This window comes from Rutidosis leptorrhynchoides, chromosome 1 (genome assembly GCF_046630445.1).
Source record: "Rutidosis leptorrhynchoides isolate AG116_Rl617_1_P2 chromosome 1, CSIRO_AGI_Rlap_v1, whole genome shotgun sequence".
Lineage (NCBI taxonomy): Eukaryota > Viridiplantae > Streptophyta > Magnoliopsida > Asterales > Asteraceae > Rutidosis > Rutidosis leptorrhynchoides.
Genome location: NC_092333.1, coordinates 202614239 through 202686327, shown reverse-complemented (window position 1 = coordinate 202686327; position 72089 = coordinate 202614239). Strand labels below are relative to the sequence as shown.

The 72089-nt window shown below is 33.8% G+C and overlaps 2 protein-coding genes across 2 annotated transcripts; one reads left to right on the top strand and one right to left on the bottom strand.

Annotated features, from left to right (window-relative positions):
- The first annotated feature begins 43717 nt into the window (after positions 1-43717).
- Positions 43718-48497, top strand: LOC139893811 (beta-glucosidase 24-like). Its single transcript, XM_071877005.1, has 13 exons — positions 43718-43906; positions 44223-44292; positions 44387-44445; positions 44541-44616; positions 44715-44792; positions 44904-44991; positions 45133-45385; positions 45621-45736; positions 46007-46224; positions 46305-46336; positions 46432-46534; positions 47909-48017; positions 48137-48497. Exons 1-13 carry the CDS (start codon positions 43718-43720, stop codon positions 48309-48311), a joined length of 1566 nt encoding a protein of 521 aa, XP_071733106.1. The 3' UTR covers positions 48312-48497.
- Positions 48498-48532: 35 nt separating this feature from the next.
- Positions 48533-67680, bottom strand: LOC139886528 (lipoxygenase 2, chloroplastic-like). The gene is made up of 10 exons (XM_071870364.1): positions 67444-67680; positions 53549-53728; positions 52692-52957; positions 52303-52540; positions 51387-51707; positions 51201-51286; positions 50678-50788; positions 50280-50581; positions 49708-49974; positions 48533-49460 (listed from the first exon to the last, which is right to left on the bottom strand). The coding sequence occupies exons 1-10, from the start codon at positions 67610-67612 to the stop codon at positions 48701-48703; spliced, it is 2700 nt and encodes an 899-aa protein (XP_071726465.1). The 5' UTR covers positions 67613-67680; the 3' UTR covers positions 48533-48700.
- Positions 67681-72089: the final 4409 nt, after the last annotated feature.

Sequence of the window (72089 nt, the reverse complement as noted above, 5' to 3'; positions counted from 1 at the left end):
TTAATTTTGGAGTCAAAGTTAAACTTTAAAAAGTCAACAAAATTGTTCATCAAGAAATTTGAGGTGGTTTTGATGTTTCAGGTTAAATTGTCGAATCCAAAAGTTTCTAGGAATGATTTAACACCTAATTCATGTTATAATTTTTGTCCAAAACAGTCTCTAATTCGTTATTTAATTTTGAGTTCATGTTCTTGAATTTTAAAACAGCAAAAACTTGAATTCGAATTTCATTTAAAAATCTATAAATGTAGTTGTGTTAGGTTTACTATAAACGATCTTTCTGCAAAATTATAGGTTTCAATTCTTTAAATTGAATGAGAATTTACGAGTCAAAGTTTTGGTTTTAAAAAGTCAAATTTTGTTCTTCAATCAAATTCAAGTTCTAGTTAATATGTCTGGATCAATTGATGATTCCAGTACATTATATTGATGATTTAAAAGATATTTCATTTAGTCATCAAGGTCTCAAAACGTTCCAAACGCGAAATCAACTTTTTTCTTTCTCACTCGTCGAACAGCAGTAGATGTTTCAAGCTTTTTTTTTTATTTTTTTATTTTTATTTTTCAATTAATTTAAAACTTTGATAATTAGTTTGAAGTATTTAAGTCTTTGTTTTGATGTTGGCATTTTTTTTGGTCGATCGGAGAAAAGAAGAAAGAAAGACAGAAACAGAAACATTGGTTATATAGTTTTAGGCTGGGGATAATTCAGAAAAAAACAGAAATAGAGGGATGGTTAGAGAGTGGTGTCGGGTAACGAGAGGTCGCGGGTTCAATCCTGGCTTGGGGCAGTTTTTCTTTTTAAATGGTTTCTTAAGGTAGTTTTTATTACTAAATTTTGATATTGTTATTATTATTATTCTTATTATTGTTATTATTATTATTACTCATTTATTATAATTATTACAAGTATTATAATTATTAGTATTATTATTATTATTATTAGCATAATTATAAATAGTGTAATTATTATTATTATTATTATTAATCTTATAAGTATCATTAATGTAATTATTATTGTTAAGGTTATCATTTAAGTATTATTATTATAGTTATCTTAGCAAGATTAATAAAAGTGGTATTAATAAAATTTTAGAATTATCATTATTATTAATATTAGTATTAGAATTATCGTCTAAACACCATTATTAACATTATTATTAACACGATTATCAAAATTATTATTAAAAATATAATTATTATATTTATTACTATTAAAATTATTATCATTAGTATTAAAATGTTCGATAAAAGTATTGTTATTATTATTACTAACATTAGTATTAAAATTAACATTATTATTTTCATTAATACTAGTTATAATATCATTGTTATAGTTATTAAAATTAGTATGATTATTATTAAAATAAGTATCATTATTAACAATATCACTATTATTAATAATATTATCATTATTAATAAGGTTATTATTATTATCACTAGTAAAACATTAATATCAAAACTATCATTTTTAACAAATAAATATTTTGTACATAAAAACACATTTAATATATATACTACAATTATATTGATATTCCATATAACTATATAAATCATATTAACATTACTTATATAAAAACTTACATACAACAAATTAGGTATATTTTTTATATAATCCTAAATATATATAGATATTAATATAACTATATTAATCGCTTTAAATACATATACTAGATAAATACATAAAACCTATAATTTAAGATATAACATAAAGTATATTTTTTAATGAAATCTAGTATAAATCTTATATAACTATAAAATATATATGTATAAATAATATACATTAATAAATGAAATTATAATATTTCTATCATATGTTTTAATAGAAATGCAATTAATATAGGTTCGTGAATCCGAGGTCAATCCTACACTTGTTCAATGCTATCATATGTATTTTTACTACAGAATACAGTATTGTGAGTTTCATTTGCTCCCTTTTTAAATGCTTTTGCAATATATATTTTTGGGACTGAGAATACATGCGCTACTTTTATATCTGTTTTACAAAATAGACACAAGTAATCGAAACTATATTCTATGATTGAATTATCGAAATTGAATATGCCCTTTTTATCATGTCCGAAGTTGTCCCGAAATGATGGCGGATTTATCATGTCCGAAGTTGTCCCGGAATGATGGCAAATTTATCATGTCCGAAAGTTATCCCGGAATGATGGCGAATTTATCATGTCCGAAGTTGTCCCGGAATGATGGCGAATTTATCATGTCCGAAGTTGTCCCGGAATGATAGGAATATTCTATATGCATCTTGTTAAGGTCGATTATCAGGTGTTCAATCCATATGAATGATTTTTATGCATGATGTTTATGAGAAATGGAAATATGAAATCTTGTGGTCTATTAAAATTATGAAAAGATTATTTATGATAAACTAATGAATTCACCAACCTTTTGGTTGACACTTTAATGCATGTTTATTCTCAGGTATGAAAGAAATCTTCCGCTGTGCATTTGCTCATTTTAAAGATATTACTTGGAGTCATTCATGGCATATTTCAAAATACGTTGCATTCGAGTCATTGAGTTCATCAAGATTATTATTAAGTCAATTATAGTTGGATATATTATGAAATGGTATGCATGCCGTCAATTTTAGATGTAAAGAAAGTTTGTCTTATAAAAACGAATGCAATGTTTGTAAAATATATCATATAGAGGTCAAATACCTCGCAATATAATCATATGTTATTGTATTCGTCCTTATGGATTAGGACGGGTCGTCTCATTTCTAATGAAACATGATGATTCACAGACCATAACGTCATTATGTGCCATTTTACACGACTCTTACATTCTACCTAATCTCCAAACATATTAAGATCATATCTTCCTGATAAATCTATTTTCCAGGATATTCTGGTAATTTGACAAATCAAGATCGTGCCATTACAATTTCCTTCTTAGAACTTTAATTATGTTCATTCCGAATTTCATATCTACAAATTCTGGGCCATTATTCGCTTGACTTAAAGTCGGGAAGAGAAAACAAAAGTATGAAACTCCGAAATATAAGGGAGAATATAAAGTCCGATAACAACACATAAATTACAAACCGTGTATATCAATGTTTATCGCAACATAAAGACACGGGAGAATTAAAAACACTATAACCCCAAGGGCGAAGTAGAAGTAAACAGATTCCTCTGATGGAAGTTGAAAAAGAAGAATGATTGTTGCGATAGTCAGGATAAGGATAAGGATCAGAACTGGATTAAGCATTTTCATAATCTTTTGAATTTGGAAATTGAGTATAGGAATAGTAAAAGTAATGGAACGGAAGAAGTTAATTTATAGTGAAATATCTGATAAAGAAATCAAGGCAGATCTCCGCATTTAATTAGAGAGATCCTAATTTCCTGAATTATCGAAGAATCAAATCTTATATAGATTCGAAGATTATCTTTAAATCCCTGGAATTCCAGAAATCAGCCATGACTACGTCAAAAGTTAAGACGAATCTCTATTTCTGTGTTTCAAACTTTTGCGATAGCTTCACTTATACTCTTCGTGTAATCGAATTGTTTTATTCATATTACTCAATGATGATAAAACTCTATTCATCAACTCATATGCGTCAGGAAAACATTCTTATTGTTAGCCATGACGATCTCGATCAAATTTTGGGGACGAAATTTCTTTAACGGGTAGGTCCTGTGACAACCCGAAAATTTCCGACCAAACTTAAACTTAATCTTTATATGATTTCAACACGATAAGCAAAGTCTGTAAAGCTGAACCTCAAAAATTTTGAACTAATTTTATATAATCAAATACCCTTTGACTGTTCCCGACGATTCACGAACAATTATGTGTAATTAAGTATATATATATATATATATATATATATATATATATATATATATATATATATATATATATATATATATATATATATATATATATATATATATATATATATATATATATATATAAATATATATATATATATATATAAATATAAGTGTATATATAATACTTTGATTTAATAAAATACAATTTGATTATCTAATTAAAAATGTGAAATAATATATAGAATAATTATGTTGCTATTAAAATATATATATATATATATATATATATATATATATATATATATATATATATGGTTTCCAAACCTAATTAATATTATATGTATGTTGCATTATATATAAAATATATAAATATTAAATAAATAATATGTGCTATTATATATATATATATATATATATATATATATATATATATATATATATATATATATATATATATATATATATATATATATATATATATATATATATATATATATATATATATATATATATATATATATATTAGATGTTATTAAATACTACATACTTAATAATATGTAATATCAACATATTAAACTTACTCACAAGTTAAAATATAATTATTTATATTATTATTACTTTTATAAATAGTAATATTGATATCAGTAATAATAAAATTATTATATATAATATATAGATATGAAATTGATACATTGAAATTGTTATAATATTATTATTACTAATATTATTGTTATTATTATTAATATCATTTTTATTATAAATAATAGAAGATTATGATTTTAGTTATTATTATTACTAAAAGTTAACATTTTATTTAAAATTATTATTATCGTTACTCTTAATACTTTTAACATTATTATTATTATTATTATTATTATTATTATTATTATTATTATTATTATTATTATTATTATTATTAGTATCTTTAACAATATTATTATTACTATTAATATAATTATTATTAATCAGTATCATTATAATTACTAAAAAATTTATTAATTATCAATAATAATTATATAATTTAATAAAAAAAATAATAATAAATAAATAAATAAATAAAAGTATGAATATGTTATACATAGCTATCGACACTGTGTTTAATTTTTGTAAATGTCGAATTTGGTTACCAGTCATTCTGAATCACAATTTAAAACAACAAATCATCGGTTATATACTAATTACTACAAAAATCGACTGAATAAAAAAAAACCAAAAATACTTAAAGAGTGTTCGTTCTTCCTCTGTTCATGTCACTTTTATCAATAGCTAAAATTCGAACGAGTTTTCAAAATCTATTAATGTAATGTTGATAGGAATCGTCCATTAAAACTATCTGTAAGTTTTAAATCCTTAATTCCTTCTATTAATTTCAAATTTTGAAGTCAAAGTTTTTAAATTAAAAGTCAACGATAGTTCTTAGATTAAATTTGAACAATTTATTACAATTGAAGTTAATTTGATGATTGATATAGTTTCTATGAAGGATTTACAACACTTTCCATGTTGTAAACATTATCTAAAACGATTCTAATTTCAAAATCACATATTTAGTTCATAGAGTTTTTGACTTTGATTAGCAACTCCCAATTCGAATAAATTTTAAAAATCTAATAATGCAGATAGGTTAGGATCCATCTAGTGAAACTTCCTGTAAAATTTTACATTCCAATTCCTTTTCTTGATTTCTAATTTGAGAGTCAAAGGTTAAATTTCAAAAAGTCAAAGGTTGTGTTCTTCGCAAAATCCGAACTCGTTTTGATATTTTTTTTGTTAAATTGATGATTTGGAAAGTTTATATGAATGATATGTAATATATTTCATGTTGTAAAGATTATCCAAAACAAGTTCAAAATTGAAATCAAATTTTTTTCCTCCTCCTTGTGCGTCGAACAGCAGACCAGAGCACTCTTTATATTTTTTTGTTTGTTTGTTTGTTGTTGTTTTCAAGTAATATAAACAAGGGGTAGAGATTTAGTTATTAATATTTTAAAGTATCTAAATCATTGTTTTGATGCTTTGCACTTTTGGAATCGATTACATTTTTTTTTTTTTTGAAGAAGAGAAAACAGAAGGGCAGTTTAAGTATAATAAAAATGAGTTTTAATCAGATAAAACAAATTGGTTCAATGGTTTGAGGTGTTGACGGGATAGCGGGAGGTCGCGGGTTCGAGTCCCGGCAGTGGTGTATATTTTTTTGAGCTTTTCTTCAAAGGTTGTAATCCTTTATTATTATTATTATTATTATTATTATTATTATTATTATTATTATTATTATTATTATTATTATTATTATTATTATTATTATTATTATTATTATTATTATTATTACTATTATTATTATTATTACTATTATTATTATTATTATTATTATTATTATTATTATTATTATTATTATTATTATTATTATTATTATTATTATTATTATTACTACTTATACTTACTAGTATTATTATGATTAGGATTATTATTATTATTATTATTGTTATTATGAAAATAATACAAACTATTATTATTATGATTAATATTAATATTAGAATCATTGTAGACTTATTAATATTATTATTATTATTATTATTATTATTATTATTATTATTATTATTATTATTATTATTATTATTATTATTATCAAAATTATTATTTTCATTATCATTATTATTAAACTTTTCATTTTATTAAAAGCTACTGTTATTATCATTATTATAAGATTTATCATTAAAACTATCATTTATATTATTATTAATAAAACCATTTATATTATTATCATTAACACTAGTATTATCATTATCGTTATTTTAATTACTACTAATATTATTTTAGTATTAATATAAGTACTATTTTAACAAACAAATGAAATACATATATATAAAATATTTGATACATATAACATAACAAAAGTTATATTTTTATATAATAATAATGAGATATATAAATTAATAATATAAAAATTATATCACTAATAATAATATATATATTTGTTCGATTACCATTATATGTGTTAATATATATATACAAATGATATAGGTTCGTGAATCCGAGGCCAACCCTGCATTGTTCAGTATCGTCGTATGAATATTTTTACTACAAAATATTGTATCGTGAGTTTCATTTGCTCTCTTTTTAAATGCTTTTGCAATATATATTTTTGGGACTGAAAATACATGCGCTGCTTTTATTACGAAATAGACACAAGTAATCGAAACTATATTCTATGGTTGGATTATCGAATCGAATATGCCCCTTTTTAGTCTGGTAATCTAAGAATTAGGGAACAGACACCCTAATTGACGCGAATCCTAAAGATAGATCTATCGGGCCCAACAAGCCCCATCCATGTCGCGGATGCTTTAGTACTTCGAATTTATCATGTCCGAAGTTGTTCCGGAATGATGGGGATATTCTATATGCATCTTGTTAAGGTCGGTTACCAGGTGTTCACCATATGAATGATTTTTATCTCTATGCAGTTTGTACGAAATGCCTGATATGAGATGATGTTTATGAAAAACGAAAATAGAAATCTTGTGGTCTATTATATTATTAAAAATGATTGTTTATGATAAACTAATGAACTCACCAACCTTTTGGTTGACACTTGAATGCATGTTTATTCTCAGGTATGAAAGAAATCTTCCGTTGTGCATTTGCTCAATTTAGAGATATTACTTGGAGTCATTCATGGCATATTTCAAAAGACGTTGCATTCGAGTCGTTGAGTTCAATAAGATTATTATTAAGTCATTTATAGTTTGGATATATTATGAAATGGTATGCATGCTTGTCAACTTTCGTTGAAGTGAAAGTTTGTCTTTTAAAAATAAATGCAATGTTTGTAAAACATATCATATAGAGGTCAAGTACCTCGTGATGTAACCAAATGTAATGTATTCGTCCAGATGGATTAGGACGGGTCATTAAATACGACATCAAAGCTCGGTATAGGCATAATAAGATAAGTCATAGGGAATTCATTCCCATCTATTTCAATGGTTACTCCAGACACAGAGGTTGTGCCTGAAACCGTTCTACATCACCCACTTCTATTCTTAAAGGTTCAGATAATACGTTGATAGGAAATTTTAACTTATCACATAATGTAACAGACATAAAAGAGCGATTTGCTCTACAATCAAATAACACACGAGCCAGCGAAGAATTTATCAGAAACATACCGATAATCGCATAGTCTGTTTCAGTAGCTGTATCAACCGAAATTTGAAAGGCTCTTGCTTCAGGTGGTGGAGGATTCTATCGCTTCTGTCCCATTGAAGAAGCAGATGATCCTTCGACTGACATTGTTGTTGCTCCGGCCCCTACCCCAGAGCTCGCTCGTCTTACAGAAGGACAATCAGCTGATCGATGACCCTTTTTTTGCAATTCCAACAAACATTTTCTCGAAATGAACAAACTTGAACATCATGACCCATCGCTCCACACCTTATAAACATTTTTGTCGACTCTGTACAGGGTCCAACGTGTGTTGACCTACACACATTGCACCACGTTTTTTGACTCAAATTACTATTTCTTTGAGTAACCCTACCTCTTTGTTGGTTACTATGAGATCTTCTAGATTTACTACTCATTTGGCTCGTCTGGCTTGTCGCTTGTTTTAGTTGCGACATCTGCTCTCTCTGTTTACTCTTGGTGGCTTTGACGTCTCCTTCCAACATTCTTACCATAGCAAACGCTTGAGGCAAGGTTGTTGCTAATCTCACCATTGATCGGTACTCAGGCAGAATCATTTCAACAAACTGATCAATTCTGGATTGTTCGTCAGGAAGCCATTATTGTACAAGTGGAGTTTGTCTGTGTACTTTTCGATCACTTCATCAATTGACATCTGCTCAGTCATTCTTAAATTCACAAACTCGCGCTTCATCTTGGAGATTTCGTAAGGAGTACAGTACTGCTCGCACACCTTTGCTGAAAATTGTTCCCACGTGACTTGACTTAACTGTTCTTTGGACACCTGGGTGGTCAAAGAATCCCACCAGCCCATTGCTTTCTTTTTCAGAAGTTAGATTGCATAAGTAACACGCAATTCAGGTTCGCATTGATAAGCATCTAATGCTCGATCTACTTCACGTAGCCAATCTAAGGTATCTGTCGGGTTTGTACTTCCAGAATACTCTGGGGGGTTACAATCCATGAATTGTTTAAATGTACATTTCTTTCGAGTTTAAGCAACTGGTTGTGGTATCATTTGTAATGGGTAAGTGTACATAAACTGGTTAGGATATTGGTTTCCAGGTTGGAGGGGTATCTGGTTAGACGGTGGTGTTTGGAATTGAGGAGGTAACGGAAACTGGCACTGTTGTTGTTGCTGAGATGAATTTCCAGTGGATGCAGGCCCACGTTGGGGGAATGGAAAACCCGGAGGTGGCGGTTCCACATTTGCTCCTAAGTTACGTGCAGGAAGAGTATTTTCTAGTTCTGTAATCTTTTTCCGAGCTTCCTGTAGCTCACTTTCTAACCTCTGGAGGTAATCTCCTTGATCTTCATCTAAAATTTCACCCTCTGTCAGAGCTCTGAAGATACCAGGGTTCGGGGGAGCATGAACATTCTGTTGTCCGTCAGTCATCTTTAATCTGTACTGCACATCATCTCACCAAACGTTAGTGGATAACTTGTTAGTACCTAAGATTAACATACAACTTCCACATTTACTTAACTCTACCCCACGGATATGTTTGACACAACATAAGCAAGGTTTGGGAACATGACATCCATGTGTACATGTTGTCAAGCCTACATTCTGATACCAACTTGTAACACCATACTGATGTTATGCGAGGTGTATATAAAATAGTTTATTAATTTTAGCAGAAAACACTATTAAATACGATACAATTTTACACAAGATATTTATTTATTTATAGAATGGATATACTTAAACCTTGCTACAACACTTATAGGCAGTGTACCTAATCGTACAGTAGTGTAGTTTTTAGTAAGTCCGGTTCGTTCCACAGGGAAATCTTTAAACAAAGCTCAACGCTATATTAGTTTACTTTTATAAAAATACAAATATATATATAAGTAATATTATTATTATAAAGGGGGTTTTTACCGTTTAATGACCGGTTTGTCGATTTTAAGACTTTAGTCGCAGTTAAAACCTAATGTAAAATATAAAATAAATACAAGACTTAAATTAAAGCGTAAAGTAAATAACGATAATGAAATTACGAATAATAAAAGTGCGATAAAATAAAATTGCGATAATTAAAAAGTACGATAATTAAAAGTGCGATTAAATAACAATAAATAAAAGTGCGATAATTAGAAGTGCAATTAAATATAAAATAAAGGAAATTAAATATGAAATAAAAGAATTATGCTTATTTAAACTTCCGTAATCATGATGTTTGACGTGTTGATTTTAGTTTTATGCCCATGGGTTAATTGTCCTTTGTCCTGGATTATTTAATATGTCCGTCTGGTTTTTGTCCATAACAGTCCATCAGTCATAAATATAAAGTGCGAGTGTCCTCGTCAAATTATTATTATACCCGAAGTTAAATATTCCAACTAATTGGGGATTCGAATTGTAACAAGGTTTTAATACTTTGTTTAATGAATACACCAGGTTATCGACTGCGTGTAAACCAAGGTTTTACTACTTTGTTAACAATTACACCAATTACCCTTGAATGTAATTTCACCCCTGTTTTAATTATTCTAGTGGCTATTAATCCATTCCTGTGTCCGGTTAAATGAACGATTATTCGTACATATAAATACCCCGCCCATCGTGTCCGATCGAGTGTATATGGTAATTTATAGGGACGCCCAATTGTAAATCTTTATATTAACATTAACAAACTTTCATTTAGTTAAACAAATATAAAGCCCATTAATAGCCCATAGTCTAATTTCCACAAGTGTCGTTCTTTTGTCCAAACCCCAATTATGGTACAAAGCCCAATTACCCAATTTTAGTAATTAGCCCAACATCATGATTACTTCGTTTTAAATAAGCATAATAATAACTTAGCTACGAGACATTAATATAAAAAGGTTGAACATAACTTACAATGATTAAAAATAGCGTAGCGTTACACGGACAGAATTTCGACTTTACACCCTTACAACATTCGCTAACATACCCTTATTATTAGAATTATAATTAAAATTAAAATTAAAATATAAATTATATATATATATATCGTATATATGAGAGAAGAGAGAAATAGATTATGAAAAATGATCAGAATTCGGTTTGCTTTATAGCCAGAGTTGATTTTTGGGGCTCCGCGACTCGCGGTGAAAACCTCTTCAAACTCCGCGAGTCGCGGAGAATGTATTTACAGCTCACACCCTTGGAGTCTTTCTCTGCCGACGGTTTATAATATATATATATAATATATATATAATTAATATAATTAATTATATATTATATTATATTTATATACATAGTTAACTTGTAATTTTTAGTCCGTTGCGTCGAGCGTTAAGAGTTGACTCTGGTCCCGGTTCCGGATTTTCGAACGTCCTTGCGTACAATTTAATATCTTGTACGTTGCGTTTTGAATCTTGTACTCTTGTAATTTCGAGACGTTTCTTATCAATAATTGGAACCTTTTTTATTGTCTTTTGTTCTTTTGAGCTTTTTGGTCGTTTGCGTCTTTAATTCGTCTAATCTGTCTTTTGTCTTCACCTTTTATTATTTAAACGTATATCACTTGTAAATAGAACAGTTGCAATTAAAAGCTTGTCTTTCTTGAGGAATAATGCTATGAAATATATGTTCGTTTTTAGCATTATCAAATATTCCCACACTTGAGCGTTGCTTGTCCTCAAGCAATATTGTCTTGAAATACTAGAATCACTTCTTTATTCTTCACACTTTGTACATCAGTGATTTCTATACGGCGGTATAAACAATGGTAGTAACGATATGGTTTACAGTCCCACATGACTATAAAAATTTAGATCCATTAAGGAAATTGGATCTTTATGAAAATATTTGATCTTTTGAAAATTAAATCTAGTTTTTACCCTAGATAAGTTTTCCGGAATAACCCTTTACCGGTGTTTGCAAAATATTTTTATGGGTTTGGTGGGTTTTAGATTTGAAAATTTTAGCTCAAAACTTGCTGTTTTGTGTCACCCACTTGCTAACCTTGTATTAGGAAAGCAACACGTCCAGTTTACTTGTCCCGTATATTACCTTTCGGTAAACTACCGTCCGGTTGTAAAGGAAAGCGTTGAACAAGCAACTGTTAAGGCAATGTCCCGTGACATGCTTTTGATTATGGTCTATAACGTGTCGGACGCAATTACTATCCTTGTTAGGAGCAATAGTAAAGCTCACCCTTATAATTTTTTCGGTCTAGCACAAGGTCCTGTCTTTGACCACTATGCAACCACCGTTCTTACGGTTGACACCCGATTTAGTTCAGGTGACCTAATGAATTCCAGGTGAATTCCTAGGATTTTACGTTCAATGGTAATGAACGCATTGAAAATGGGTTTTCAGAAAACAAATCGGTTTGTAATTTTGATCAAAATATTTTCTCGTTTAAGCTCGAGTTTAGATATCATTGAATTCCATGAGTTTGAATTCTCAATCTTTAAGGTCAATCTCTAGGATTGAGTAATATCAGTCTTAAAAGCTGATTTTTAATCTTTAAGGAGATTATCCTTTCTGGGGATCTGATTCATTAGTCTTATCCAGCTAATTTGCATGGTGTCCCCCCATTGTACGAGATAAATCCTTCTCATGGTTAGGATAAATCCGACCACTTGGCGACCCTGTTTAATGCTGAGGTTCGTGGATTTCCTGCTGATTTTAGTGATGACTTTTCTAGATTTTTCGTCAACCTACAGCTGGTCTGGACGACAACTTCATGACCTAAATCAAGAAGCGCGTGTCTTTTTCGGAAGACTTTACTTCCTTTTAATGATGGAATTGATTCATCGTGTAGATCCATCTCTTATTTTCTTTCATCGGGTAAAACAGTTTAGTTTAGTCCAAAGCAAAAGTATTTTCAGTTATTTGTTACAGATATATGTGACATATGTTAAGATAACTTGGTAAATTTTCCCACACTTGGCTTTTATTTTCCTTTTTATCGTCCTCTATTCCATTTTAAATGAATTTTAACATTTTAGTTTGTTTCTCAATTTATGTCCTTTCCGCGGTAACAATAATTTCGGTGTTAAAACCTAGTTTTATCGTTCATAAATATGTATAAACATGATTTTGAGTTCATTTAATTGAAAATTTTGAAAAATTTTACTAGAATTGGGTAGTCAGTATATAAGACTAGGGTTGTTCTTTTTTATCAGAGAGCACTAGATTCTAATACAACTACTGCTTTACTAGTATTTTTAATGGTAACCAAGTGTTTAAGATAAAAATTTTAAAATCCGAAAGAATTTAACCCCTTCCCACACTTAAGATCTTGCAATGCCCTCATTTGCAAGAAATCAGTAACAATTTAAATTATTGAGGGTGATTTGTGTGAAAATGATTAAATTTTACCAAAGTTTCCAAATATATTGGCGTTTGTTTGCTGAATGATAAATGGTGCACATCATTTGTTCATTCCGTCTTGTTGTTATTTCACATATATTTTGCATCTTGTCGTCAAAATTAGTTGCTTTTGCTGAACTTAATGCCAGTCTTTGAAAATGCGTTGTTTTACCCTGTTGTGTACATAAGATAAACTGCAAACATATATACATATTTTTGAAGTTTGGTATATTACCCCACATTCAAAAATTATTAAAATCTAAGAATAAAAGTTAGATAATTATAAAAATGATTACAATATTAACAAAAGTATTAAACATATCAATAATTACAAATTACAAAATAAAAAAAAAATAATAAGTAAACTAAGGATGATATTGGTACCAATAGGGGTTCCAGGCATAACCATAAGTGCTATAGAATGCTTCGGCAGGGTCATACGTAGGATATGGTGGCTGCATCTCTATAGACCAAGGAGGGAAGATGGGTTTCGGTGTAGGAATATAGTTTCTACCTATATGTTGGCAATGAGCTATGATCTGGTTCTGATGAACTTGCCAATCTTCAAATGCTCTCTGTCTAGCATTTTCGTATTCCTGAGAAGCTATAAACCTATGCATTTCTTGCATCTCATTCCCCCCTCCTACATTACCTTGCTGCTGGTTTCTCTCCACCTGTGGATGTCTACCATGGTATCGTACTGCGGCGTTATTTCGCCTCTTCAAAACTTTCGCACCATGGTATACATTTAAACCTATAGTATCGCGGGGTTCCGGTTCTTCTACTAATAATCCTCCCCGACTTATATCCACACCGAGATATTCACCAATCAAAGTAATAAAAATACCACCTCCTATTATGCTATTTGGTCGCATCCCCCGAACCATAGCTGATAAATAATAACCCACACAATATGGTATACTTACAGTGCTTTGTGGGGCTCGAATACACATATGGTAAAACAAATCCTGTTCATTTACTTTTTCCTTGTTTTTACCCCTTTGTGTAATCGAATTAGCTAAAAACCTATGTATCACTCTTAATTCGGCTCTATCTATATCCAAATAAGAGTAATTTCCCCCTTTGAAACGGTGATGGCTTGTCATTTGACTCCACACACCGTGTGTATCAAAATTTTCATCTATCTTTCTACCGTTTAGTATCAATCCTCTACAATCGGCAGACGCTAACTCCTCAGGCGTATATATACGTAAAGCCTGAGCCATGTCCAGTAAAGACATGTGGCGCATCGAACCGCCTAACAAAAATCTAATAAAAGAACGATCGGTTAAACTAGCTACCCGATCATTCAACTCTATACTACATAACAATTCTTCACACCATACTTTATATACAGGTCTACGTATGGTGAATAAATGTACCCAGTCATTAAAAGAAGAATTACCATACCTCTGTACAAGTAATTCCCTAATTGGCCCGGCCAATTCTACAGCTTCTAAGGGTCCCCATTCTATGACCCTCGGTACCTCAACAACCTTAGAATGAAGAGTATGCAAACCCCGTTGATATTTTGGATAATCTATCCAAAGTCTGTCAAATCTCAGGTTCGGGTGCAACTCTTCCAAGTGCATATCGGAAAAGGTCATGACTGGATGAGGTATATCCTGCTTGTAGTAGTTATCCACCTCCTGTTGTTCCAAATTCTCAGCAGGAGCATTGCGGGCTTGGGATGAAGATTCACCCCTTTCATTCTGCAAAACACATCAAACACAATTTTTGTGCATCGAAATATGCATTAGTGTCCACAAAATCATCAATCAAAATAATTACAATGACATTATCAATTTATATCAAACTTAAGCTTATTTTCACATTTTTATCAAATCTACACTTTTTCAAATAAGCATATACGAAAATTTTCGCCAAGTTCATAAGCATTCAACTCAAATAACATGTCAAAATAATCATTACTAGCAATTAAACAAGTCTCAAATGGCATTATCTTTCAAAAATCAAGTTCATGAATTTTAGACTTGAAAAAGTCCACTTTAATTCTCAAAATCATGTTTAGGCTCAAAGTTTGGATCATTTAACTACCTAGACATGTTACACTACTTAATTTAGCAACAATTCATGACAAAAATCGGCCATAACCTGTTTATATCAAAAAGCCCCAAATTTGCTCAAGAACACAAACCCTAGATTACTCAAAATTTGAAGTTTAAGGCTTCTAATCATGTTAAACAGCATCAATCTAGGTTATACAAGCATAATACATAAACAATTTAAGTCTAATTACACTAAAAAGTATCAAAATCAAATTGGGGAAAAAATAGCTCAAGAACACCAAATTTCGGATTAAATGGTGTTTAGGTGTAGAAATTTACCGTTTTTCTTGAGTAATTCTTAGATAGCATCCTTCTCAACATGATTTTAGCAAAAGATTTGGTGATTAACGGTTAAAAATTGGGATTTTTGGGGTTTTTTCTCGGGTTTTTCGGGTGCAGTTTTCGCAGGTTGTTTGAGTTGAGGAGTATGAAACTGAGCTGTTGCAGCTCTTTATTTTTTTTCTGTAATCCGACCTCTCCGCGACTCGCGGAGTTTTTTTTTTTTTTTTTTTTTTTTTTATAATCATTAACTTATTAAAACAATTAAGTACTTAATTTTAAAATTTTGTTTCCCTTGTTATTTAGGACGAGGTCGTTTCGGATCGATGTCCTAGTCCGTCTCTCGACAAAATTTTAAAATTTGTCTTTTTGTAGCGATTGTTTTAAAAGCTAAGATTTTTGGGTTTTTTCAATGTTTTTGGCATACTTTAGTTCAATAAGATTAAAAATAATGATAATAAAAGTTCTCGTCCCTCCCTCGGGTAAAGCAATTTCGGTTCAAAGACCTAGTCTTCAACTTACGACGAATTTTAAAAATCATATTCTTAACTTAATGAGATAAAGTAAATTTTTGTTTTTAAATTCACACAACTTAAATATAAAATTCAAAATTAAAAATTAAAAATTAACACCAAACTTAAAATTTGAAATGCATAAAATTAAAATTTCATATTTTAAAAATTAAAAATTCACACCAACTTTAATTTAAAAATTTATAAATTTATATCAAACTTATATTAATTTTTTCAAATATTTACAATTTTAAATATATTGTTTTTACAAAAATTACAATATTAATTTAAGATTTAAATATTAATTTTAAAAACATGGTAAAAATAAAATTAAAAATCTTTTTGTCTTTTTATCCCACTTTAATCAATCAAATATTATCAAAAATATGCGCCCCTCTTTTCGGTAAAGTAATTTCGGTTCCAAGACCTAATTTAACTCATGACGAATTTTTGAAATATTTTGGGTTGATTGTTTAAAGATATTTATACCTTAAGAATAAACGTTAAATTTCGCAGTGATGTAATAAATTTTTGAATGATATCAATAATTTCGGTCGCCAAACCTAATTTTATTCAATATCAATTTAATACTTTTTAGCGAACAAATTAGCGTTTATTATCAAAAGGTTAAAAAATAAAAATAAAAATAAAAACTGTACAGACATACCTGTGGAATAGATTTCTTAGTTATATGATCTATCCCATTCATAAGATAGTCGGTTTAATTGATTTTCCATGGCTACATAGGCGTAACCTCGAGCATTCAGTGTCTTTTCTTCTAAACATATGAACGGTCCGTCTCTGCATAAAGTAACAAATTCGGTATTTGAATAGGTTTGATTATTGGAACATTTACCTCCATGTGACCATTTTCCGCATTTGTGACATCTTTCTAGGTGTCGTGCTCTTCTTTTCGCTGCGGATTTTGATTTTCCTTTACCAAATTGTAACTTATTATCTTCGCATCTGGATTCTTTTCTAACTCCGTCCATTCTTTCTCTGATTACTGATACTATTTCACTCGGGAGTATGTCATTATTACGTTTAGTGATCAAAGCGTGTAGCATTAGACCATGGTTTAGTTCACAGGAAGTCTTCATTTTGTAAAAACCTAAAAAAAATAAAAATTCAGAATGGGGGGAGAAGACTAGTTCTTTAGGGTCTGCTAGGGAAAGACCATACGGGTTCCATTTTCGAGAACTACACGAAAACAGACAATCTAACTCTAACAGAAATACATATTATCCTTTAAAGACTTGATTCTCCCCACACTTAGTTAGCTGTGGTGTCGAAATTGTGATTAACTTCGTTGTCGACTTCCATCGGACCATGTATGTAATGTTTAACTCTGTGACCATTAACTTTAAATTCAATCCCATTTGAATTTATTAATTCTATCGTTCCGTATGGGAAAACTCTTTTGACTATGAATGGTCCAGACCATCTTGATTTCAATTTTCCAGGAAATAGCTTGAATCGTGAATTGAAAAGAAGAACTATGTCTCCTTCTTTAAATTCTTTTGAACTTCTGATTCTTTTATCATGCCATTTCTTCGTTCTTTCTTTATAGATTAACGAATTTTCGTATGCTTCATGTCTTAATTCTTCTAATTCATTTAGTTGACTTAATCGTAGACGTCCGGCTTCATGTAAATCAAGATTACATGTCTTCAAAGCCCAAAATGCTTTGTGTTCAATTTCTACTGGAAGATGACATGCTTTTCCATAAACAAGTCTAAAAGGTGTGGTTCCAATTGGAGTTTTGTAGGCTGTTCTAAAATCCCAGAGTGCATCCTCCAATTTAATGGACCATTCCTTCGGATTTAATCCTACGGTTTTCTCTAGAATACGTTTTAAAGCTCGGTTGGTATTTTCAACTTGTCCACTTGTTTGTGGATGATATGCGGTGGAGATTTTATGAGTTACTCCATATCTTTTAAGAACTTTCTCAAGTTGATTATTACAGAAATGAGTACCCCGATCACTTATTAAAGCTTTCGGTGTTCCAAACCTTGCAAAAAGACGTTTTAAAAAGTTGACTACAACTCGTGCATCGTTAGTTGGGAGAGCTTGTGCTTCCGCCCATTTAGATACATAATCAATGGCTACGAGTATATATAGATTATTATTAGATTTTGGAAATGGACCCATAAAGTTAATACCCCAAATGTCAAATACTTCACATACTTGGATGACATTTTGTGGCATTTCATCACGTTGACTTATTTTTCCGGCCCTTTGACATGCATCACAGGATTTGCAAAGAAAGTGTGCGTCTTTGTAAATTGTAGGCCAATAGAATCCAGCTTCATAAACTTTTTTTGCTGTTAGTTGAGGCCCATAATGCCCTCCTGTTGGTCCTGTGTGACAATGGTTTAAAATTTTACTAGCTTCATCTCCAAATACACATCGGCGTATTATTCCATCGGGACAACTTTTAAACAGATGTGGATCTTCCCAGAAATAGTGTTTTATATCACTGAAGAATTTCTTTCGTCTTTGGTACGATAATCCTTTTTCAAGGAATCCACAAACTACGTAGTTTGCATAGTCTGCAAACCATGGGATTTCTTTATAATCTATCTTCAATAGATATTCATCAGGAAAGTTGTCTTGTATGGCCGATTCATTTAGAACTTCTAATTCAGGATTTTCAAGACGAGAAAGATGATCAGCGGCGAGATTTTCTGCTCCTCTTTTATCTCGGATTTCAATATCAAACTCTTGTAAGAGTAAGATCCAACGGATTAATCTTGGTTTAGCATCTTGTTTTGAAAATAGGTATCTAAGAGAAGAATGGTCGGTATAGACCACCGTTTTTGCTAGAACGAGATATGATCGAAATTTGTCAAAAGCAAAGACAATAGCAAGGAGTTCTTTTTCAGTAGTTGTATAGTTCGTTTGTGCTCCTTGTAATGTCTTACTAGCATAATATATAGGTTGAAATCGTTTTTCAATCCTTTGTCCTAAAACGGCTCCCATTGCAAAATCACTTGCATCGCACATTAGTTCAAATGGTAGATTCCAATTTGGTGTTATCATGATCGGTGCATTAGTGAGTTTCTCTTTAAGAATATTAAAAGATTTGATACACTCATCTGAAAAGATGAATGGAGCATCCTTTTCTAGGAGTTTATTCATAGGAGTGGCAATTTTAGAAAAATCTTTTATGAAACGTCGGTAAAAACCGGCATGCCCTAGAAAACTCCTAACTCCTCTAACATTGGTGGGATGTGGAAGTTTAGCAATTACATCTACTTTAGCTCTATCCACTTCAATTCCTTCTTTTGAAATTTTACGTCCAAGAACGATGCCTTCTTTAACCATGAAATGGCATTTCTCCCAATTAAGTACTAGATTTGATTTTTCGCATCTAATTAGCATTCGTTCCAGATTAACTAGACATGATTTAAATGTATCACTGAAGACTGAAAAGTCATCCATGAAAACTTCCATGCATTCTTCTATCATGTCGTGAAAAATCGCCATCATGCACCTTTGAAAGGTTGCAGGGGCGTTGCAAAGTCCAAATGGCATGCGTTTGTAAGCAAAAGTACCATAAGGGCACGTGAATGTGGTTTTCTCTTGATCTTCGGGTGCTATTGGAATTTGAAAATATCCGGAAAATCCATCTAGAAAACAATAGTAACTATTTCCGGCTAATCTTTCCAACATTTGATCTATGAAAGGTAAGGGAAAGTGATCTTTTCTGGTGGCGTCATTTAATTTTCTATAATCAATACATACACGCCATCCTGTTACAGTCCTAGTAGGAATAAGCTCATTTTTCTCATTTGTAATGACAGTCATGCCACCCTTCTTAGGTACGCATTGAACTGGGCTTACCCATGGACTATCAGAGATTGGATATATCAAACCTGCATCTAGCAGTTTAATAATCTCTTTCTTAACTACATCTTGCATATTAGGATTTAGTCTTCGTTGGCGTTGCACATACGTTTTATGACCTTCTTCCATAAGGATTTTATGTGTGCAATACGAAGGACTTATTCCTTTAATATCATGAATCTTCCATGCAATGGCTGGTTTATGAGCTTTCAACACAGAAATGAGTTGTGATTTTTCATTTTCAGTAAGAGAAGACGATATTATTACAGGTAATTCAGATTCATCTTGTAAATAAGCGTATTCCAAATGGTTTGGAAGTGGCTTTAACTCTAATTTCGGAGGTTCTTCTATCGATGATTTATATCGATATCTGTCTTCTTCTTTTTGCATTTGAATTTCTTCTGTTGTTGGTTCATATCCATTAGCTATAAGTGTAGCTAACATTTCAGCTTCATCAATTGGTTCATTACTTTCTCCTAAAGAACATTCTCCTGTTCCTTGTAATTCTGGAAATTCTTCTAATAATTCTGCATGTGCATCTATAGTTTGAATATAATAACATGTATCATCTGCAGATTGTGGTTGTTGCATTGCTCTATCAACTGAAAAGGTAACACTCTCATCCTCTATACTTAGGGTCAGTTTCTTACCGAACACGTCTATCATTGCTTTAGCCGTGTTTAAGAATGGTCTTCCTAATATGAGAGGAACTTGAGAATCTTCTTCCATGTCTAAAACAACAAAATCTACTGGAAATACTAAAGTACCAACTTTAACTAGCATGTTCTCCATTATCCCTCTAGGATATTTTATTGATCTATCGGCTAGTTGTATGCTTATTCTGGTTGGTTTCAATTCTCCAAGGTCTAGTTTAGCGTATAGTGAATACGGCATTAGATTTATACTAGCACCTAAGTCTGCCAATGCTTCTATTGAACTAAGACTACCCAGAAAACATGGAATTGTGAAACTTCCTGGATCAGATAATTTTTCTGGTATCTTATTCAACAGCACTGCTGAACAATTAGCATTCATAGTAACAGCCGAGAGTTCTTCCATTTTCTTTCTATTTGAGATTAGATCTTTCAAGAATTTAGCATATCTTGGCATTCCTGAAATCACATCAATGAAAGGAAGATTTACATTTATCTGTTTAAACATATCCAAGAATTTGGATTGCTCGGCTTCAAGTTTTTCTTTCTTCATTTTACTCGGATAAGGAAGTGGTGGTTGGTATGGTTTAACATAAGGTTTATCCTTAACTGTGTTATTTTCATTAACCTTTTCAACTACCGGTTCTTTTTCCTTATCTTGATCAGGTTGTGGTTCTTGTGGAGTAGGAATAGTTTCATCAGAAGTTACAGGTATTTCAGGTGGTTTAAGTGTTGTACCACTTCTTGTGGTAATGGCTTTAGCTGTTTCATTCCTGAGGTTAGCATTTGTATCACTGGGTAGACTTCCCGATTTTCTTTCACCTATTAACCTTGCTAGGTTACTTACTTCTTGTTCCAGATTTTGAATAGAAGCTTGTTGATTTCTAAATGCTTGAGCATTTTGTTCATTAGTTTGTTTTTGAGATGTGAAAAACTGCGTTTGAGTTTCAACTAGCTTCGTCATCATATCTTCTAAATTCGGCTTTTTATCATCGGTTTGTTGTGGTGGTTTGTTTTGAAAATTCGGTCTTTGCTGATTGTAAGTATTATTGGATACTTGTTGATTGATAGGACCTTGTTGGTTGTTGTATGGAATATTTCGGTTATAATTCTGGTTTTGATTGTAAATCGGTCTTGGCGGTTGATAATTATTCTGATAATTATTTCCAGGCCTTTGGTTTATGTATGAAATATTCTCTCTTTGTTCCATTGTTAATTCAATACTGAGACAATCTTTTGTCAAATGTGGTCCTCCACACTGCTCACAACTAATTCGTATTGAGTGAATATCTTTAGTCATCTTTTCCATTCGTCTCTCCACAGCATCTATCTTTGCGGAAATGGAATCTAAGTCATGGCTAGAATCGGCTCTAGCTGCTTTAGATGATCTAATGATATCTTTTTCTTGGTGCCACTCATGTGAGTGGGAAGCAGTGTTATCAATAATTTTGTAAGCATCAGTTTCGGTTTTCTTCATAATAGAACCACCAGCTGCTATATCTATGTCTTTTCTTGTAGTGATGTCGCATCCTTGGTAGAATATTTGTACTATTTGACAGGTGTCTAAACCATGTTGCGGACATCCTCTTAACAACTTTCCATATCTAGTCCACGCCTCATATAGAGTTTCATTTGGCTTCTGTGTGAACGTAACAATTTCTGCTTGAAGTCTTACGGCTTTAGATGCAGGAAAGAATTGTTTAAGAAATTTGTCAATTAAAACGTCCCATGTATCTATCACCCCTTCAGGTAACGATTCCAACCAATCTTTGGCTTCTCCCTTTAAAGTCCAGGGAAATAACATGAGATATATCTGTTCATCCTCCACTTCTCGGATTTTAAATAGTGTGCAGATCCTATTAAAGGTACGTAGATGTTCATTTGGATCTTCCTTCGGCGCACCACTAAATTGGCATTGATTAGTCACCATGTGTAGAATTTGTCCTTTGATTTCATAATCTGGCACATTAATGTCTGGATGAGTAATTGCGTGACCTTGGCCAGTGCGTTTAGCTCTCATTCGGTCTTCCATACTTAAAGGTTCCAGATTCTCCATAATTGAATTTGTTGAATCGGTATCACTAGATGATTCTGATTTAATGGTCCGTTCCTCAACAATCTCTGTTTGATTGATTAGTGGTTCCGGAGGAAAGTTTAATGGTTCAGGATCTACGAACCGTTCCTGAATATTTTCCGGATTCTCAATTGTGAGGTCGGGTTCAAAAAATGGATTATCGAAAATTTGAACTGAAGTACTTGGTCGACTGGATGACGATTCTAAAGAAAAATCAACGGCGGTTATATTTGCTAAATGTCTTGATCTAGTTACAGGTGGTGAACGTACAAAAGGTGATGAACGTCTTACTCGGTGCATTCACTGAATATCCTATTAGTTTTTTTAAAAAGGAAAGAAAAATTATAATAAGTTATCCAATCAATAGACTTTTCTGATTTTGCCCACGTTTCGAATAGCCAAAAGATGCAGCAGAGGGGCAGGATTCGTTTGGTCTCAATATAATTGAGGACTGTTTGGCTCCAATAACCCGGTCCACGTACAAATCCAACTATTACTACGAACCAGAAAATTTTGATGTCTATCAATTTAACCACTTAAAATAAATTTTCGTAATTTTAAGAAATTTAGATAAGAAGTAGAAAAAATTCTAAGTCCTAAAAACTAGAATGGCGAGAAATAAGAGAGAAAAAGAGTTCGTCGCAAAAGGTCGAAAAAGAAAAAATGGTTGAAAAATAAAAGGTGACGGAAAAATAAAAGAAACTTATAAAAACTTAAAAATACTTGACTAACCTAACCTTATTACTACAACTAACTTAAAATTATAATCGCAAATTGAAATTACTAATTGGAATGATAATTGATACATAGTAAAAAGGTGTCTAAAAATTATTAAAGCTTACAGGAAAAACTAAATCCCAAATGGAAATAATTTAAAAAGAAACTAAAACTTAAAAAGGCGTCGCAAAATTCTAAAGCACCTAAATCTTAGTCTAAAGAAAAAGCACTTAAGGAATTCTACGGCAAAGCCTAAAAATCTAGGAGTAAAAATCACTATAGCAAAAACTAAGTTTAAAATTAATTATGAGCTAAAAATACAAATATTACGCTACAATGATTAAAAAGGGATAAAATATAAAAATATACAAAAAGTTGTAAAAATTACAATTTTTATAAAAATATTATTTTTATATTATTTATTTTATAAAACTATTAATTTTACAATTTAATTAAACTAATTTATACTAAATACATAAATTAAATAAAAAGTAAATGTTAAAATAAAACTAATAATAATAATAATAATTATTAGGGTTTAATAATAATTAATTAATAATTACCGTAATTAATGCTGAATTAGGGCTTCCTGTTCGCGTGTCAGAGAAGCTCCGCGAGTCGCGGTAATTTATAAAGAAAACCCCGTGAGTCGCGGGGTTCAAAAATTCAGATGACAGCTTATAATTTCAACGCGTTTTTCTTTATTTATTTTTTTTTTATTTTCTGTTTTCTGTTTTTTTTTATAAATAAAAGATATTTAATAAAACTTATATTTTTATAAACTAAACTAAAAATAAAGAAACTTATAAAACTTAAATATTTAACAAAATCTTAAAAATACTTATATTTTTGTTTTTCTTTTTATATTTTTCGAATATTTAAAACGTATTTTTACAAAACGAATTTTAATAAAAGTAAACAAAAAATCTTTTTTTTTTTTATATTAGCGTTGCGCTTCCGGCTTTTAAGATAGTTCCCCGGCAGCGGCGCCAAAAATACTTGATGTTATGCGAGGTGTATATAAAATAGTTTATTAATTTTAGCAGAAAACACTATTAAATACGATACAATTTTACACAAGATATTTATTTATTTATAGAATGGATATACTTAAACCTTGCTACAACACTTATAGGCAGTGTACCTAATCGTACAGTAGTGTAGTTTTTAGTAAGTCCGGTTCGTTCCACAGGGAAATCTTTAAACAAAGCTCAACGCTATATTAATTTACTTTTATAAAAATACAAATATATATATAAGTAATATTATTATTATAAAGGGGGGTTTTTACCGTTTAATGACCGGTTTGTCGATTTTAAGACTTTAGTCGCAGTTAAAACCTAATGTAAAATATAAAATAAATACAAGACTTAAATTAAAGCGTAAAGTAAATAACGATAATGAAATTGCGAATAATAAAAGTGCGATAAAATAAAATTGCGATAATTAAAAAGTACGATAATTAAAAGTGCGATTAAATAACAATAAATAAAAGTGCGATAATTAGAAGTGCAATTAAATATAAAATAAAGGAAATTAAATATGAAATAAAAGAATTATGCTTATTTAAACTTCCGTAATCATGATGTTTGACGTGTTGATTTTAGTTTTATGCCCATGGGTTAATTGTCCTTTGTCCTGGATTATTTAATATGTCCGTCTGGTTTTTGTCCATAACAGTCCATCAGTCATAAATATAAAGTGCGAGTGTCCTCGTCAAATTATTATTATACCCGAAGTTAAATATTCCAACTAATTGGGGATTCGAATTGTAACAAGGTTTTAATACTTTGTTTAATGAATACACCAGGTTATCGACTGCGTGTAAACCAAGGTTTTACTACTTTGTTAACAATTACACCAATTACCCTTGAATGTAATTTCACCCCTGTTTTAATTATTCTAGTGGCTATTAATCCATTCCTGTGTCCGGTTAAATGAACGATTATTCGTACATATAAATACCCCGCCCATCGTGTCCGATCGAGTGTATATGGTAATTTATAGGGACGCCCAATTGTAAATCTTTATATTAACATTAACAAACTTTCATTTAGTTAAACAAATATAAAGCCCATTAATAGCCCATAGTCTAATTTCCACAAGTGTCGTTCTTTTGTCCAAACCCCAATTATGGTACAAAGCCCAATTACCCAATTTTAGTAATTAGCCCAACATCATGATTACTTCGTTTTAAATAAGCATAATAATAACTTAGCTACGAGACATTAATATAAAAAGGTTGAACATAACTTACAATGATTAAAAATAGCGTAGCGTTACACGGACAGAATTTCGACTTTACACCCTTACAACATTCGCTAACATACCCTTATTATTAGAATTATAATTAAAATTAAAATTAAAATATAAATTATATATATATATATATATATATATATATATATATATATATATATATATCGTATATATGAGAGAAGAGAGAAATAGATTATGAAAAATGATCAGAATTCGGTTTGCTTTATAGCCAGAGTTGATTTTTGGGGCTCCGCGACTCGCGGTGAAAACCTCTTCAAACTCCGCGAGTCGCGGAGAATGTATTTACAGCTCACACCCTTGGAGTCTTTCTCTGCCGACGGTTTATAATATATATATATATAATATATATAATTAATATAATTAATTATATATTATATTATATTTATATACATAGTTAACTTGTAATTTTTAGTCCGTTGCGTCGAGCGTTAAGAGTTGACTCTGGTCCCGGTTCCGGATTTTCGAACGTCCTTGCATACAATTTAATATCTTGTACTTTGCATTTTGAATCTTGTACTCTTGTAATTTCTAGACGTTTCTTATCAATAATTGGAACCTTTTTGATTGTCTTTTGTTCTTTTGAGCTTTTTGGTCGTTTGCGTCTTTAATTCGTCGAATCTGTCTTTTATCTTCACCTTTTATTATTTAAACGTATATCACTTGTAAATAGAACAGTTGCAATTAAAAGCTTGTCTTTCTTGAGGAATAATGCTATGAAATATATGTTCGTTTTTAGCATTATCACATACTTTTTTTTAAATCACAGCGGAAACATAATATATTGATATTTACAAACCATACGTAGTAATTAACTAAACCATATTTATTATGGTCATCCAGGTGTTACGTCAACTAAAAAAGTTTTACACACATATAGGTTTCAAAATATAAACATCAGAGTGTAGCCTGTCAAACATATCCAAAATCTGAAATGTCCCGTTCATATTGATTATAAACATTCCATATTAATTGATTTCATTGCGAGGTTTTGACCTCTATATGAGACGTTTTTCAAAGACTGCATTCATTTTTAAAACAACCATAACCTTTATTTTATCAATAAAGGTTTTAAAAACATTACGTAGATGATCAAATAATGATAATCTAAAATATACTGTTTACACACGACCATTACATAATGGTTTACAATAGAAATATATTACATCGACATATGTCTCTTGAATGCAGTTTTTACACAATATCATACAAACATGGACTCCAAATCTTGTCCTTATTTTAGTATGCAACAGCGGAAGCTCTTAATATTCACCTGAGAATAAACATGCTTTAAACGTCAACAAAAATGTTGGTGAGTTATATGTTTAACCTATATATATCAAATCGTAACAATAAACCACAAGATTTCATATTTCAATACACATCCCATACATAGAGATAAAAATCATTCATATGGCGAACACCTGGTAACCGACATTAACAATATGCATATATAAGAATATCCCCATCATTCCGGGACACCCTTCAGATATGATATAAATTTCGAAGTACTAAAGCATCCGGTACTTGGATGGGGTTTGTTAGGCCCAATAGATCTATCTTTAGGATTCGCGTCAATTAGGGTGTCTGTTCCCTAATTCTTAGATTACCAGACTTAATAAAAAGGGGCATATTCAATTTCGATAATTCAACCATAGAATGTAGTTTCACGTACTTGTGTCTATTTTGTAAATCATTTATAAAACCTACATGTATTCTCATCCCAAAAATATTAGATTTTAAAAGTGGGACTATAACTCACTTTCACAGATATTTCCTTCCTCGGAAATAAGACTTGGTCACGGATCGATTCACGAACCTATACAAATATGTACATATATATCAAAGTATGATGAAAATATAATTACAACCATTTTTATTATGTTTTAAAGATTTGAGTGTATTAAGTCAACTGTCCTCGTTAGTAACCTACAACTAGTTGTCCACAGTTAGATGTACAGAAATAAATAGATATATATTATCTTGAATCAATCCACGGCCCAGTGTATACACGTCTCAGGCTAGATCACAACTCAAAGTATATATATTTTTGGAATCAACCTCAACCCTGTATAGCTAACTCCAACATTACTGCATATAGAGTGTCTATGGTTGTTCCAAATAATATATATACATGGGTCGATATGATATGTCAAAACATTTGCATACGTGTCTATGGTATCCCAAGATTACATAATATATTAGAATACATGTATAATACAATATAAGTTAGCTAGGATATGATTTGTATAGATTTGTTAAACATTTCCCGTAGCTAAAAAGATCAAAAATATCCAATCTTGTTTTACCCATAACTTCTTCATTTTAAATCCATTTTAAGTGAATTAAATTGCTATGGTTTCATATTGAACTATAATTTAAGAATCCAAACATAAAAATTATAGGTTTATAGTTGGAAATTTAAGTTACATGTCAATTACTAAAGAGGTAGTCATTTCCGTCGAAAGAACGACATCTTGATGACCATTTTGAAAAACATACTTTCACTTTGAGTTTAACCAAGATTTTTGGATATAGTTTCATGTTCATATGAAAAATCATTTTCCCAGAAGAACAATTTTTAAATCAAAGTTTATCATAGTTTTTAATTATCCAAACCAAAACAGCCCCCGGTTTCACTACGACGGCGTATATCTGATTTTATGGTGTTCATCGTGTTTTCAGGTTTTAAATCATTAAGTTAGCATATCATATAGATATAGAACATGTTTTTAGTTGATTTTAAAATTCAAGTTAGAAGGATTAACTTTTGTTTGCGAACAAGTTTAGAATTAACTAAACTATGTTCTAGTGATTACAAGTTTAAACATTCGAATAAGATAGCTTTATATGTATGAATCAAATGATGTTATGAACATCATTACTACCTCAATTTTTCTGGATAAAACTACTGGAAATGAGAAAAATGGATCTAGCTTCAAAGGATCCTTGGATGGCTTGAAAGTTCTTGAAGCAAAATCATGACACGAAAACAGTTCAAGTAAGATTTTCACTTGAAATAAGATTGTTATAGTTGTAGAAATTGAATCAAAGTTTGAATATGAATATTACCTTGAATTAGAAAGATAACCTACTGTAAATAACAAAGGTTCCTTAATCTTAGATGATTACTTGGAATGGATTAGAAAGCTTGGAAGTAAACTTGCAAACTTGGTAGTATTCTTGATTTTTATGAAACTATACTTATGGAATTTATGAAGAACACTTAGAACTTGAAGATGGAACTTGAGAGAGATCAATTATATGAAGAAAATTGAAGAATGAAAGTGTTTGTAGGTGTTTTTGGTCGTTGGTATATGGATTAGATATAAAGGATATGCAATTTTGTTTTCATGTAAATAAGTCATGAATGATTACTAATATTTTTGTAATTTTATGAGATATTTCATACTAGTTGCCAAATGATGGTTCCCACATGTGTTAGGTGAATCACATGGGCTGCTAAGAGCTAATCATTGGAGTGTATATACCAATAGTACATACATCTAAAAGCTGTGTATTGTACGAGTACGAATACGGGTGCATACGAGTAGAATTGTTGATGAAACTGAACGAGAATGTAATTGTAAGCATTTTTGTTAAGTAGAAGTACTTTGATATGTGTCTTGAAGTCTTTAAAAAGTATAAGAATACATATCAAAACACAAAATGTATATACATTCTAATGGAGTTGTTAAGTCTTCGTTAGTCGTTACATGTAAGTGTTGTTTTGAAACCTTTAAGTTAACTATCTCAATTAATGTTGTTAACCCAATGTTTATTATATCAAATGAGATGTTAAATTATTATATTATCATGATATTATGATGTATGAATATCTCTTAATATTATATATACATTAAAATATCGTTACAACGATAATCGTTACATATAAGTCTCGTTTCGTAATTCTTGAGTTAGTAGTCTTGTTTTTACATATGTAGTTCATTGTTAACACACTTAATGATATATTTAAATATTATTTTATCATGTTAAATATAGTGTATCAATATCTTAATATGATACATATGTATTTAGTAGACGTTATCATAATAATCGTTATATATATCATTTCGAGTTTCTTAACTTAGTAATCTCATTTCTTATATATATCACACATTGTTAATATATTTAGTGAGATACTTACTCATTATAATTTTATGTTAACCATATATATATGTCCATATATACCAAAACATGTAGTTTTTACAATTTTGTAACGTTCGTGAATCGCCGGTCAACTTGGGTGATCAAATGTCTATATGAAACTTATTTCATTTAATCAAGTCTTAAAAAGTTTGATTGCTTAACACGTTGGAAACATTTAGTCATGTAAATATCAATCTTAATTAATATATATAAACATGGAAAGTTCGGGTCACTACAGTACCTACCCGTTAAATAAATTTCGTCCCGAAATTTTAAGCTGTTGAAGGTGTTGACGAATCTTCTGGAAATAGATGCGGGTATTTCTTCTTCATCTGATCTTCACGCTCCCAGGTGAACTCGGGTCCTCTACAAGCATTCCATCGAACCTTAACAATCGGTATCTTGTTTTTCTTAAGTCTCTTAACCTCACGATCCATTATTTCGACGGGTTCTTCAATGAATTGAAGTTTTTCATTGATTTGGAATTCGTCCAATGGAATAGTGAGATCTTTTTAGCAAAACATTTCTTCAAATTCGAGACGTGGAAAGTGTTATGTACAGCCGCGAATTGTTGAGGTAGCTCCAGTTGGTAAGCTACTGGTCCGACACGATCTATAATCTTGAATGGTCCAATGTACCTTGGATTTAGTTTCCCCCGTTTACCAAATCGAACAACGCCTTTCCAAGGTGAAACCTTAAGCATGACCATTTCTCCAATTTCAAACTCTATATCTTTTCTTTTACTGTCCGCGTAGCTCTTTTGTCGACTCTGGGCGGTTTTCAATCGTTGTTGAATTTGGATGATTTTCTCGGTAGTCTCTTGTATTATCTCCGGACCCGTAATCTGTCTTTCCCCCACTTCATTCCAACAAATCAGAGACCTGTAATTTCTACCATAAAGTGCCTCAAACAGCGCCATCTCAATACTAGAATAATAACTATTGTTGTAGGAAAATTCTGCTAACGGTAGGTGTCGATCCCAACTGTTTCCGAAATCAATAACACATGTTCGTAGCATGTCTTCAAGCGTTTGTATTGTCCTTTCACTTCGCCCATCAGTTTGTAGATGATAGGCGGTACTCATGTCTAGACGAGTCCCCAATGCTTATTGCAACGTCTGCCAGAACCTTGAAACAAATCTACCATCCCTATCAGAGATAATAGAGACGGGTATTCCATGTCTGGAGACAACCTCCTTCAAATACAATCGCGCCAACTTCTCCATTTTGTCATCTTCTCTCATTGGCAGGAAGTGTGCTGACTTGGTGAGACGATCAACTATTACCCAAATAGTATCATAACCACTTACAGTCCTTGGCAATTTAGTAATGAAATCCATGGTAATGTTTTCCCATTTCCATTCCGGGATTTCAGGTTGTTGTAGTAGACCTGATGGTTTATGATGTTCAGCTTTGACTTTAGAACACGTCAAACATTCTCCTACATATTTAACAATATCGGCTTTCATACCCGGCCACCAAAAGTGTTTCTTGAGATCTTTATACATCTTCCCTGCTCTGGGATGTATTGAATATCTTGTTTTATGTGCTTCTTTAAGTACCATTTCTCTCACATCTCCAAACATTGGTACCTAAATTCTATCAGCCCTATATCGGGTTTCGTCTTCCCGAATATTAAGATGTTTCTCTGATCCTTTGGGTATCTTATTCTTCAACTTTCCTTCTTTTACAACCCCCTGTTGCGCCTCCTTTATTTGAGTAGTAAGGTTAGTACGAATAATTATATTCATAGCTTTTACCCGTATAGGTTCTCTGTCCTTTCTACTCAAAGTGTCGGCTACCACATTCGCCTTCCCCGGGTGGTATCGAATCTTAAAATCATAATCATTCAACAGTTCAATCCACCTGCGTTGTCTCATATTCAGTTGCTTCTGATTAAATATGTGTTGGGGACTTTTGTGGTCGGTATATATAATACTTTTGAACCCATATAAATAATGCCTCCAAGTCTTTAATGCAAAAACAACAGCACCCAATTCCAAATCGTGAGTTGTATAATTTTGCTCGTGAATCTTCAATTGTCTAGACGCATAAGCAATCACCTTCGTTCGTTGCATTAATACATAACCGAGACCTTGCTTTGATGCATCACAATAAATCACAAAATCTTCATTCCCTTCAGGCAATGACAATATAGGTGCCGTAGCTAGCTTTTTCTTCAATAACTGAAACGCCTTCTCTTGTTCATCCTTCCATTCAAATTTCTTTCCTTTATGCGTTAATGCAGTCAAGGGTTTTGCTATTTTGGAGAAATCTTGGATGAATCTTCTGTAGTAACCAGCCAATCCTAAAAATTGACGTATATGCTTCGGAGTTTTTGGGGTTTCCCACTTTTCAACGGTTTCGATCTTTGCCGGGTCCACCTAGATACCTTCTTTGTTCACTATGTGACCGAGGAATTGAACTTCTTCCAACCAAAATGCACACTTTGAAAACTTAGCGTACAGTTTTTCTTTCCTCAATACTTATAGCACTTTTCTCAAATGTTCTTCGTGCTCTTGATCATTCTTTGAGTAAATAAGTATGTCATCGATGAAAACAATGACAAACTTGTCAAGATATGGCCCACACACTCGGTTCATAAGGTCCATGAACACAGCTGGTGCTTTAGTCAATCCAAACGGCATAACCATAAACTCGTAATGACCATAACGCGTCCTAAAAGCAGATTTTGGAATATCATCCTCCTTTACTCGCATTTGATGATATCCAGAACGTAAATCGATTTTCGAATAAACCGACGAGCCTTGTAGTTGATCAAATAAGTCGTCAATTCTCGACAGTGGATAACGGTTTTTGATGGTAAGTTTATTCAACTCTCTGTAGTCAATACACAACCTAAATGTATCATCCTTCTTCTTGACAAACAAAACAGGAGCTCCCCATGGTGATGTGCTTGGTCGAATGAAACTACGTTCTAATAGTTCTTGCAGTTGGCTTTGCAGTTCTTTCATCTCGCTGGGTGCGAGTCTGTGAGGAGCACGAGCTATTGGTGCATCTCCTGGTACAAGATCTATTTGAAATTCAACAGATCGATGTGGAGGTAGTCCCGGTAATTTTTTCAGAAATACATCGGGAAATTCTTTTGCGATGGGAACATCATTGATGCTCTTTTCTTCAGTTTGTACTTTCTCGACGTGTGCTAGAACAACATAGCAACCTTTTCTTATTAGTGTGCCTTCAAATTACTAATAAGATGTAGCTTCGTGTTGCCGTTTTCTCCGTACACCATTAAGGGTTCTCCTTCTTCTCGTACAATACGAATTGCATTTTTGTAACATACGATCTCTGCTTTCATCTCCTTCAACCAGTCCATGCCAACTATTACATCAAAACTCCCTAACTCTACTGGTATCAAATCAATCTTAAATATTTCACTACCCTATTTAATTTCTCGATTCTGGCATATATAATCTGCTGAAATTAATTTACCGTTTTCTAATTCGAGTAAAAATTTACTATCCAATGGCATCAATGGACAACTTAATTTAGCACAAAAATCTCTACTCATATAGCTTCTATCCGCACCCGAATCAAATAAAACGTAAGCAGATTTATTGTCAATAAGAAACGTACCCGTAACAAGCTCCGGGTCTTCCTGTGCCTCTGCCGCATTAATATTGAAAACTCTTCCGCGGCCTTGTCCATTCGTGTTCTCCTGGTTCGGGCAATTTCTAATAATGTGGCCCAGTTTTCCACATTTATAACAAACTACATTGGCATAACTTGCCCCGACACTACTTGCTCCGCCATTACTCGTTCCGACACCATTTGTTCCTTTCGTTCTGTTAATCCCTGGTCCGTAGACCTCACACTTCGCCGCGCTATGACCATTTCTTTTACACTTGTTGCAAAATTTGGTGCAGAACCCCGAGTGATACTTTTCACACCTTTGGCATAGCTGCTTCTGATTGTTGTTGTTGTTGCGGTTATTATTGTTTTTGGGATGATTGTTGTAGTTGTTGTTGTTGTTGTGCCGTTTGTTGTAGTTGCGATTGATATTGCGATTGTTGGGATAGTTGTTGTTGTTTTGGTGACTCTTATCACCATTTTCCTCCCACTTTCATTTGACTAACTTCACGTTGGCCTCTTCGACCGCCTGTTCTTTAATTCTTCCCTCAATCTGGTTCACTAGTTTGTGAGCCATTCTATATGCCTTTTGTATGGAGGCAGGCTCGTGTAAACTTATATCTTCTTGGATTCTTTCCGGTAACCCTTTCACAAACGCGTCGATCTTCTCTTCCTCATCTTCGAACGCTCTCGGACACAATAGGCACAATTCTGTGAATCGTCTTTTGTACGAAGTAATATCGAATCCCTGTGTTCGTAACCCTCTAAGTTCTAACTTGAGCTTATTGACCTCGGTTCTGGGACGGTACTTCTCGTTCATCAAGTGCTTGAATGCTGACTATGGTAGCGCGTAAGCAGCATCTTGTCCCACTTGCTCTAGATAGGTATTCCACCATGTTAACGCAATACCTGTAAAGAACAGCGTAGCGTACTTCACTTTGTCTCCTTCAGCACACTTACTTATGGCAAACACCGATTCAACTTTCTCGGTCCACCGTTTCAATCCGATTGGTCCTTCGGTCCCATCAAATTCTGAAGGTTTGCAGGCAGTGAATTCCTTGTAGGAGCATCCTACATGATTTCTTGCGCCGTTAGCTGTATTGCTAGATTTAGAGTTATTGTTGGTATGTAGCGCGGCCTGTACTGCGGCTATGTTTGAAGCAAGAAAGGCACGAAATTCCTCTTCCCTCATATTCAAGGTGTGTCGAGTAGTCGGTGCCATTTCCTTCAAAATAGTCAAATGAAACAATTTAATCATACAGAATATTAAGAGTAGTCAATAGTATCTCGTAGCATAATATGAACTCACTTATAAAAGCTTTTTCTTCATATTAGCGTTTTATAAGTTTAAATTCGGGTACTACCTACCCGTTAAGTTCATACTTAGTAGCTAATATACAATTCAACTACTACAATTCCATATGAAAAACTGATTATAATAATATATAACATACAAATATTCTTCAAACTTACAACTTCGCTATATTACATATAACATGAAATATAGTACACTATGATACAGGACAGTTTTAAAGATAAATCTAGTTAATACGCAAGTTGTTCAGCAAAGGAAATAAAGACACGTAATTCATAAGTCCAGAAACAAGTCATGCATTCTGGTTTTACTAAGACGACTTCCCATCCTTGGTCTTGTGGAAAATAACCGTTATGACCATTAGCTAGGCATCATGTTGTAATGTCGTCAAAAGGACGAGGTTTTCGTAATGTCCAACAGCCCCGTAATAATCTAGAAACCTTGTTTCTCACCCCAACTACTGAATCCGTCACTTGTGGGAAAGTTTTATTTAAAAGCTGCAATCCGATGTTCTTTTTCTCACTTTGGTAAGAAGCGAACATCACTAACACGTAAGCATTACATGCTTCTTTATGTTGCATATTAGAAGCTCTTTCTAATTCACAAAATCCTATGTTGGGATATGTTGAGTCAAAATAGGTTCTTAACCCGTAGCGTAAAATTGCATTTGGGTTCCCCGCATTTAACGCTTTAAAGAAAACACGGCGTAACTTAAAGTCTCTCCAATGTGATATACCCCACCTATCAAAGGAAAGCCTTTTATAAACTAATGCATTTCTGGAAAGTCTTTCAAATGTTTGATAAGTTAATTTCGCCATAACTAAATGTGCTGATGAATTCTGACCGACTCTAGACAAGATTTCCTCAATCATATCCTCTGGTAGGTCTTCTAAAATATTCAGTTGTCTACCCTTAACGTCCATTTTGTTTTTATACTGTAAAATAGACAAGGATTAGATTCGTAATAACAAACAATACAAGAAATTTTTACATAGAACATAAAAGTACAAGCACACTACAATACATTTATTACACAATATGCTCACACCCTTCTAATCTGAATCACTGGTTTCTTCTTCTTTGGACTTGGTTCTTTTTCCTAATATTCTAGGGATATATGATGTTCCTCTAATACGAGTCGTCGTTTTCCACATTGGTTTAGAAAAACCTGGTGGTTTAGAGGTTCCAGGGTTATTGTCACAATATTGAAAATACGGGTGTTGACGGTACATATAAAGTTCATCGGGGTCGGAATCAGATTTCTCTATTTTGATGCCTTTTCCCTTATTATTTTCTTTTGCCTCATTAAATTGGGTCGGGGTAATTTCTATAACATCATCGGAATCCTCATCAGGATTCGATTCATCGAAAAATTGGTAATTTTCCCAATATTTTGCTTCCTTAGCGGAAACACCATTGACCATTATTAACTTTGGTCCATTGGTTGAGGATTTTCTTTTATTTGACCGGTTTTCTGTGGTTCCTACTATTCCCCCCTCCGGAACCTCTTCTTCTTCCGGTTCCTCTTCTTCTGGTTCCTCTTCTTCCGGTTCCTCTTCTTCCGGTTTCGTTTCCTATGGTGAACACCTGGTAACCGACATTAACAAGATGCATATATAAGAATATCCCCATCATTCCGGGACACCCTTCGGATATGATATAAATTTTGAAGTACTAAAGCATCCGGTACTTTGGATGGGGTTTGTTAGGCCCAATAGATCTATCTTTAGGATTCGCGTCAATTAGGGTGTCTGTTCCCTAATTCTTAGATTACCAGACTTAATAAAAAGGGGCATATTCGATTTCTATAATTCAACCATAGAATGTAGTTTCACGTACTTGTGTCTATTTTGTAATATCATTTATAAAACATGCATGTATTCTCATCCCAAAAATATTAGATTTTAAAAGTGGGACTATAACTCACTTTCACAGATATTTCCTTCCTCGGAAATAAGACTTGGCCACGGATCGATTCACGAACCTATACAAATATGTACATATATATCAAAGTATGATCAAAATATAATTACAACTATTTTTATTATGTTTTAAAGATTTGAGTGTATTAAGTCAGCTCTCCTCGTTAGTAACCTACAACTAGTTGTCCACAGTTAGATGTACAGAAATAAATAGATATATATTATCTTGAATCAATCCACGACCCAGTGTATACACGTCTCAGGCTAGATCACAACTCAAAGTATATATATATTTGGAATCAACCTCAACCCTGTACAGCTAACTCCAACATTACTGCATATAGAGTGTCTATGGTTGTTCCAAATAATATATATATGTGGGTCGATATGATATGTCAAAACATTTGAATACGTGTCTATGGTATCCCAAGATTACATAATATATTAGAATACATGTATAATACAATATAAGTTAGCTAGGATATGATTTGTATAGATTTGTTAAACATTTCCCGTAGCTAAAAAGATCAAAAATATCCAATCTTGTTTTACCCATAACTTCTTCATTTTAAATCCGTTTTGAGTGAATCAAATTGCTATGGTTTCATATTGAACTCTAATTTAAGAATCCAAACAGAAAAAGTATAGTTTATAGTTGGAAATTTAAGTTACATGTCAATTACTAAAGAGGTAGTCATTTTCGTCGAAAGAACGACATCTTGATGACCATTTTGAAAAACATACTTTCACTTTGAGTTTAACCAAGATTTTTGGATATAGTTTCATGTTCATATGAAAAATCATTTTCCCAGAAGAACAACTTTTAAATCAAAGTTTATCATAGTTTTTAATTATCCAAACCAAAACAGCCCCCGGTTTCACTACGACGGCGTATATCCGATTTTGTGGTGTTCATCGAGTTTCCAGGTTTTAAATCATTAAGTTAGCATATCATATAGATATAGAACATGTGTTTAGTTGATTTTAAAAGTCAAGTTAGAAGGATTAACTTTTGTTTGCGAACAAGTTTAGAATTAACTAAACTATGTTCTAGTGATTACAAGTTTAAACCTTCGAATAAGATAGCTTTATATGTATGAATCGAATTATATTATGAACATCATTACTACCTCAAGTTTTCTGGATAAAACTACTGGAAATGAGAAAAAATGATCTAGCTTCAAAGGATCCTTGGATGGCTTGAAAGTTCTTGAAGCAGAATCATGACACGAAAACAGTTCAAGTAAGATTTTCACTCGAAATAAGATTGTTATAGTTGTAGAAATTGAATCAAAGTTTGAATATGAATATTACCTTGAATTAGAAAGATAACCTACTGTAAATAACAAAGGTTCCTTGATCTTAGATGATTACTTGGAATGGATTAGAAAGCTTGGAAGTAAACTTGCAAACTTGGTAGTATTCTTGATTTTTATGAAACTATACTTATGGAATTTATGAAGAACACTTAGAACTTGAAGATGAAATTTGAGAGAGATCAATTAGATGAAGAAAATTGAAGAATGAAAGTGTTTGTAGGAGTCTTTGGTCGTTGGTATATGGATTAGATATAAAGGATATGTAATTTTGTTTTCATGTAAATAAGTCATGAATGATTACTAATATTTTTATAATTTTATGAGATATTTCATGCTAGTTGCCAAATGATGATTCCCACATGTGTTAGGTGACTCACATGGGCTGCTAAGAGCTGATCATTGGAGTGTATATACCAATAGTACATATATCTAAAAGTTGTGTATTGTACGAGTACGAATACAGGTGCATACGAGTAGAATTGTTGATGAAACTGAACGAGGATGTAATTGTAAGAATTTTTGTTAAGTAGAAGTACTTTGATATGTGTCTTGAAGTCTTTCAAAAGTGTAAGAATACATATCAAAACACAACATGTATATACATTCTAATGGAGTCGTTAAGTCTTCGTTAGTCGTTACATGTAAGTGTTGTTTTGAAACCTTTAAGTTAACGATCTCAATTAATGTTGTTAACCCAATATTTATTATATCAAATGAGATGTTAAATTATTATATTATCATGATATTATGATGTATGAATATCTCTTAATATGATATATACATTAAAATATCGTTACAACGATAATCGTTACATATAAGTCTCGTTTCGTAATTCTTGAGTTAGTAGTCTTGTTTTTACATATGTAGTTCATTGTTAACACACTTAATGATATATTTAAATATCATTTTATCATGATAAATATAGTGTATCAATATCTTAATATGATACATATGCATTTAGTAGACGTTATCATAACGATAATCGTTATATATATCATTTCGAGTTTCTTAACTTAGTAATCTTATTTCTTATGTATATCACACATTGTTAATATATTTAGTGAGATACTTACTCATCATAATCTTATGTCAACCATATATATATGTCCATATATACCACAACATGTAGTTTTTACAATTTTGTAACGTTCGTGAATCGCCGGTCAACTTGGGTGATCAATTGTCTATACGAAACTTATTTCATTTAATCAAGTCTTAACAAGTTTGATTGCTTAACACGTTGGAAACATTTAGTCATGTAAATATCAATCTCAATTAATATATATATAAACATGGAAAAGTTTTGGATCACTACAAAAGCAACCACTCCCAAAACTATAGCATGCAAAACTAACCTTCAAGGGAGAAACTGTGGGGGGTTAGCATAAAGCTAAGTGAATGGAATTATCCTAACAGTTATGGGTATCTAGCATCAAGCTAAGAACAATGAAATAGCATCAACAAGGTAAACCAAAATGGTAACACTAGGCTCGGCGACTTGTACGGGCCATTAACTACTAGTTGATCGAGCTAGAGTTTACCGAAAGTTCCTGTTACTGTCTCCCTCGCATAGTAATCCGGACGCAGGGGATGCGTCATTCAAACTATACTACACGAATAGTAACTATTGAACCTAACCTGACAGCAAGGTTGACCTTATGCTCAGCTTTATACCCAAAGCTGATTACCGACTAGACATCATAGCCGATAATACCCAAGTGCACATAATCATCACATAAGCATAAACATCATATGCTAACTCATCAGGTATAACATGGCAGGACAACAGTAGCATAACCTGCTACTACATACGTATAACAGTTAAGATAGTCCCACTCACCTGATAAACAGCAAGAACTCGGAAGTCTTATATTACTGAGCCTTCTCCGTTCCCTTATTACCTGAGAATACCATATCTCAAGTTAGTACATATATAACCAATAATATCATCAATTCATACTATAAACAACATCATATAGCCTAATATAACCATATATGACAAGTTTACATGGTTTCCCACCCAATTGCAACTATCCCACGCGTGTAGAACGAGGCATACGCGCTATTCCATCATTTTGACCCAAAATAAAGTTTGATTCAGTGTTTAAAAACTTCACCATTAGAAACTACACCTCATTAAGTTTCCAACGGTAGTTTATTCATCAAAAACGGAGTTACGGTTTGAAAGTTACGGCCAAAACAAGTTTTCCAAAAATCTGCCAGACTACAACCGCGCGGTTACACCCTGCAACCGTACGGATGCACCTGCAACCGTACGGATGCACCCTGCAACTGTACGGATGCACCCAAAATGTCCCGGATACACCTCGTAACCATACGGATGCATCCTGCAACCGTACGGGTGCTGTTCATCAGCATCAGGTCGATGTTTTCGTGATTTTTAACCCCAAATCTCGTTTTTGCACTATTTTGACACTACAAATCACTTAGGAAACATATATAATTCATATACAAACGTTTTCTAATATCAATTTGACATAAACAACACATTCAAATCACTTTTTGATTCAAAACCCACTTTTACCAAAACCTAAACAAAAACCCATTTTGCAAACTGATTTGGCTATGAAAATCTGATTAGTTTACCTTGTTGGATTCGTGAAATCACAAGGATTCTGAAAATATGATTTAATTGGACAACCAAAAACGAATTTGGATTAGGGTTTGAGAGGATTTGGTACGTATGTGTGTGTGTTATACAAGTTTCCAAAAAAGGAAATAAGAAGAAGCAGATGTTTTAAACTAAAGGGGTTTCCTTCATTAGGAAGAAATCTCTTCCGTGATACACACGGGTATTTACCAGTTATCTGAAATACGAAACACCTCATTAAGTGGTCCAAACGAGGTCCAAATTAAATAAACAAACTTGTTCTGTGACCCTTGTCACAAACTGGTCTCAACTATATAATTAAATAATTATAAACATATAATTATTAAAATAACATATAATAACACACAAGGGCAATTAGGACAATTACCACTAGGCCCAATGTGAGGTTGTTACAGGTATCCACCAGGAAATCCAAGAAAATCGAAGAAAGTTAAGTCGGAAGGTGGGCCATCCGACAGTTCTTCCCGTGAGTCTTTCCGAAACTCGGTTAAAGATGATTTTACTACGGTAAGCGAAAAACAGCATCGTACTATTTTAATAAAAAAGTTGAAGCCCAAATGAGGCGATCAAGCGTGATATGGATGACGAAGACAGAGAGTTGATCTGGTTGCAAAAGGAGGCGATCAAGCGCGAGATACAAAGTCGTGTGGTCGTGATGAATCAAGAACCCGAACGTGTTGCTGAAATTGATGAATCATCGGGTTAATTGTCTAAAAACAATCGCACTTGTGTGGATGAATTTGTTCTACTTTTTTATTTAATTTTATTTATTGTATATCTTTTTTTAATTGATGTAATGGTTTTATTTAGTTATTTATATATTTTTATTTAAAATCAATTAAAATATTTATAATTAAAAATGAATAAAAAATAAATAAAATAACTAAAATGGACAATGGGAATGGACATTGAACGACACCTACTGTTTTTTTCTCTTCAATCACTTTCAAGGTCTTCAAAAGACACTGAAAATCGACACCGAACGACACCCCGTGCTCTTAGAAACACAATGATTATAAATCTATTTATTTATGTACGATTTTATTTAACACTAAATCTCTTACATTCTAATAGAGACTTTTCATTATAACTACAATCAGTAACAAAATATTAGCTAGCATTATGTGCTAATGCTTCTTCACGTTTTCGTTTAAAATATCTCTATTCCGGAATATACATTCTGTTGTATTACTTAGATAATTTCTAACCGTGTCTGTGATATCACAGACAGTCAGTGTACTTTTTGGTTAAAAAGTAGAATCTTCCCCTGACATAGCGATGTTAGTTTCGGACATTTTTTTAACCCTTGTGCAAATTTTAGTGTCAAATATTTGGTAGGGTGATGTGATAAAATCTCACAGAAAATTAATTAGTATAAAAAATATATATTTATTAAATCACGATTGGTTGTAGCATCAAGTCACGCCCAAGGTTGGAGAACTCGGATCTCGGGGAGATCTCGTTTGGACATTTTTGGGGAGATCTCGGCATCTCGGAAAAATCTCGGGGAGATCTCGGACGTTGACTTACGTTGACTTTTTGGTGTTTTTAGTATAAATTTATCTATAAAAATAAATATATGTATATTTATATACATTATTACGAGATTTTACAAAAAAGAATCCGAGAAATGAGTGAGAAAAGCTGAAAAATTATGAGATTTTACGAGAAAATTCGAGAAATGAGCAAGAAAATTTGAGAAATCATGGCTTTGACCAAGTTTGACCCCGTTGACAGGAAAATCTCGGGAGATGGCCATCTCGTCTCAGTTGCATTTTATAAACGAGATCTCGGAGAGATATCGGGAAGAAATAAGGAGATTTACAACACTAGTCACGCCACATTGAAAAATCGTCAAAACCATAACTGACGCTTTGGGGAGTGACTAATTGATGCTCCGTTAATTCCATCATTTTCCGTCAAATATTCCCAAGTCATTTTACAAAGGCAAAGAAACGCCTCATTGGAACTGGTCTTATATTCCCTAAAGTGAGACATGTCTATTGGGTGTTAAAATTTTGTCATTTTCCCTATTTGGATGTTTTTTGGTAAATTAGGAATAGTAATATCGTGCCAAATGGGTAACTTTTTTGGGGTTAAAATATAATTTTTAGGGGTGTAATGATAAATCGTAATTTTTCTATTTAATATAAGATGCAACAAATAATAACCACATATATTTTTGAATCGACTTATCTTTTTGTTCAGTTAGACTTCACCGTCATATCCGTGAAACTCAAAATAATTTTACTAACTATACGCAACAAATTATATTTGAAACGGAGCTTTGACGTACTATCAACGGTGATTTGTTTTTGACTAATAAACATGAAAGTGAATTACAATTATATTTTTGGTCCCTACATTCTTTATTACTCCGTAACATACAAATCTATTTAGCATAGTATTGAATATACATGACCACCTCCAAAGTATCCTTATATTGTTGAAATAATTAATAACTTCCATAAAGTTAAACTTGAAGTGAAGTAAGAAATTAATTTCAAACATGTCCTAAATTGTTATTTATGAATGATAAAGAACTAACCAATTAACTAGGACTTCATGCTAACCTCAACATAGCTTCAACATTTTTTTATTGTTAATTAAGAAACTTTTTTTTCTTTCAACACAACGAAATGGACACTCCGGAACTCCATCTAGTTTTCAATTAACACACACATCACGTACAGAGTCTATTTGGAGTCCTAAAAATATTCTCTCTTCCCTAGTAACTATAACAACAAATTGAAACCCTTTATTAAAAATATTTGCCCTTTACAAATAGTTTGAACAACGATTATCCGTTTACTAAATACACTTACGTACACAAAATGTAAGGGTAGGTAAATCATGCATAAAATTAAGGTACGTAGATAGAACATACGTTTCATAAATCACATAACAGGTCCCACGTTTCCTTGGCCTCTTTCTAGACTACTACTTTTATATAGAAATTGAATTGATAATTATGACACAAAAAAACTGACTTATTTTTCTTAATTTCCAATATCAGTGATTATATTAAATATTATATAAACAGGAATCAATAAAACACTGATTAAAAATGAGTATCGAAGCTAGTGTGGTGATGATCTTAAGATATATAACAACAGTGATTTATGCATTTTCAGCCATTAGAGGCTTGGAAGCAGTCTCTAATGTTGGTCTACCTCCTAATTGGGCTTTAGCTAATGTAAACCGCTCTAGTTTCCCTAATGATTTTATTTTTGGTTCTGCTTCTTCTTCATTTCAGGTAATTCATTTTCATTTAGTATTTCAGTTGACAAATAAATAATATATGCTAACTTATTTGATATCAATAGAGACAGTTTAGAACAATTTTAGTGTATATACAAATTGTTATATATACTTGTTAATCAATTTCAAAGTAGTCCAGTGATTGAAGTCTTGAAATCCTCGTAACTAGGGGTGATCATACCATTTTTATACATGGATTTTACTGAACTTAACTTCTATTTCGAATAAAGTGAAAAAAGTTTATGTCTTTGTTTTCGTCTATGAATTTATCGAAACTTGTAGTTACAATGCATGCGTATGTTTATATGCAGAACGAGGGTGGAGCAAATGACGATGGTAGAGCTCCAAGTATATGGGATACTTTTACTCGAAAACATCCAGGTTGTTATCATTTGATTTAACATTTTAATTATGTTTGTTTTATAGTCATTGCTAAAATATATCTTAAGGTGACTAAAAATGCTTTATATTTCAGACAAGATTGTTGATCACAGTAATGCGATCATGGCGACTGATAGTTATCATCGATACAAGGTTTATTTTGTAAATTTTTAAAAATCTCTTAAGTTACTCACATATTAATACTTAGTATTTTAATCCAAATAAAATGATGTTATGTAAATTTACAGGAGGATGTGAAAATGTTAAGGCAAATGGGCATGGATGCATACAGTTTCTCAATCTCATGGTCTCGGGTTATACCACGTAATCTATTTTTGTGACTATAATTATAATAGTAGTTTTTAATTACTAATACATGTTTAATGTCTATTTACTAATGTGATTTTGAAATTTTGTTGCAGTTGGAAAATTAAGCAGCGGCATTAATGAGCATGGAGTTTCATACTACAATAATCTCATTAACGAACTTATATCCAATGGTTATATAAACTAATCACGTACTCTAATTTATATAGTAGTACGTAGTTAATTTGAAATAGTATAATTAATAATTAATTAATAATTAACATTTGTAACTTGATTCTTGATAGATATTGAACCCTTTGTGACTCTGTTTCATTGGGATCTCCCTCAAGCTCTAGAAGATGAATATGGAGGCTTTTTGAGCTCACGCGTTGTGTAAGTAATAAATTAAACTAATTTATCACAATTAACTAAGAGTGTGTTTAGTTCCGAATTTTTGTATATATCTCTAAGAACTTAGTTAATTAATTAAGTATTCTTAATTTAATCTGATAATCCATAAATTATTTCGTGCAGTAATGATTTTCGTGATTTTGCTGAGCTATGTTTTAGAAGATTTGGTGATCGGGTCAAGTTCTGGATCACGCTAAACGAACCATGGAGCTACAGTGTTGGAGGTTATGAAAAAGGCTATTACGCCCCTGGCCGATGTTCTTACTTTGTATCTAATTGCACCACCGGAGATTCAGGAATCGAGCCGTATATTGTAACCCATAATCTTCTTCTTGCACACGCTGCAGCCGTGAAGCTATACCATGATACTTATAAGGTTCTCATTTTTCTATAACCTTCATTAAACTGTCACTATAAACAGTCTCCGCCCCTAACTATATGTAAACTGGTAAACGGAAAAGGTTTTTCTTGTTCTGGAGTATTTTTACTCATATATATGCGGGTAACCGAGTTATCCCATAACTGTTTCGGACCTTTTTTCTCAACCACCCCAATATATGCGGCTAACTATATGTCTCCCCTTTAAATGTCATATCAAAAAACTTTGTTAGGGACCTCAAAAGGGAAAGATCGGAATCTCGCTTGTGACACGTTGGATGGTACCGTACTCTGATGAGAAATTACATCGGGATGCTGCGCTTCGTGCTCTTGATTTTGATTTTGGTTGGTATGTATGTATCCCTTAGTTTATCTACACAATTAACATGTAGTTTATGGAGTATTTTTTTTTTGTTACACCTAACTCTTACCTGCCTCTATATAAGTATGATTTATGAACATTTTTTTATCTACACAATTAACTACCATGGTTTAATTACAAATACAAATGCCAAACTTTACACTCTCTGATATGTGTGCTAAAAAAAGCATGCAAATTGCATAACTGTTTTTGCTCTAGATTATGTATGACAGGATATTATGTTTCGAAACATGTCAGGTTTATGAATCCATTAACGTTCGGAGAGTACCCAGAGAATATGCGGATAAATGTGGCAAGTAGATTACCTCGATTCACAGCAGAAGAATCATACACGTTAAGGAACTCGTTGGATTTTCTCGGGCTAAACTACTACACAGCTAATTATGTGCAACATGTCTCTGAGGCTGTCACTGATAACATGACTCGATCTTCGGATGCTCAAGCTCAATTATCTAGTATGTTACAGTAGTCTCTAAAAAATAACACATATATTCATGTATCTAAATTTTAAAACTTATGTGATTTTTTTTAACAGATGAAAGAAATGGAGTTGAAATTGGTAATAAGGTAGGTTTTTTTTTTCTTTTTTTATACAAAGTTGGTTTACTTTAATCTTATGTGAAGTTAATGAAATTGAGTAGGAAACGAAACTTCATTTGCAGGGCGGATCAGATTGGCTACGGTCATACCCGCAAGGGTTGCATGATCTTCTGGTGTACATAAAGAACAACTACAACAATCCCACAATTTACATTACAGAAAATGGTATGTGTTAACGACTGATTACACATATGCCTGGCAAACGGGTCAGGTTGAGTCGAGACCCGAACAGGTTTGGGTCGAAACGGATCATAGGTCAAACGGGTCAATTTTTTAGACAAGTCAAACGGGTCAGCTCTAAATGAGTTGGGTCGAGACCCGAACGAGTTTGGGTCGAAATGGGTCATGAGTGAAACATGTAAGATTTTTTATTCGGATTTTTCAGTTTTCACAATGAAACATGAAATTAAAACGTGAAATTAAAGCGAAAAATGGATTTTTTGGTTTTATTTGGTTTTTCTATGGTTCAAACGTATCAATATTGAAACGCAAAACTGAAAGTTAAATTGATAAATGCAAAAATGAAAACTGAAATGCAAAACGCGAAACGCAAAAATTGAAACTTAAACGCGAAACTCAAACACATAACTAAAACTGAAAAAGAATATGAAATAAGATGCATAATTGGTCAATATTGGAATGGGTTTCAACGGGTCTAGATAGACCCTTTAATATATTAATGGGCTTAAGATATTAATGGGCTTAAGATGGGTTCATATTGGATCCGTCCTTTTATTTATTCAAGACCCATTTAACCCAAAAGCTTGACTTAGTTGACTTAAATTGTAGAGTATAAGGTCTCATTGCCCGGTATAATTACACATAAGACCATTTGCAGTGGTGACAGGGTGATGGGGCGTGATGGGGTGTTTTTGTGGGTTATAGTGCTGATTTGGCAAAAGTGATGGCGTGATGAAGTTTGTAGTGGTATGGCGTGATTGTTGTGTGATGGGTAATTGGTCCGACATTTTTATTTTCTTTTTCATTTTTGTTTGAGTTTTTTTTTTTTTTACTTGCTTTTTTTTTTTTTTTTAATAATACATACATAATAAAAATATTTTGGTTATAATAAAGTTTAGAATTTTGTTTAAACTAGTTTAATACTTTAGGGATTATAAAGTAACCTTTATTCATAATTCAGGGACTAAAGTTGAAATTTAATAAATATATCTTCATCTTCTTGTTTTGCTGGCTGTGTTCATCGCCGGAAAAAAAAAAAAAACCTTCAACATTCCGTTTCATTTGATCAAATTAAAAAGAATTCCATTGATCAAATTAAAAAAAAAAAAAAAAAAAAAAGCTTCAAGCATTCCATTGGTTGGCAGCTCTCCATTGGCCCAAAAAACCTTCACGCTCAATCCCTTCTCCGTGATCCCCTCATCGGGCCGGTGAAAAAAAGCCACCATCACGTCGCACAGTGGCGCGATGGTGGTGTTTTTGGCCCCTTCACGCTGCACTGCGAATGGTCTAACCATCTTCAAGTACAAAAAAAAAAAAAATCTTTTTATTAAAATTGCACATTATCTGACATTCTTGCAGGAGTTGATGAGCCAAACAATTCATCGTTATCACTTCGAACAGTCCTTCAAGACGATTTCAGGGTTCAATACTATGTTGGTCATCTCCAGAAACTTTTACAAGCTATCAAGTAAATCTCATTTTGACATGAATTCTAAAAAAAATTAATCATATAATCATCTTTCAATATGTGAAACTTTTTTTGTTTGGAAACTAAGGAATTAAATAGAAGTTATTGGATGAATGTAGTGCAGGGGTGCAGGTGAAAGGTTACTTTGCATGGTCATTACTGGACAACTTTGAATGGGATCGTGGTTATGCGATTCGATTTGGGCTACATTTTGTAGATTATGGCAATGATTTGAGACGATATCCAAAGTTTTCGTCTACTTGGTTCACAAATTTCTTGCGCATTCGAGGCTAAAATGCAAATCAGATGGACTATATTTGAACCATCTCTAGAGCTATTCTTTACTTTTCTACTCTTTTAATAAGAGATGGATGTCCTGTTTCAGTTTACCAACGAAAATCAACATCAATAATGATTTAATCTTTCTTTCTTGCTACTTAAGGAAGTTTTTAATCTTATTAGTACCCATTATAAGTGTTTAGGATCTTTACATTGGTGTTTATAAGAATTATATGTTGATTAAAACTTCAAGAATCAGATTGGAAGTTTAGGAGCTTAAGTTAAGTACATTTATTTTAACTTAATTTTATTTTAAACATCAAACCTTACAATAGTTAGTACATTGAATATGCATTATTAGATTTAGTCACAATTAGCTATTTTCACTAATGTGAAAGTTTAACTTAGATGGAAATGCTATATGGGACACCTTTTCCGGTCACCCCTGGTTCAGAAAACGGTTTGAGAAGTTGATAGTTAACCATTCCTGCACCGCTTCTGTTCCTTAAAATAGGATCGCGGTTTCTTGAGTCTATAATAGCTTCAATCTCCTTTAACCGAGAACTAAACTCTTCAAACGCAGCCATTATAGTCGGTTCAGCCTGCCACGCTGGTTCCATGTGTTCACCAAGGTACTCTTCTTCAGGAGAATGACTTGACAAAACATTTAATATCGACATGACTTTCGTAGCTTGAATTTGAGTAGGGAAGCAACTTAATAACACATCTTCGGGTTTGTTTATGAATTCTTGCCATTCTTCGTCTGTTGGATCTTCATTTGGCATTTTAGTTCTGGATATTGTTGGTCGGTTTGGAAAATAACCCGCAAAATCGTATTGACCAAAGTTAACCGCTGAATGGTGGCCAGAAGCCACCCACATGATTGTTGTGACGATTTGAGTCAAGTCTTGTTGTGTTTTGAGTTGTGGCCACCATGGTTCATCCTTCTTATCTCCATGCCCAACCGTTCGGATTTCAGTCCACCATGCTTGGAGCTCTTCGTCGAATTCTACAAGATCGGCTCGTGGGTAGTAATGGTTAACATACTTTGTAGCCCAATTCTTAATCGCGTCCCATAGAAGTAGACCGTCATTGTCAAATGGGTAGTCCTCAATTGTTAGTTTTATACCATGTGGTGCACTTTCATCCTCAATAGCCATCCCCCTATTGATTATAAAGACATTAATACGTCACTACACTTACAAACAGATAAGGTTTTTTCTATTCAGGCGCTCAGGGAAGGGGAGTATTTTTTTTACTCAAACGTACACTGCCTAACCGGGTTATCCCATGACCTTTTCTGACCCTTTTCTCTGACCATCTCAAAATATGTTTTATTTAGGTTTGAATGTTGTTACATCTGCTTTTCTTTACGTAATTTGACTCAAATTAATGCGTTGGAAAGGACTACCTGTTAATTAGGTCTGCTGGAAATGCCTCGTGATCAAACCGCCATTGTTGGGCATATGCATCAGAAGAAAGTTGCATAGAATATTTTCCTAGAGAGAAAGATGACTCAATAATACCATTAGCATTAATGAGGGCTAATCGAGCTAGTCCATTAATCTGCATTGTGTATCGAAGATGAGGACACAATAGTCTCTGTATAGGATGCATTCTGCTAAGGTGACGATTTGTAGCAATGATGTACGGCTCTGTCGCACAATGAGTTCTCAGCCTGCAATATTATTAAAGATATAAACCCTTGGTGCATCATGAAATAACTAGTGATTTAAATAGAGTATAAACATTGGTAAACTTATAAAATTTTCTCTATTCAGTTTACAAGGGAAGGAGAGTATATTTTACTCAGCTGTACACAGCCTAACCAGGTTATCCCATAATCGTTTTTGACCATTTCCCCCCGGCCACACTAAGATACACATCTAACCAAACTGCTATAATAAGATGGGTTAAAATTGAAATTATGTCGTATGTTATTTCTCATTTGTCATGTATAATAAATCAAAGTAGCATGTATACCAATGGCTAACAAGCTGATGATAACCAGAATCATGAGCAAGGACATGAGCCTTAGCTAGCTTCCAGAGCCAAACACCAGTGGCATCCCAAGTTGGTCTATACACATGCTTCCATTGTGGTTTCCCATTGTTCGGTGGCCGACACAACTCTATTGCTAACGGCTGCAATGTTCCGTCAGGTGTAAGGAACATTAAAGTTCTTGAACCATATAAAGTTGTCCCTTCAATCTCTCTAACTTTATTCACATAAGGCAAAAGGAGATCATGGTAATCCAACACAAATAGCTTTTTTTGTTCCAATGCCTGCAATTGTACACATATACTACAGTCTTGATAAAACATTATACAAACATAAAAGTTGTATTAATTGAATTATTTTTAGTTTTCTTTCATGTTTACCTCTTCAAGTGTCATGAAACCTTTTATCTCTTTCTCAACAATCTCTCTGGTAATTGCTGATTCAGCTGGTCCGTAAACTTCAGGATCTAGTTTGCTCATTAACGGCCATTCCTACGTGATTAAAAATTACTATAGATTAGGGTTTAAATATAGCCTGATCGGTTTAAGGTTTAGGTTTCTTTAAACTTCATTTGTATCGATGAGTACTACAAATTAGTTACGGTTTGGAAGAAAAAAAAACCCCTTTTTATTTATGGATTTTGTTGGTGACAACCCTGTCGTTAGTGTGCTTACTTACTTATTTGAAAAAGACACTTTTTAAACTGTACAATTATTTTGTGAATATTAACGACATAGGATGTCGTTAACAAAAATCCTAAGCAATCACAAACACCCTGTTAGTTATCCTCGAAATTTTTTCCGTTATCATGTTAGCCAGCTTCTTTTCTTTTACCTAAAACTGGATTGTATTCAAACGAAAAAATTTGTTCATACTAAGTGCAATAATTTTTGTAACACACACCGTGACCAACTTTATGCTGTACGGATTGAGACCGGCAAGTGTTTGTCGACAAAACTCCTCATCGCGAAGCCAAGAAAACGAATCCTCTGTAATTTCACCCATCAACAAATCATTAATCATAATATTATATAAAGAAGTAAGAAATCAAACATCTTTCAACACGAGAGGTTGAGATATATTTATTACTATCTTTGGCTCGAGGGATATCGAACTTGAGCACAGTTTCCGTAGAACTAGTAATAGATTTAACAAGTGATGGTAAAGCACTTAGAAGTCCATTGTTAGATGAATTTTTAATTTCAAAACCATCATCATAAAGCGACTCAATCTCCTTGAAAAATGAAAACCCTTTTTCTGTGTCCGTTAATATAGATTCTAGCGTTGGTACGACTCCATGTAATACAGAGTACAACGTTGTAGCTCCGAATGCGACTTCCTTTATTTCGGAAAAATCTTCGTCTCTTGGTACATAAAATGGGAGCGTTGTCCTTGACTCGGTCCATGATTCTGTAATCTCACAAAATGTTATCAGTTTTATTTACCAAAAATCTATTTTTATCTATAAGTAATAGATTTAATAGTCTGGACCCTATTTAGGGACCGAACATAGTGTTACTCAAATGGATTATCCGCTCCACCTGGATTTAACCGAAAAAAATTTTACATTAAAAAAGTAAATTTACCAAAAAAATAAGGCTTTTTTAGTGTTTACCCCTATTACAATAAAAATTTATTAAATTTTTATACCGGCCCATCTGTATCCGAGTTCAAGTTCCGTCACCGACCACATTGGCAAAAAAAAATTTAAAATCTTATTTCAAGCTCAAAATTGACAAAAAATCCCCCAAGTAAACTACAAAGACTCCCCAACTCTTCAAGTAGAAAAAGAGTTCTAAACTGAGTTAGCAATATAAGGTAAAAAGGGGACTTGTTTGCAATTATTTTGTGAAAAGAACGCTAGTTACTATAATTGAAATGTTTCACCACCTACGTCTAACTCTCGTGATTACCTAAATATAAGCATGCCTGTTATAAAAAATTGGGAAATTAATTTGAACTGATGTAGTGATATGAGACATATATATTACATATAAGTACGCACCTGCAGAAGTCATTTTACGACCAGTTCGACAACGCCTTGGGTATGGATGTTTATCCTCACCCAGGACGGGCCTAGCCAGATCCAAGTCAGTATCTGGATCACCGAGATCATTGTACATATCATAATCGTAGATCCTTTCATATGATTTGCGCTCTCCTTCACCATTTCCTCTAAGAGATTCAAGATCTTTCTCCCTTAAAGACTTCAACCCTTCTGGTGTTTCTGATGGTAGATAAGACTTTCCACAATAATGGCCAAAAAAATTAAAATTAAAAATAAAAGTAAAAACCAAAATATATTATCAAGTTTCTTCAATAGTTGAATTTGTGTTCCACTTGATTGGTTTGGATTTAAATGATTTATTTAAAATAATATGGTAATTAACTTACCTTGAGGCTAAAGAAGATTCTTTTGTCAGGATTATCATACTTGGAGTGAATCCAAGATTCACAAGTAAATGTTACATTGCCCTCATCAAGAACAATACTTCTGATGTATGACTCTTTGTGATGTTCGTTCTCCACCAATATGGCTCCAATCTCTCCAAATTCTTCAGGAACTTCGACTTCAAACGAGTATTTGTACAACTTTGTCTCATCATCTACCCCTTCATAACTTGCGTACGCCTTTATCGTCTCCTTTTCTTTGCCCAACGCTTCAAGAAGTTTAGAAAAACACACAATAAAGTAAAGTTGGTTTAGTTTTAGGTATTTTAAATAAGCAATAGTTCATGTTACAAATTGTAAGGATTTTAACCCTATAATGATCAAATATTTTTGAATTAAGTTGCATAAGTTATACTCTAAAGGTTATGCTCTCCTCTTTTTTTTTTAACGACGGTTAAGTCACTGACTGAGGTTCGAACGCGATTTCGAAACCCACCTACCTGATATTTTTTGGACTGTACATTAAAGTCCTACTGCCTCTCATTAGGAAACCCCATGACGAATTCACACGAGCATCACATGTTGTAAAACCCCCTCGAGTGAGGCTCAAACGCATAGACATCCGAAACCTCCGAAGTCCATGGAATGAGCGGGTAACCACAAGGAAATTCTTTTTACAACATATGGAGTCGAACCCCTGACCTCCCTTATGGGAGGTCAAGTCACCACAAATGTGCCAACTCTTTGCGGTTTAACTAGTTGCATGAATTATAATATCAGTACATACTAAAATCGTGTTTAACTTTTTTATTCTAGTTTGTAACTTGAGAAACTAAAAAAATTCGGTTGAGATTACTCACAATCAAGTTCACTTGAAGCGAGCTCTAACAAGAACGACTTTCCTAAAAAATCAGAAACACTATCACCCAAAGTTCCTAAGAGACCAACGGTCATACCGGTAAGTGCACCACTAATGTTTGGTTGCACTCTAATGACACCTTTAACCGTTGTGGACTTTTGAACCACGGGCGAGATAACTGTTAGTGCATATTTTGTAATCCCTAGTTCCATGAACTTTAACGTTTTATTCGATCATGTTGTAACCTGTAATATTGTTAAACGTTGATTGTCGATGTGTTACTTTATTTTTGTAAACGTTTAAATATATTTCGTAATATTAATCGACAGTCGGCCGACTGACATGGTCAGTCGACCGACTGTCATTCACTGTCGACCGACATAGGAACTGAGGTATTTAAGCCTAATTAATCTTCATTAATTTGGCTAACTACTCAGCACATTACACATACACGAAAAACAGTTCTAGGTCGAGTCTCTCTCAATCTTCATGTCCAAATACCACAGAATGTCAGTCTAGGCTTCGTGTTTATCAAGATCTAATCTTGGTTTGACTTGTACGGACCCGAAAACCCATAGATATTCGTTTAAGCTCTTTCTATTGTTATTCCGCCTCTAGATCGTGTTAGGTTGATTCTAAGATCCTCTCTCTCAGCGTCTACAAAGTGGTATCAGAGCTTTGGCTTGCTGAATTAATTGTTTTAAACGAGTTCTTGGTATATTTTTGGGTCAAAAAATTGGTTTTGGATTGAATGTTGTATACTTTTACGTTAAACCTTCGGTTTTGATTCTGGATCTGAAAGAAAGTACAGTCGACCGACTTAGGAGAACAATCGACCGATTTTCGTGTATTTCGACCGATTGTCATTAGTTCGACCGATTGTCTTTAAACCGACCGACATATGATAAACCGACCGACTTAAGTTGTAAACCGACCGACCTAAGTACTAAACCGACCGATTGAAGGAACATCGACCGATTGAAAAAGTACTACCATTTGCCTAAATGTAAACAGAACTTCGACCAAGTAATCATTGACAGTCGACCGACTGTAGTTGTTCATCGACCGACTGTAGTTGTTCATCGACCGACTGTATCTGTTAATCGACCGACTGTCACCAACAGTCGACCGACTTAGGATCAGATTCAACCTTAATCAAAATTTAAAATGTCTGATCAGGCAATGGCAATTACTTCCGGCGTTCAAAACATTTTACTATCTGATAGTGAATCAGGCAGTGCCAATCGTGCTCCTAGACTTGATAATACAAATGATTACATTAGATGGAGGGCTAGGTTCATGAATTACATTAAAGGCCTTGATCCTAGAATGTGGGATTTGATACAACATGAATATAAAGAGCCTTTAGGTACTGATGGTAATAGTAAAAAGTATGAAGATTATAGCGTGACAGAAAAAGAAACATATGCCTTAGAATGTAGATGTTATGCTCAATTGACCCAGGGTTTAGACGGTGATATTTATCATCAATATCAAATGCATTTAACTTCATATTCTCTTTGGAATGCTATTAAGATAGGTGTCGAAGGAAATAAGGCGTATCGTGAAAAGAAAGCTAAAGTAATCAAAAGTGAATGGAAAAGGTTTGCTGCTCTAAGTCATGAAACGTTAGAAGAGACAATCATTCGCTATCGTCATCTTGTCTCTGAATTGGGTAACTTAGGTGTAGAGGTTACAGAACAGAAAGCTATCAAACAATTAACAGATGGTTTACCACACAAGTGGGATGCGTTTATTGAACAGATAGAAGACAAAGCTTCGTCTGCTGGTGAATCACTGACCCTAGATAAATTCACATCAAAATTGATGGTAAAGGACTTGGATATGGAAACCAAGAAGAAACGTCTTGAGGGTCAACAGAGTCCTATAATTTACAAAGCTGGTACTTCTGGATTGAGCAATGTTCATGCTCCCCTACAAACAGCGTTTGTTTCTAATGAGAGTGCTGTAAATAGATCACAACCTGCTCAAAATGTGATGTTTCCAACCCAAGTAAATAAGCCTAGTAATACAAATCAGTCCACCATTAGACAGGAGCCAAAAACTGTAGTTCTCAACACTGAGAATTTAAGAACTAGGCCCCTTTCAGTTGTAGAGGAAGATATGGCTTTAGTTGCTTTGGTAGTTAATTCTTATAATGAAATGGTTGGTGGTCAAATTGGTAATGCTCATTTAGAAGCAGAAGATTATGAGCAGATTGATGAGGATGAACTTGAAAAGATGGATATCCTCTGGGCTATGGGTAGTGTGATTAGACGAGCGAAGAAATTTCTGAAAAGGACAGGTCAACAGAGCTTAGGTGTTACTAGAGATACTAAGTTAGGTTTTGATATGTCAAAAGTGAGATGTTTTAATTGCAATGAGTTAGGACACTTCAAAAGAACATGTACCAGGCCACAGAAAACTGGTTTTCACAACCCATTTCACAATCAGTATAATAAGACAAAGGTTAATGTGCCAGTTGAAACAACGAGCGGTGATACTATCAGAAATGATAAAGCAAAAGGCTTAATTGCAACATATTCAGACGAAGGTTGTGATTGGACAGTATTTGCTGATGATGAAAATCATGCTAACGTTGTTAGAATGCCTAAGACCGAAGAAGAAACTGAAAGTGAGAAACAAGAAAGAGAGAAAGCTGGTTGTGTTGGTACTGCGAAAGAATGCATGTGTTACATCTGCAAGATGGAAGCAAGAATTGAGCGAACTTATGCAATGATCAGATATGTTAGAAGAGGTGTTCTTAACAAGAGAGTGTATGAGAAGTTCAAATACGCAATGCATAATGATGGCGATGTATGGACGGATTACAGTAGTTCGTCTTCATCAGATGGAGAAACTATTGTAATAGATGATGTCAAGATTTCAGTTGAGTTGAATAATTCTGACTGTTCCAGTTCTAGTTCAGAATCTGAACCTGAATCAGAGACTGAAGAAAAGCAGTATGCGTTCATGGCAAACACATCAAGTGACTCTAAGGTACAAACTGAATTTCCTTTGGTATGTAACGATTGTGCTGATCATAAGTTAGAAATTGCTAAACTTGAATCCATAGTTTCTAAACTGAATGATATTCCCTTAGGATGTATATATTGTCCCGAAGTAAAACAGGAACTTAGGATTGTTAAAGCAGCTTATCTTGAGGTAAAAGGCTTATACGAGACTAATTTAACTCAGTTTAACAATAAAAAGGAATTCAGGGAGACAATCAAAACTCTAGAAAATCAAGTTCATGATTTAAGAGCTACAATTTCAGGTGACCAAAAGGCCATAATGATGTACTTAAATCAACTTGAATGCGCTAAGAGAGAAAAGGAAGAGTTTAAGATTAAGTATGAGTCAGAAAAGGCTAGAAATGACACTTGGCAGCGAATGTCATATGTCATTGACTATACTGTCTATAACAAGAATGATGGTAAAAATGGTTTAGGTTATAAAGAGTGTCCTCCTCCTCTTAGGAATGAGTACATTAATAAACCTTCTGATTCTTGCCTTAGTGAAATCCTAAGTGTTAAGCCTGTAGAGAATGAAAAATCAAACAGCACTAAGCCGATTGTTGACTACTTAGCTGAGGACAGTAAATCTGATTCAGTGTATGAAAAAGTTTCAGAGTTTGTGACACCAAAATCCAAACCAATTACTATCCTGAAAAATCCCTTGAATGCTAGTAAGGCTAGTGAAAGCGGACAACCCACACCTAGAAAACAAGTAAACTCTAGGAACGGTAATGGAAAGAAAATATTTCAGACACCTGTCAAGTATCAGCAGGGACTCAACCTAGATAAAGAATATGTTCTTACACAAGCACCTGAAGAACTATTTAATAAAAGGAGCCCTAATACTAACAATGTGCCTAAATATGTGCATCCTAACCGTCGACCAAGCTTGAAACATCATGTTGAGAAGCCTATGCCACCCATGAAACAGTCTTTTCCCAATATGCATACAAAAGAAACTCAAAACTGTAATAAATGTGGGAAAAAGGGTCACTGTGCTGTTAACTGTCAACAGCGTTGGAAAACACCAAAAAGAAAATCTGACACTGAAAAGAAAACTACACACTATGCTTCTAGTTCCAGTTCCATAGGTACTTCAAGTAATAGTTCAAAAGGTTTTTATAAACCAAAGTCAAATTCTATTGCTAATTCATCCACAAGGGTACAGTCAGGTGTGAATAAAATTTTTCAAACGAATGACTATTATGAGAAATCTGTTGGTAAACGTACCGTTTGGAAGCCTAAAACCGAGACAAAGGTTGTTGACAAGTCCAATGATCCATCGGGATCAAAGGGTCAATGGATGGATGTACAAGTTATTGGTGTCGATGGGAAACCCACTGCCATTCGGGCATGGGTGTCCATCTCAAACTAACTTCTTTTCTTGTTGTGCAGGTCGCCTACGATCCGAGTAGAAATACATGGATTGTTGATAGTGGGGCGTCCCGGCACATGACAGGAAATATGTCCTTACTTTCTAATGTCAAATCAGTAAATGGAGGATCTGTTTCTTTTGCAGGAGATGAAGGAGGTTTTATTACAGCTCAGGGTGTGATTGCTAATGCTAATGTTAGTTTTGATAAAGTGAATTTTGTGAAGCAGATGTCAAATAATCTGCTGTCAGTTTCGCAAGTAGCAGATAAAAAGCATAAGGTTGCCTTTGATGATCAAAGATGCTACATTTTGAAGAAAGAGTATGTAATACCGGAAGAGATGATTCTTATGACAGCTCCCAGAAATAAAGATTTGTATATTTTGGATATGTCAACAGCCCATGTTAAAGCTGCAACAGGTCATCAAGCTTTCATATCCAAAGCTACAGAACAAGAATCAATTTCATGGCACAAGCGTATGGGTCATTTGAGTTTGAGAAAGATGAACAATCTTGTTCATAATAATATGATTGAGGGAGTAAATGTTAAGAGCTTTCAAATTCCTGAAGGATGTCTTCCGTGTAAGAAAGGGAAACAGACTAAAAAGTCACATGCAACAAAGAAACATCATTCAATTGTTGTTCCTCTGGAGTTGTTACATATGGATCTCTTTGGTCCGATTAATCGAACAAGCATCTCTGGAGATTCATATTGTTTGGTAGTGACTGATGAATACTCACGATACTCTTGGGTAGTGATGTTAAAAAGGAAGTCTGACACGTTTGACAATATAAAGTTGTTGTTTTTGAAGCTGGAATCTTTGTACATGTTAAAGGTTAGGAAGACTCGAACAGATAATGGTACTGAATTCAAGAATCAGCAGATGGAGAGTTTCTGCAATGAGAAAGGCATTCAACAACAGTTCAGTCCAGCTTATACTCCGCAATCAAATGGTGTTGCTGAAAGACGTAACAGAACGTTAATTGAAACTGCGAGAACTATGTTAGCCGACTCAAGTTTACCGGTTAACTTCTGGAGTGAAGCTGTGGCTACAGCATGTTATACAATGAACCGATTGTTAGTAGTCAAGAGACATGGAAAGACTTGCTATGAATTGCTACATAAAAGGAAGCCTAACATTAAACATTTCGAACCCTTTGGTGCACCGTGTTCAATCATGATACGAGATACTGGAGGAAAATTTAATCCTAAGGCTGTTCCTGGTATATTTCTTGGTTATGGGAATCCAAACAAAAGAGTTTTCAACACTGTATCTAAACGTGTTGAAGAACATTTTGAAGTAGATGTTCAAAGAAATGCTGCTATTCCTGCTGGGAAAGGTTTTTCATGGCAGTTTGATTATGAAAATTTGTTTGATTCTTTTGGTCTTCCGTCTGTTGCTACTGATGATGAAGTTATTGCAAGATTACTGAATGAAATGCAGACGTCTCCATCACAAATGGTTCCGAAATCTCAAACGGCACCACAACATCACCCAGTGCCGCAACAACAACTTGTTCAAGATGATGAAGAATCCGGTGATTATCAAGATGATCCATCTTATGATGGATCTGATTCTGAAGAGGAGTCACAACCTATAGACAGTGGCGAAAGTGTTCATAATCTGCCACAAAATGTAGAAGTTCAGGAAGAACAACCAGGACCTGAAGGTGTTCGTAGATCATCACGAACAGTTGTCCTACCTCAACACTTAGATGATTTTATTGTTGATTCGAAAGGAGTTTCTGGAGCACCATCAAATGATGCCTCAACGTCTGAAAATCAGAAAGCTTCAACTGAGAATGTTATGCAAGCTTTCTATTCTTCACTAAATAGGTCAGGCAAACTCTTCTTACATGCATATTCATGCTTTGTGTGTCAAATTGAACCAAATTCTGTTGAGGAAGCTCTTCTTTATGATGATTGGGTAAATGCCATGCAAGAAGAGCTTTTGCAATTCAAGCATTTAGGAGTATGGAAACTAGTGACTCCGCCGCATGGTTGCAAACCTTATGGGCTTAGATGGGTATGGAAGAATAAAAAGGACGAGCAAGGTATTGTAATTCGAAATAAAGCTAGATTGGTTGTGAAGGGATATCAGCAGATCCCTGATATAGATTATGATGAAGTATTTGCACCAGTGGCTAGACTTGAGGCAATTCGAATATTTTTGGCATTCGCATCTTTTAAAGGCTTCAAGGTCTATCAAATGGATGTCAAAAGCTCCTTTTTGTACGGGACTCTCAATGAGACCGTGTTTGTTAAACAACCACCGGGTTTTACAGATCCACACTCTCCTGAAAAGGTATATCGTCTAGAAAAAGCACTGTATGGGCTTCATCAAGCTCCAAGAGCGTGGTATGGTACGTTGTCCAACTATATGATTGATAATGGTTTCAGAAGAGGTGTCATCGATCAGACACTTTTCATCAAAGAAAAGGGCAAGCATATAATGCTAGTACAGGTGTACGTGGATGATATTATCTTTGGATCTACAGATAAGACGATGGTGGATGATTTTGAGGAGGTAATGCAGAAACGGTTCAAGATGAGTTCAATGGGAACTATCAAATTCTTCCTTGGTATTCAGGTTGTACAAACAAATCAGGGTATCTTTTTACATCAGACAAAATATGTATCAGATATTCTGAAAAGATTCAAAATGGAAGATGAGCGTCCTGCAAGGACGCCGCTATCGGTGAATCACGGGATTACACCGGATAAGGAAGGTGATAAGGTTGATCAAACCTTATATAGAGCCATCATTGGTTCGTTGATGTATCTAACAGCGTCTCGCCCTGATATCATGTTCGCAGTTTGTTTATGTGCTCGCTATCAAGCAAATCCGAATGTACATCATTTGCTTGTGGTGAAAAAGATTATGCGTTATTTAAAGCAAACTCCGAATTTGGGCCTATGGTATCCCTGTGATAATGATTTTGTACTGACGGCTTATAGTGATTCCGACTATGGTGGATGCAAGAAAGATTTTAAGTCAACATCAGGAGGTTGTCAATTCCTTGGAATCAGACTAGTTACATGGCAGTGCAAGAAGCAGACAGCAGTGGCTTTGTCCACTTGTGAAGCTGAATACATTGCTGCAGCAAGCTGTGCATCTCAGGTTGTGTGGATACAACAGCAGCTTCGTGACTACGGTTTGCATATTTCTAACACTCCTATTTTTGTTGATAATACTGCTGCCATAGCTGTTACGAAAAATCCTGTGAATCACTCTAAGACCAAACACATAGGGATTAAATATCATTTTATTCGAGACTGTTATGAGAAAAGGCTAATTGATGTTATACAAATTGGCACAACTACGCAAAGGGCTGATCTTTTCACAAAAGCTTTTGATAAACCGCGTTTTGATTTCTTGTTAACTGAGTTAAGTGTCAAAATATTGTCAGATGTCATTTCTGACGAAGAGACCAACGAGTAACTTCATTTTATGTGTTCTGCTTGCATAGCTGTATATACTGTGTGGTTATATTTCTTTTCTTTCTGATTGTTTCTGTGTGTTTAAAATCCAAAAACCAAAAAGATTTTAGATTTTTAGTATTTTAGGGGGAGTAATGAATGCAACATCAGATATTCAGAAAATAAAAAAAAAAAAAACGAGTTTGATCTATATAAAAATGGGATACGGACTTAATCATAGAATGAGATGATCATAATCACAATCATGTAAATATCTTGATAAGGAACTCATGGAAAGGTTTACAGCGGTTGAGGGTAGTCACTTAATTACCACATGTGCATACTTTAAAGAAAATTGTTGAGGAAATCAACAAAAGGTGAGGGTATCCCCTATCATGACGTATAATCTAGAAACACATGATGTAGAATATCCCCAAGCAAATTCCAAATTGCTGCACCATTGAGTCTCACGACTAATTGGGATATTCAAGCGATCAATAAGCGTTGAAAATGTTCTATTTGACTATGCATACCGACTTCTATCAAACTTTAATTCTTGAATCGTAACTAAACTCCAAAATAGTAAGTTTATCTCAATAAGAGTTTCTTTCCTGTGAACGGGTTGAAAAGTGTGGTTCTATATTACAGACAGTCATGAATGAATGATTTAAGTTAATAGATACCATGAAGAAAAGAGATCTTCATCGCAAGGAAGTCAATTCGAGAACTAAATCAAAGTCAAGACTGCAATGTGTTGTTTAAAAAAAAAAAAAAAAAATGGCACATTGCATATCAAGTTATTATATCATGAAAACAGAAGTGAAATCATGGAAGACGAAAATATCAAGGTCAAGATAATGATGAAATCGAGAAGAGAAGTCTTTGCAAGAATACAAATGAGTGTGAAGATTACCAAGAAGAACTTAAATCATTCATACTTCAACAAAACCATTCTATTGGACTTATTATCATTGTCTGTGATATGGGACTGTACCCATTAAGGCCTAGACAGCGAAAGATGTCTTCAGAGAGATATTCTGAATACTCACTTATTAAGAAAGATACGTCTTTCATTCCGTTTCCTCCAATAACTTTAATAATAAAGAAGGAATGAGATTGATAGCAGTTGGTTGATTGCACGATTGATAGAATATTGAATATACTATGAGATCCATCAGAATCATATGAATTGAAAAGTATACGTTACGATAGAAGCTAATGGCTGACAGGGATATTCCAAAATTACTATGAGAATCTTCCTGTTCAATTAGACCTATCGTATGTGCTTGTGGTAACGGAAAGCGTCAATAGACTTGTGCTCAATTGACTACCTAATAAATCGTGCGATCTCAAATGATGTCTAAGTCAATGATTGAATCTAACATAGCAATATGTTAATGTAATTAATTAACTTGATCATCAAAATGTCTAAGAGGAAAGTCTGTAAAAGGTTAATGAAGATAGATACCATGTTAAGATCATTTTCTCTGGTTTTATTTGCTTTTACTTGTGAGATTCATGTATACTTTTTGATAATTTAGCTTCCTTAGGTTTATGACTTACAGAAACTGCTTCCTGTAAATAACATGTTTTATGCCATACAATCTTGGATCTTTCTTAACCTTGATCATTGACTTTCTTACATGAATTGTACTTCATTTGCATTGTTATTGTGAAATGTTTTAAAATCCTAAAAACTACAAAAAGATTTTTCAGTGTGTTGATATTTATTTTGAAAAATACAAAAACATTTTATTTGTTTGCTTATGTGAATATGTATATATTTCCTTGAAGTTACAAATAGTGTCTCGACGTCAAAAAGAAACGAACTACACATCTCAAATCATAAACTTGTTAAAGTCTTCAAAACGAAAAATATTTTGCGTGTAAAATCAGCCAGTGGATGTGAATTGAGGGAATTATCGGGGGATATGTATCTAAAAATAATTTTTTAATTAGGAAGATACAGTCGACCGATTTGTACTATAAGTCGGTCGACATTGAACAAAAATCGACCGACTTACTGGCTTGTTACATATGTCGGACGTTTGTTACATATGTCGATCGTTTGTCACGTGTATCGACCGATTGTCCCATATGTCGGTCGACATAACACCAAAGTCGACCGATTGTCGAGCTGAGTATAAAAAGGCCTCAGACGGCCGATTTTCTTTATCTCGTGCGATTGTGTTGATTTACCAAAAAATTCGAATTTTACGACAAAGAGTTTTTGATCGTGTTTTTCGTATACATCTTTGAATTGTGATTCCAGCGCCATTAACCAATCAAGGTAATTCTTTTTCAATCGAAAGTTATTGAAGTTTTCTTATTTATTTTTCATTTTCGATTAAATTGGTACGAATTAGGATCTGTTAGAGTTAGTTGAATACTAGATCATGTATATCGGCTTTCTCTGGATCTTTATTAGTCTTTGATTGAAACAAAACACCATAAAATCGGTGGATTTGAGTTTGGATCTGCGTTTTTGTTTCGTTAGATAAATCGACCGATTGACTTCCTAAATCGACCGATTGACTTCATAAATCGACCGATTGACTTACTAAGTCGACCGATTTACCCTATGTCGGGCGACTTTATAAGTCGATCGATTTGTACGAAATGTCGGTCGACTGTTCTTGAAAATCGACCGAATTACATAGTATGTCGACCGACTGTTGTTTCCTATATTTTTTAAAATTTTTCGATTTAACGCTTTTCGACTATTGTATATATGTTTGTATAGCAGAATAAATGGCTCAACTAGGTAGTCCAGTGAACGAAGATGTACATGAGTAAGAGGTGATTCTGTCCAAGAATCTTCCAGGCCTGACGGCAAGCGAAAATGCCAATCTAGAGGCATGTCTAAACGAGGAAGGACCTGAAGCAAAGGAAGGCTTCGTTGATATTATCAAATTCTTGAAAAGGTCCAGGATTCATACTGCAATAACTCTAGAATGCAAAGCATACTACTCACACCAACGAGAATTCTGGAACAATGCTTCTATCGTCACTGAACAAGGAAGAAAGGTAATACGAAGCAGCGTTGGTGGTACAATTGTAAAGATCTCGGCACAGACAGTTCGTGAAGACTTAGGTTTTCCAGATAATGATTCTATGCCAGTCACACTGAATAGAACTAAGGTCCGAAGGTGTCTAGTAAGATGTGGATACTCTGGTGATCCAATGAAAGGAGCTGTTAAGAGAACTCGATTCTGTCATCAATACAAATACCTAACTTTGGTGTTGTTGAGATGCATGAGTCCAATGGTAGGCGGTTTTGATGAGCTGAATGAGACTTATAGCTCAATGTTTGCAGCACTAGTTCTTCATGCGGACTTCAACTTCTCCGAAGTAATTTTCAGAAGCATGTTGGTGAACGTGAAAAAGAAGAGCCACTTAATGTTTCCTAGGTTCTTGCAGGTGATGATTGAAAAGCAAGTGCAAGGTTTGAATAAGGTTTGGGAGGATGAGATTAAGCTGAATCATCTGAACGATTTGACTTTCAATCGAGTCAAGCAAAAGAGAGGTCCGGATGAACCATTCAAGAGATTGGTTGGCCACCTCGCAAATGAAAACTATGTATGTCCACCAGGTGCTGCTTGTCGTCATGAGAACAGTACGTCTGGTAATGAAGATGATATCATCGCAGTTGGTGAAGACGATCAAGAGGTTAATCAGCCACCGCCAGTTGTTCCAATTGAACAAATACTGGTTGATGAAGACGATGAAGGAGATGACCTTGACCCTGATCAATTCGAGCTGAGAAAGCGAAAACAATCTGAGGGTCCTTCGGTTACCACAAAGCCGAAGCAGAGGCGCATAAGATTCATTAAGAAGGCAAAAAGGACTGAGTCGTCCTCCGCTACTGAACAGCGACAATCACAGCAATCACAACCACAACGACAACCTTCAGCTGCTGCTACTCAAGAAACACGTGCTGAAACTGATACAGGAGTTCATGCTGCTGCATCCACGACTGCTATTACACAAGATGCTGCGGTTTCTATATTAAGTGAGAAGGTTGTCAATATGGCTTCTGAATTTGAAAAGTTTAAAGAAAAAGCTGATGAACGAGAGAGAAGAAAGGATGCTGAGATTGCCAAACTGACCAAGCAGGTTGAAGATCAACAGGTTGAATTGAAGAAGTTACAAACTAAGTTTGATGCTCAGAATTTGCTGATTGTAAAGGCTGAGACTACAGCAAACAAGGCACTTTCGAAGGTGCTTGAGTGGGAAAATAATTTCGATATTGAGGCTGTTGATCTCGAGGAGGATATAGACTTTGGTAATTTTAACGAACAAGGCGAGGATGAGCTAGGTTTGGATATTGATAAAGGCACAAGCGAGAACCCACTGTCAGTAATTCCTCTAAATATTGATTATTCTTTACGTGATTTTTTGGCAAAGCAGGATCGTCTGAATCACTCAGTTGTATTTGATGATTTAGAAGAAGGGGAGATCCCGCCGGATCTAAGCACTGAGGAGCAGGCCGAGCTAGTGCGTCAAGAGCAACAAGCAAGTACTTCAGCTGACGCAACTGCTAGCTCATCTTTTGAGAATCGTTACTATTCTAGTGATGATTTTGAGGAAATTGTCGTAAGTAATGAAAACGACAAAGATTTTGATGAAGTAATTATTGAAGATGAACCAATAGGTGATTTTCCAGAGTACGAATGTAATAACGATAAAGATCTACCTACATTTCAAGACTACTTCAAAATGAATGAAGAGCTTCTAAACCGTAAATGCGAAGAAAAAGAAAAGACCGAAGATTTGCCTCCAGGGTTTTTACCGGTCAAGATAAATAAAGAAAAGATAGAAGTTCTAGAAGCTGAGTGGAAGATCCTGTTGAGGATCAGAAAATATTGTGAGAAGCCAGCGCCGGAACCTGAATGGATGAATTATATTAATAGACCGGCGAATCTTTTGGCTAAAGGAAAAATAATTGCGTGGGCCTACATTAAAGAGTTGAATATATACGCAATAAAGAAGGAGTACGGAGTGGATTACATCAAACATGGATACGAGTTCACGTCTCTACCGTACTTTGAATTTATGCAGGTGGCTAGGCTCAAAATGTTATATAGGGATTATGACGGAATTCCTAATATTGTCTGCAAGAAGATAAGACACTCGTACTTGTCAAAGAACTTTGAGGGATTCGGCCCTCAATTTCCCACGATCACTTATCGAACAAACAAGAAAACGGGCGAACGAAGAAAGATTGTCAAATACAAGCCAGTAAATTATATGAGAAAGGTTCCTGTGATGAAAATGCCGCAGAACTTTAGCCCACGTTTTCGCTGGTGGTACTACGATGAACGCTCAGAGGAGGCAGTCATCGTTTTGGACAAATTGAAGGAAGATGAGACAGACTCAATACGGGTTTTAGATCCCGTTTGGTTGAGAAATTGCTGTGAAGCTGATATCTTCACATTGTACTACAATCGGATGCTGTACAGGCCAGAAAATAGAGTTCAAGCACAACAGTACATTCGTGTTGCAAAGGTTTGCTATTTGAACAATATGGTTACGGATCCGTACAGAGATTGAAGCAGATCGAAGACTTATGAGGAACTAGGTCTTAGGGGGAGTTTGTTAGTGCATATTTTGTAATCCCTAGTTCCATGAACTTTAACGTTTTATTCGATCATGTTGTAACCTGTAATATTGTTAAACGTTGATTGTCGATGTGTTACTTTATTTTTGTAAACGTTTAAATATATTTCGTAATATTAATCGACAGTCGGCCGACTGACATGGTCAGTCGACCGACTGTCATTCACTGTCGACCGACATAGGAACTGAGGTATTTAAGCCTAATTAATCTTCATTAATTTGGCTAACTACTCAGCACATTACACATACACGAAAAACAGTTCTAGGTCGAGTCTCTCTCAATCTTCATGTCCAAATACCACAGAATGTCAGTCTAGGCTTCGTGTTTATCAAGATCTAATCTTGGTTTGACTTGTACGGACCCGAAAACCCATAGATATTCGTTTAAGCTCTTTCTATTGTTATTCCGCCTCTAGATCGTGTTAGGTTGATTCTAAGATCCTCTCTCTCAGCGTCTACAATAACTGCTTTAATGTTACAAGGCACATATTGAGTACATTTATGGTAACGTCGTGTTACTGTTAATAATGGCTGGCGGAAAATGGTAGCAGAGGAAGTGAGGTCCCCGGTGATGAATGGCTTACAGACAGGCAGTTGGGTGGAGGGAAGTGATATATGGATTTGAGATCTCAACATTGTAATTTGGTTTTTGGTATAAAACTAATTAATAAATGTATCTTCTTGTATAAATGTATATCTTGTATAAAGCTACATCTTTTATTTATAAGGAAAAGTTTAGTACCAATAATTGTTGAATGTTAAACGCGAAGGTATTATCTAGATAGTACGTAGTATCTACCATTGGATTTTAAGAAAATAGACAAAATCTATAAATACGCTTTTTTCATTTTCTATATTTGAAAAGTAGCCAACTTTGATTTTTCGTATATGGCAAACTTTTTTTTTTATTCCTTATTAGTATTAATTTGTTTAATATCGTTTTATGCATGATGTTGATGGGAAGATATTTCATTTACTAAACCGTTGATATTACGGGTAATTAAAGAAATTAAAAATAAAATTATATTGTTAGTCTATAAAGTTTCTCAAAAAGTATGTGTGGGTTAAGAGGTTTTTTTTTACTCGAATACTCTTGAAGTTTGAACATGTTGCACGATTAGTTCTTAACTCAGACCACCTTAAAAAAACTCTTTTAAATCAATAATCTAACGCATAAACGCTTATATGGGCATCGCGTGCGGTAAAACCCTATCGAATGAGGCTCAAACACATAGACGTCCAAAACCTCCGAGACTCAATAAATGGGCGGTGACCACAAGGGAATTATTTTTACAGTATAGGGGAGTCGAACCCCATACTTCCCTTATGAAAGTTAGGTTACCACCAATGCGCTAACACCTTGCGGTTTAACTAGTTGCATGAATTATAATATTAGTACATACTATAATTGCGTTTAACTTTTTTTTATTCTATTTTAAAACTCGAGAATCTAAAAAAACTTCGGTCGAGAATACTCATAATCAAGTTCACTTGAAGCGAGTTCTAACAAGAAAGACCGTCTTAAAATATCAGAAACACTATTTGTCAGATTTCCTAAGAGACCTACGGTCAAATCGGTAAGTGCACCACTAACGCTTGGTTGCACTCCAATGACACCTTTAACCGTTGTGGACTTTTGAACCAAGGGCGAGATAACGGCTTTAATGTTACTAGGAACATATTGACTGCATTGTTGGCAACGTTGTTTATGTGTAAATAACGGCTAGCGAAAAATGGTAGCTGAGGAAGTGGCGCCCCCAGTGATGAACGGCTTACGGCTTACGAACAGGCAGTTGAGTGAGGGGAAGTGATTTGTGGATTTGAGATGTCAGCATTGTTATTTAATTGGCTTTTGGTGTAAAACTAAGTGTATCTTCTTTTATAAAATGTGTATCTTCTTGTATATAACTAACATCTATGAAGTGGGATGATTTTAGTTATAAGGAAAGTTCAGTACCAACATTTGTCTTACGTTAAACGTGAAGGTACTATCTTGTACCTACCATTGGTTTTTAAGAAAAGAGACAAAAGTTATAAATGCACTTTTTCATTTTCTATATGGGTTTAAAAAAATATTAGGGTAAATCAGATACTTTCAAAAAGTGTATTAATATGAGTGCACTTAACTTATTAACCAAATAAAAAAACCAGCTGAGGTGACATCTTTGTAGAGAATGAAGTTAGTTATACATCGAAATATAGCCTACACCGGAACAAAACTAAAAATCTATGATCTATTTGTAGCCATATAAAATTCAAAAAAATATAAATTAATAAATTTTACCAGTTCAGCAGGTAACCGTTCACCAATTGTTTACATTAGCTCACTTTTTGAAAGTATGTGAAAGTATAAGGCGTATTTATAGTTTTGAAAAGTAGCCAAATTTGATTTTTCGTATATGCCAAGAAAATGTACACTTAATTACTATTAGTTCACAGTAATTGGGTCAAAACGTGTAAGTTGGCAGGGACACGCTAACCCTGTGTGCCGTAGCACCCACCAATCCCACCCCGAAAGAGACCTGTGCCGGCAAAGTACCTCCTCCCAGTACCCACAGTGACGGCAAGGCGATTTTTACCCCAGCTAGCTAGACCCCCGAAACACTTCACAAATTTCCCCCCGGAGGGAGAAATAATTTCATGCGGGGCGCCCAGACTGAGAATCGAACTTGCGCCTCTATTGGGTCAAAGCTTCCCCCACTGCGGGCCCAGGGATCAAAGGCATCGGGTACCACTGAGCTATAAGCTCGTTGGTAGTTCACAGTAATTGAACTATGAACACCAGACTCTCAATTGAACAATAAATAAGAATTATAAGTACAAGAATTGAGAGAACACGATATGAAATATATGTTTGATAATATTAATCGTGCCAAAAGATACGTCGAATGAAAAGCACACGTCCCTATTTATACAGATCAAAAACCAAATCTGGAGATTTGGTTTCCAAAACTACTTAGCTATAAATATGGAAAAGATAAACTAAAAACAAACCAAATTTGCTAATAACTAGGAAGTAAATTCTGGAGATAAAATCAAATCTTCAAAACAAATCTTCTTAAATAACAAGCATATCTCCAGAATATTCTATGGCTTTTGCTTCAAGAAATCTTCAAACGTTTACTCCAGCAATTCCAGAGTCTGCAACTTCAGACTCTAAACTTTCAGACTCTAAAATCTGCAAAACACTTTTGACTCATCAGATTATTATTTCTATTTTTCCCAACAATCTCCCCCTATCTGATGATGACAAAACAACCTGTACTCCTAAACAAACATCTTTGCATACTCCCTTTCAATTAGCTTGCACTTGCCCTTCATATGAGAAATTTTCTTCAACATGCTCAGCTTGCTATGCAAGTGTTTTAACAACTGCACCCTGAAAGGAGTTGTCTGCTGTGTTTTACATCTGGACAGTAAACTGATCAACATATCAATGCTAGCCTCTTCAAACTGATCACATCTAATCAACATCTTTTGATAGTAGTCTTAATCATCAAGCCATCCAAGTATTCTTAACCTTCTATCTGGAAAATGAGTCATTGTAAGCAATAGAATCACACCTTCAAACTCAGATTTATCAACCTCAACCTTGACAACATCACCTTCATATCTTCTGAATCTAAATCTCTTGTTCATCTGAGCCCTCAAATCACCCTCTGCCATTTGCATAGCAGCAGCCACAACAGCACTAGAACTCCCCTGAATATCACCAACACCACCAACAGTTATATTCTCCCCCTCAACCTGATGCTCCTCCTCAATTTGAGCTCTCTTTGATTGCTCCCCCTCAACACTTGCAAAACCTGCATCTGCAGTACCTGTACCTGCATCATCTGACCTCTTTCTTTTCTCCCCCTTTTTGACATCATCTAAAGGCAGAGAAGATATGACCTTCCAAATTTCAGTTTGTTGATTTTTGAGGGAACAAATATCAGAAGCAAACCAAGTAAAGCATTGTCTCAGTTCATCAACACCAACCATCCTTTTCTCCGGCTCAGCCAACCTGTGATTAATTTCTGCAACAGACCCTGAATCACTTGCACTAGACAACTCCTGCATATCCCCAACCAACCTCCTTACCTCCAACAACTCATCTTTTGATACAAAATTATTATTAAAGTTAAGATTATTAATCTTAGACTGCACACCAGAGAGCTTGTCATCAAACTCCTTAGTCAACTTGGTCAAATCCTGATGTAGGCCAACCATGGTGACTGGTGCCTCAGTCTGAGAAGTAGTGCCATAAGATAAGGGTAGGGTTGGTATGTCCTCACAGCCTTCCTGTTGTAAAGAAAGCTTATCCTTAAACATAGAAGATTTTGAGGCCTGTATCTCACCCTGTGACATGAGTGTGATATTGGCAGCCTGTGCAAGAATGTGTAAGGATGGAACATTTTGGATGGGTAGTGACAGACTTAAGTCTGGGGTAACAGTTGGCTTGGTCATTGCAGCTGGTTTTTGGATTTGGTTATTTGAGTCCAGGATTAGGACTTCTTCAAATAAGTCAACTGAGTGGGTTTCTTCAGTGACTGTAATGAGGGTATCCAAGTTTACTATCCTATCAGGTTTAGGTTAGGTCAAAGCACTGCCTTCACCAACCTCTAGCAGAGGTGATAAAGTAGTACTAGAAGCACCTTGCCTAGTGAATTTTTGAGGTGAATTCACAAGTGCTGTAACATCTAGGGTTTTAAGTATGGTGGTATTCTCAATATGAACTGGTGTGTTCATAAGGTTGGTTAAATGGAGATTTTGTTCAGTAGCAGCGGGAGAAGATGGGTTAGAATGAGGTAGGATTTCCTCATTCATGTCCTCAGCCTGCTCTGTATGTGTAACATCATGGGGTGGAGTATACCGTTAATTCCAATGATACCAAAAAGGCTCTCGTTATTGGTTTTAGCCCCAATAAGGCTCTAGTGTGCGGTTCATCTGCGGGTTACAAGCTTGTGTATTCAAAGTTATTCCCTGTTTTGAAACAACCACACGTCGAGTAAAATTACCGAGCCAACTAAACCCGGTGTCGGTGTAGGGCGGAAAAGATACTCGAGAATGGCAATTTGTACAATCAATTCAATTCAATTCTGGGGTAACAACTCAGACTTCGATTGCTCAG

Coding starts and splice junctions, on each gene's coding strand:
- LOC139893811 (XM_071877005.1), top strand. CDS start 43,718: ATGAGTATCGAAGCTAGTGTGGTGATGATCTTAAGATATATAACAACA. Junction 44,992..45,132: donor TTTTTGAGCTCACGCGTTGT/GTAAGTAATAAA, acceptor TATTTCGTGCAG/TAATGATTTTCGTGATTTTG. Junction 48,018..48,136: donor AAACTTTTACAAGCTATCAA/GTAAATCTCATT, acceptor GGATGAATGTAG/TGCAGGGGTGCAGGTGAAAG.
- LOC139886528 (XM_071870364.1), bottom strand. CDS start 67,612: ATGTTGAGATCTCAAATCCATATATCACTTCCCTCCACCCAACTGCCT. Junction 50,789..51,200: donor ACAGCATAAAGTTGGTCACG/GTGTGTGTTACA, acceptor TTAATCACGTAG/GAATGGCCGTTAATGAGCAA. Junction 49,461..49,707: donor CCAGCAGACCTAATTAACAG/GTAGTCCTTTCC, acceptor TATAATCAATAG/GGGGATGGCTATTGAGGATG.